General features: G+C 40.2%; 1 protein-coding gene across 1 annotated transcript; it reads left to right on the top strand.

Annotated features, from left to right (window-relative positions):
- Positions 1-34,427: 34,427 nt before the first annotated feature.
- LOC138891330 (uncharacterized) lies at positions 34,428-40,075 on the top strand. Its single transcript, XM_070174731.1, has 4 exons — positions 34,428-34,708; positions 34,823-34,955; positions 39,867-39,929; positions 39,998-40,075. The coding sequence occupies exons 1-4, from the start codon at positions 34,428-34,430 to the stop codon at positions 40,073-40,075; spliced, it is 555 nt and encodes a 184-aa protein (XP_070030832.1).
- Positions 40,076-72,089: the final 32,014 nt, after the last annotated feature.

Here is a 72,089-nt window from a genome sequence, read left to right as displayed (position 1 = left end):
ACTGGGAATGAATTGATGGTCAAAGGAATCTCCAGAAGAGAGGGTCGTATCTACAACGCCCCGATTCCTCGAAAGAAATAAAATGAGAGAGTCTTATCGGTGAAAACCTTCACAGGCACCGAGAGGCGATGTAAGATGAGGGATATGAAATGAGAGAGTCTTATTGGTGAAAACCTTCACAGGCACCATAAGGCGCCGGGAGATGAGAGAAAAGAGAGAGTCTCATTAGTGAAAACCCCTCGAAGGGCACTATGAGGCGACAAGATAGAGCAGCAAAAGCTACCACATTCGCAACAAGATGAACATCCATTTATCATCCCCAGCAAGTCAGACCATCGGGCAAATCGATTGATACAAATAGACTGGGTCGGGAATCTATGGTGCACGTCATGATCACGGGGACCAGTCATGTCCTCCAGATAAGTTCTTCTGAGTTTCTTCTCCCCACCAAATATGGGTTCAGAAAGATTTTCTCCTTCTAGCTTTTATTTTCTCTTCCTAAAATTTGTCTTGAAAAGAATTTTTCAAAGCTTACTACCAGAAACCGGAGGGGAATTCATCCAATGCAGGATAATACAAACAGTCTTAGAAGCTGATCCCAGGCAATGCAGTGATCGTGCCCGGCAATTATGGAGGAAGTGAGCTCCTAAAGGGAGTGGTTTCGGGAGTTTAAAAGCAGACTCCCACAACATGTGCTTAAAGAGAAAGCAGAAGAGGGGATTAATTGAAAGCCAATCCCCAGTAGGCTAGAGACCCCCAGCAGGCAACTCTGCCCACTAATCAATTATGGGGCATAGAGCAAGAAAAGAGAAGAAAGGAAAAATCATCCGCCAGAAAGGCACCCTCTACCACCACGATGAAAACTAATTAAATCCTTTTGTCTGCTACAGGAAAACAAAGGATTGATGATGGCAGCAAGATGCAACGCCAGGGAAGTCACCAAAAACCGGGGCAGAAAATTTTCTGCCAATTGTCAAAAATTTTCTCGGAAGAACGGGGGAACAATTTCAAATACTTTTAAGTTCTAGGTCGCCCACCAGTATAATGCGGGAATACTTTTAAGTTCTAGGTCGCCCACCAGTATAATGTGGGAATACATTTAAGTTCTAGGTCGCCCACCAGTATAACGCGGGAATACATTTAAGTTCTAGGTCGCCCACCAGTATAACGCGGGAATACATTTAAGTTCTAGGTCGCCCACCAGTATAACACGGGAATACATTTAAGTTCTAGGTCGCCCACCAGTATAACGCGGGAATACATTTAAGTTCTAGGTCGCCCACCAGTATAATGCGGGAATACATTTAAGTTCTAGGTCGCCCACCAGTATAATGCGGGAATACTTTTGAGTTCTAGGTCGCCCACCAGTATAATGCAGGAATACTTTTGAGTTCTAGGTCGCCCACCAGTATAACGCGGGAATACATTTAAGTTCTAGGTCGCCCACCAATATAACGCGGGAATACATTTAAGTTCTAGGTCGCCCACCAGTATAACGCGGGAATACATTTAAGTTCTAGGTCGCCCACCAGTATAACGTGAGAATACATTTAAGTTCTAGGTCGCCCACCAGTATAATGAGGGAATACATTTAAGTTCTAGGTCGCCCACCAGTATAATGCGGGAATACATTTAAGTTCTAGGTCGCCCACTAGTATAACACGGGAATACATTAAGTTCTAGGTCGCCCACCAGTATAATGCGGGAATACATTTAAGTTCTAGGTCGCCCACCAGTATAATGCGGGAATACTTTTAAGTTCTAGGTCGCCCACCAGTATAATGCGGGAATTCATTTAAGTTCTAGGTCGCCCACCAGTATAACGCGGGAATACATTTAAGTTCTAGGTCGCCCACCAGTATAATGCGGGAATACATTTAGATCTAGATTTTGGAATCAGTAGCCCCGCCTGAAGACGGAAGGTTACAACAGAGATCCCCAAGCAGGAAACAATAAAATCCCCAGCGCCAAGAAGCAGAAGGCTGCCAAAGCAAGTGCACATTCAAAAGGAAGAAGGAACGCGTCTCAGAAGAACTAGTTTGGAAACGTTGTAGCATGCCCAGTATAACAATGTTGATGAAGAAACATACCACTGAAGAAACCATTGAAAGATTTAAAGAAGAAAGCCATGTTCCCAGCAAATCAAGCAAAGTGATGAAAACTGGCATTCAGAAAATGCGAAGGACCAGCATAATCTACCAAGTTCACAAAATAAAGGTGTCAGAGGAAAGCGTTAGCCGACAAGAAAGCAAGACAACAAGAACAAGTCGGAGATAGATGAGATCTCCTACTCTAGCTTAGCTTCTTTCTTCTTTCCTTTCAAGATCAATGTAACAAGGAGATCAGTGAGCGGTAACATCCTACAGCAGCATGCAACAGCGCACAACAGCAGCAAGCACTACAGTCACACGGTAGTCCCAGCTACCAAAATTTCCCGAACTACATTGACCTGATTCCTGTTCAGCCCAGGATATGTAGGAAACCTTTGAAGCAAAGGTTCGGTCAAATCTTTTTCAAAAAATGCTTCACACGGAGTACTCGGACGAGCAAAAATCGCCCGCTTTATCTTTGCGCGAAAACCCTTCGTGTCTTCGTGCAAAGAGGGGCAGCTGTAAGCACGTGATTTTTGCTTTACGAGCAATCGCTCCAAAAGAAAATAAAAATAGTGACAAATGATTTCGCTGTACAATTGTTCGAGTTTTTCGTGACATGTGTTGTTAGTCATTTGTGGATCTGTCCATTTTGCATTTAATCATTAACAAACAAAATACAAAATATGCATGTCAGGGTGATTAAACCATAATTCGGTCAGTAAAAGAAAATTCAAAAAAAATATATGTGCATCGTTCGTTCTAGGCTTTTAGTTAACTTACCGAAATATTTTTTGTGATAATTGTGTTAAAATGTTGCATTGTTGTTGGTTTTAATTTCATTATTTTATTATTTGTTATTTCATTTTTGTTTTAAAAGAAAAATAATAAAATAGAAAGCAAAAAGAGGGATTGAAAATCGGGTTAGGCCCAGGAAATAAAACAAAAAGATGGGCCCAAACCAGCACAAGTCCGGTCCAGACCAGGCCTGCCCAGGCAACTCCCGAAACGACGTCGTTTCAGGGACGGTTAATCTGAGCCGTTCATTTCCATTGATCCGATGGCCTTTATTGGCCCTCATGACCTGACCCAGTCCCATTTTTGACCGACTCCTTGCTTAACCAAACGACACCGTATGGTCAAGCCTCCCCAATTCTGGCCATCAATTTTAATCAATCCAACGGCCAGGATTGAATCAGCCTCCCCGTATATAAACTCAACCCTTCACCCCACGCCCCTATCCGAACCCCCCTTCAGGCATCTCCTTCCCCAAGCTCGGAAACCCCCAAACCCTAACGCCGCCCTAGTCTCCCTCGCCATTAAAATCGGCGGCACGAACGCCGGTGATCACCTCCTGAACACCCTCAGACCCCCTCACTCTCCTGAACATGGATCTGCTATCCATTTGCCTCGAATCACTTTCCTTCGTCTCGAATCTTCATTTGAAGATTTGAGTCGAACCCGGACCTATACCAAATTACCCCATCTTCATACCAGACACTCCCTGACCCTCCTCGTGACCAAACCAAGCTTGGTTTGGTCCGAATCTACCCACAACTCCCAAAAATTCAGATCTGAAGATCCAAAACCTAGAACACATGCACCTGGGGAATCCGGCCGGTCTTGAAAGGGGTTTGAGGTTTAATGGATCTTAACCAAGGTGTTCTCATGTGAGAACACCCTGGTTAAAATTTGTTCGGCCTCAAATGATCAAAGCTAAGTCGGATTTGGGGACAGTTTGGTTTAAACTTTTTCCGTAAGTTTTCCTGCTCTTTGTTTTAGTTTTGATTGAGTTGTTAACATGCTTTGTTGTGAGTATTTGTTATTGTCTGTTACTTTTTCGGTTTTCTTCCATCTCTAGCAAAGACCTTTTATTTGGTCGATTGATTTTCTATGTGTGTGTTCTGAATGTACTCTGTGATATACATGTTCGTCGATTAGATTAATCGTCAAATAAGTTAACTTATATAGGTTCCCAGTGATTGACCAAAGTTGTCCGAAGCCCTTTAGGTCCCTGAACGTATTGTTTATATGAGCGACTGATTATTACTTGTTATAATTAGTATAGTCGACCTAATAAATGTCGTCGATTAACTTCCTACGACTGAATGTTCAAATGTTCTGATATGTACAACCTCACTTGACTGAATGGACCTGTATTGTGAAATGAATATTGGACATTATCTGTGAATGCTAGTGTGTAACTACATTGTAAAAAAAATAATTAAAAGGATCAGGCTAGGGCAATTCTGAAATTGAACTTTCAGAAGTTCAAAAATGCCCTGATACTGCAATGGGCAGGGCAGTAATAATCAAGGGCTAACAAGGGTATTCTGGGGTTTGAAAAGGACAGAAAAGATTAGTTTGAATGAACTGACAAGTAGGGTACTAATTAAGATTAAACTAATGCCAATGGGGAACAAGACATAAGAGCATGAGAGTTTAAAATGAATACTAAAATGAGCCCATAACTCTTGATTAAAGAAAACCAGGCGTGGGGAGCAAATGGCTGGCATCAAAAGATGCTTAAGGATGGGTTTAATAGGTATGGGCAGACTGCAAGTTGCAAGATGCAGGCAGCTTGACTGCACTGGGTTATTAGCTTATAAATAAGATGTTTCAGGACATACAAAAGGGCTGGAATTTTTAGTCTTGAGGCTGGAACTTTTAGTCTGAAGAGAGGTCTAGTGAGTTTAAAGAAAACTGAAAAGCATAAGGTAGTTTCCAATAAACATTGTAACCAAACACTGCCTGAAAGTTGTATAAGAGTGCATATTGGTCAAGCTGTCTTGGCCAAGTTCTATTGTTTGCATTGACTGAGCTGTTTGTGGTTGTTGAACTGGTGGTTTTGCTGCATTGAACACTCAGTTATTGCTGTTGTTTCATTATTCTTTCCTGGGATTGCTCATTTGGTGCTCGACTATTTGCTGGTTCTCTTTGTTCTGGGAAATATTGTTGGTTGTCTGTGGGCTGCGGAAAACACTTGGTTTGTTGATTTGTTGCTGTGTTGTTGCTGTGTATCTGCTGTTGCTGTGTTTACTGCATACTGCCCGGCTGATCATTCCTTTCTTCTTTGTCTTCTATACCAGGTACACAACCAATGCACTGTCAAAATGTAATTGGGAAATTTGAGCATGAATATAAATGAAAGTCCTGAAGAATGTCTTTATACATAGATTGTTACATTAAATATTCATGTAATATGTAATAGTTTGCATTCTTGTTTAGATACTGAAGGTAGCCTGTGTGCCCAGTAGATGTCAATATGTGGTGATTGAATGCTAGTTTGTATATGTAGGTTGATAGATAAAAGGGTCTCCAATGCAGTAGGTTGTATCTTAGGTTTTTTTATGGTTAGCATGTCCTTAAATACATAGAACTATCCATGTTAGTTAATTTCATGTCCTTTTGATAAACTGTCTCCTTACAATTGGCAAACCATTGCCTTAAAATAAACGGCGCAAGTCTGCACTTCTCAACCTCACGAAGGTCGAGCCCGAATCAAACGAACCCAGCAGCCTTTCATCAGAAAGGCATTGGCCCAGGTCCAGCCGATACCGTGTGGGCTGGGTTTGGGCCCACGATGCTTGATTAGCTGCCCATGGGCATGGCTATGTTTTCTTATTCTGCAAAGGCACTCGGAATTCCGTTATAATAACCTGCAAGCATGTAATTGAATAGGGTCATTTTTATCCTCAACTAGTAGATACAAATGCGACAAGAAACGTAGTTGCTATAGGATATCCTGTTAAAATAAAGACGAGATGAGCTTCGACAAACAAAAACGCACAAGATGCGGGGCCCTCGTTAAACGTATATTATCGAAGCATTTAGTTTCCAGGACGGGTCGTTTAGCAAATCTCACAACCCTCTTAAAATAACAATACGTTAGACTCTTTAGGACGCGCCTTAATAAATCTTACCTTCTTAAACCCGGGTGCACATTTATGTGACCCAAATCCAATTCTCAACAGAGTCGAAACGTGTTTCTAATCACGGGTACATTGATTGTGATGTGGTTCGAGATGCGTGTCCATGACATTGCAAATTCATTTTAAAATAAGAATGAGATGAGCCTCACCAAATAAAAATACAAATTGCGGGGCCCTCAGTAAATATTTGCTTTAAAAATTATTTAGATTTCAGGATGGACCGTTTAGTAAAATTCCACGGTCCTACCCAAAATAAATACGCTAGTCGCTTTAGGCGCGCCTTTAATAATTTAATTTCCTTAAACTCGGGTACACATTGATGTGACCCAAATCCAAATCTCAACGGAGTCAAAGTGTGTCGACGACCACGGGTACATTGATTGTAACGCGGTTCGAGATACATTTTTATAACGTTGCAATTCTTGATAAAAATAACAGTAAATGATAAAAGCGGTTGAAGGATAAACTTTGCACATAAGTTCATATTGTATTTAAAATCAGATAAATAAGCCGAATATAACAGTTGAGCGACCGTGCTAGAACCACGGAACTCGGGAATGCCTAACACCTTCTCCCGGGTTAACAGAATTCCTTATCCGGATTTCTGGTACGCAGACTGTAATATAGAGTCATTATTTTCCTCGATTCGGGATTAAAATTGGTGACTTGGGACACCCTAAATCTCCCAAGTGGCGACTCTGAAATAAATAAACCAGTCCCGTTTCGATTGTCCTTTATTTGGAAAAAACTCCCTCGTACCCTCACGGGTGCGGAAAAAGGAGGTGTGACAATACTTGTAGAAGTAATTTGGAAGACCATTACAAGAAGAACAAGTCAACACTTCATATACCATTGGATTTTGGAGTTTATCAAGTCAATTCAAAAAATTGGTTTTACCTTCTATCGTTTGACGGTAAACTATGGGATGACAATGTAAGTTTTAACCCTTCCAACTCTACTATAATTCATTTCTTTAGGATTGGTTTGTCTAATTGTATAATTCACAATGAGCTCTCACACAAATTTTTACTTAGATGTATCTTTTACATCCTATGTATTTAACTGTATTTAGATGTATTTTTAACACTACTCAGTAGTTGTAAATAACAAATGTATTTAACTGAATCTGTATGATGTGTTTAATGGCCTCATTTGTCTTGAATAACAAATGTATTTAACTGTATTCAGATGTATTTTAACAGTACTTAGTAGCTTTAATAACAGATGTATTTAACTGTATTCAGTAGCTTTAGTAACATATATATTTAACTGTATTCAGATGTATTTTAACAGTACTCAGTAGTTGTAAATAACAGATGTATTTAACTGAATACATATGATGTATTTAATGGCCTGATTTGTCTTGAATAACAACTGTATTTAACTGTATTCAGGTGTATTTTAATAGTACTCAGTAACTTTAATAACAGATGTATTTAACAAAATCAGTATGATGTATTTAACTAAGTATTCACTTATTACATTCAGTTTCTTTTCCTTAATTTCATTAATTGTACTAACACTATGTTATTAAATTTGTATATAGTATATTGACATCATATTCTACTATCTCAGAAAGAACGAAAAGTACAACCAAACAACCAACTTCAAGTATACAACTGTTGATTGTATATTCAAGACAAGAATCGCAGAAATCTTCGACTGGTATGCTAATATAGATAGTAATGCAAATGTAGCCAAAGAAGAGGATGTAGTATGTGAGTACATAAGGGGCTACAAATTGCTAGCTAATGTACCTTGGCATACTGTTGATAATGTCTTGATACCAGTCAACTTAAAGGACAAACTACACTAAATTTTGGCTGTGGTCTCATTCAAGGAGAGATGTATCAAAGTGTATGACTCATACAGTTCTGCAGGTCATGATGCCTATGTAGCTTCTGAGATAGATAAGCTTGCTAAGCTTGTACCTTTGTATCTATCAAATAGTGGCTTTTACAATCAAGGCATAGATTGGTCTACTTACTCAGCATACACAGACAAGTCACATACTGATCCCTTTGAAGTTGTTTTCATATCAAATCCGCCTCAACAAAAAGCTGTGAGCATGTATGTATTCAACCATCATGCTTGTATCATTTTAAAACTCTAATTGTATGAATTATTTTTAATTATTTCAATCAACATTTTTCAGGGATTGTGGGGTGCATGTTGCGGCATACACAGAGTTTTTGAGCACTCTTGGTGAGGTTCTACAAACAATATTTGATTCCAATCTACTCCATCAAAGATATGGTGCTCTCCTCTAGGACTATGCTATGCGAAAGATAGACGCTGATGCCATAAGAGAGAATGAAGAACCCACAAAGATTGCTAGGCAAATCACAGAGTCAGATTCAAAGTTGCAGATAATATTAGAGTAGCTTTAGGTGAATGTAGTTTTGGAAGGTTGTTTTAGGTGAATACTATTTTTTGAATAGTTTTTTGGTGAAGATGGTATTCAGTTAGAAAAAACCATATTTTAATCACTTTATCAACAATGTTCATATATGACCATTGCAATTTTTCAATCTATGTTTCATTATTTTGTTCATAAATATTCATGCTTAGTCTACAGTTTCTTTTCATATGTATCCTATAGGATATATTCATATGTATTCAACAGGGCATATAAGTATGTATTAAGATTCAGTCACATTGCTTGTATATCAAAGTCAGAAACTGTATGTTACAAGTTTATACGTATGTACTTGATGTATTTATTTTACTTAAGCAGGTTATATTTATACTTATACAAATCTATAAGTAATTGTATTCATTTGGTTTTATTTGTATAGTCAAGGCAGACACAATGTATAAGACAATTTGTATGTTTGTATGTATTCAGCATTGTATATTAGTATGTAATCAGCTCCTCACGTGTGTATTGTATATCCAATTCAGAGACTGAATAATACAATTGCTATAATTATATATACATCATATTGTATATGTATTTATTGAAATTGTTATACTATAGTTGAGTATATAGTTGTATTCAGATGTATTGTGGTTGGTTATGTATATACAACCCAACCATTGTCTATAATAGATTGTCTAATTATCTGTTGGAAGGTTATATTCGAATGTATTCAACACAATACTACAACTAACTATGTCCAGAATCTATTCACAAAAAGGTTCAAAACGTATTATTTCACAATGTCATCGGAAGTAATGGCAAATCTTTGGAGCACTAATACATGTCATAGTGTTAACTAAATCTTACGTGGAGCATTTTTACACGTTTGCTTATTATGTCCTCCCTGCCTACATATGCTACATGAATGTTGATTTTTCGGCTACAGCAATTCACTGAAAGGTTTATCGCGCTTCTTGTTTGGCCTTCCAGGAGGTCTTTTCCATTTGAGTGGTAATACAACTTCCTCTGCAATATGTGCTGGTATATTCCATTCATTTCTGTCCGATAGCGGGTACACATGCACATCGTATGTAATTACAACATAATTTGGTTTGTAATTTTTAGAGCAATAATCTTCTGGCATTAGAAACTTGCTCTTCAATACAGCCCAAGCATGTGGCATGGTAACTCATCAACTTGAAACATCCCGCAAACGCATTTTCTCTCTCACAGGCAGACGGTGTAGTTCCTCCCTTCATCAGTAACCGTATGTAAGTATTCAGTCAATGGTACCACCTACATTTAAACATAGACCTATAAATTTTGAGCACATATAAACAAAAAAAATTCATTTATATACCATAGAATAGACGTATTAAATATACAAAAGTATGAATTAAATCAAATATGTATTGAATACAAACATATTTTTGTATGTATAATGCAGAATTATTAAGTTAACTAATGCATCATATATGCGTAATGCATAATTATTTCAGTTAAACAAATGAATCCTATATGTATAATGCAGAATTATTTAGTTAAATACAACTGAAATGTTTGAATACAGAAGAATACATCATTTATGTAGACCGACAGATAATAAACTATAATTACGTCTTAACTTATAAATACACTGTTATACATCTAAAATCTGGTTAAATTTAGGCAGCTAAAAAGAAAGAAAGACATTATAACACTTTGCATGATAATACAACTGAATACATCTATTTAAAAAAAGGTATAAATTATTTCAGAAAAAATTAAACTACCTAAAGAAAGAGCTAAATATATGATACAATGACATTAAAATAAAACTTACAGTCATGCGTGTAGACATTGCCTCATTCAAAGTCAGCATCTCCTGGTATTTTTTTTTCCAAGCGTTGTGTAAGTCTGTGTAGCTTCTTTGCGGTTACTGTAATTCCAACGTCCAAACATCTTCCTAACTTCTTCGAGGAAGTCGTATATTGGCAATTCCCTTGCTGACACTAGTGCGACATTGATTGACTCATCAATATTTGACGTCATGGTCCATCCCCTATTAACAAGTGCATACAACCTAGCCCCTTTTCGTATCCAGTTAACTCCAAGTATTCTTTCACCCTGATATCTACCTTCTCTACCTTCTCCATCAGACTGCCAAATTCAGCTTGTGTGTATGCTTTTGCCATCAAGAAATATATCTCGCTCAACTTTGCATGGATCTTTTTGAATTTCTTATATACGTTGTTCCATAGATGCCATATACAGGTAAAATGCGGTACATTTGGATATACTCTCGATACAGATTTAATGATACTCTCATTTATATATGAAACGATGCACATGTTTTCCCTGTCACCGTATGCTATCTTGAATTGCTCAAAGAACCACGTCCAAGCAGCATCGTTCTCTGAATTAATAACACCATATGCTAGTGGCAATATATGACCTGTAAAGACAATTGCATATATATTTTTAAAATATGTATTTCAATCTTTACAATATTAACAAAATTATTATAATTCAGGTACTCACCTGCACCATCCAACATGCTGGCCGAGATGAATGTTCCGGTGTAGTAAGATTTTCGGTGACTTCCATCCACAACCATGTTATGACCCTAACCCCGAACCCGGTCGTGATGGAGCCTCTCGTGAAGACAAGGCTAGCCAGACCAAAATAGAACCCCTCTTTTAAACAGTTAAATACCAAAAATAGTTTTAAAATATGATATAATAACCATAATTTGCAGAAATAACGGTAACAACAATAGAAAAACCATCCCGATACAGCCCAAACCGGGGTATCACAAGTCACAAGCATCTATTAGAGTATAAATACGACTACAAGGTCTAAATGTACAAAACAGGACTGATGAAAGAGAAGGGAGAAAAGCGGTGCTGCTAACGCTGGCAGCCACCTTGCTAAACTCCGATGACTCAGCCTCTGATCAACTCAACACCCGCTATCGGGTGAATAAATACCTGCATCTGCACACGAGGTGCAGGGAGTAAAGTGAGTACTCCAACTCAGTGAGTAATAAAGGTAAATAACAACTGAGCAGTAAGAAATCACGTAAAGCAAACCAACATGCTATATAGAAGCAGAGTAAAAACCCTTGAGAAAAACAGTGTAGCTGTGAAATCTTTAGAAATATCTTAGCTCAGTTTAAACCTCTTTTGAAAATGGCTTTTTCAACAGTTATGCAAATGAATGCAAAACAATTAGTGTAGATAGGCACAGAAATCCGCCCCTCGGGCTCAACACTCAATTTAACAGGTAATGCCAGACAATCAGGAAGATAACACATAAAGTAACACAATCAACAGGTAATGGCAGACAAATGGAAATAAAGTAAACACTTAGAACAGTACCAGCCTCTTGGGCTCATTCTCAGAACACTCTCAGCCCCTCGGGCTCACTCTGTGATCATAATGGGTACCCGCACTCACTAGGGGTATGCAGACTCCGGGAGGGCCCCCTTGCGGCCTAAGCACAATATCAAGCCATCTTGTGGCATCAAATCTAGGCCCTCGGCCTCATATCAATATCAGTCACCTCGTGGCGTATGTATGTATCTCAGGCCCTCGACCTCATATCAGTATCATTGTATCCTCACGTCTGGCCCTCGGCCATACTCAGTCCAAAAATCATATAAGCCCCTCGGGCATTAGTAAAACAGTAGTCCTCAACCCAAAACATCATTTAAAATATCATTGTAGTTCCAAAACCGAGTAAAAAGTGGCTGAGTTGTAAAACAGTGGAAAATAGTACGACTGAGTTCAAATAGTATGTCAACACAGTGAGGAAATAGTGATAAAATCCCCAGAGGGTTCAAATAGTTGGCACGAAGCCCAGATATGACAATCAGTCCAAATAATGATGATAACAAATAAGTTTCAATCAAATACGCAGTAAAATCATCAATCAGGACGGACCAAGTCACAATCCCCAATAGTAAACGACCCCACGCTCATCATCAAGCGCGTGTCTCACCTCAATATAGCACTACGATGTGCAAATCCAGGGTTTCAAACCCGCAGAGTATTATTTACAATCATTACTCACCTCGAACTGGCAAAATCCCTAGCTGCGACTCCTTTGACCCTCAAATCGGCCTCCACGCACGTCAAATCTATCCAAAATCAGAACGAATATGTCATAATATGCTAAGGGAACAAAGCCCAAGCGAAAACAATCGAAAAATACCAAAAATTCCGAAATTAGCAAAACCCGAGCCCCGGGCCCACTTCTCGAAACTCAGAAATTTTCACATCATTAGATTCCTCGTCTCCCCATGAGTTTGTACATATCAAAAACACAAGAATCAGAGTTCCAATGACCCCTCAAATCCTCAATTTAAGCCCTCTTGAACTCAAGCCCTAAACTTCCATTTTTAGTCCTTTAATTCCTTAAATTTCAGTCCCAATCCATGAAATATTACCATAGAAGTGTGTTTTAAGTCCAAAATCCTTACCTCAATGAAGTTCTCTTGAAATGTCCCTCCAAAATCGCCCAAAAGCTCTCAATCCGAAGTTAAAATGGTTAAACCATTCAAAAATCGCGAAGAAAATATATATATATATATTTAGCCCAGGGGTTTTCGCATCTGCGACCCCTCCACTGCTTCTGCGGTACCACATTTGTGGTCACAAGTCCGCTTCTGCGGAACTCACTTAACCTGCCCAAATCCGCTCCTGCGATCGCCCTTCCGCATCTGCGATTCCGCAGATACGGCCCAAAACTCTGCTTCTGCGGTTCTTGACCCTCAGCCCAAATCTCGCATCTGCGGCCTTCTCCCTCGCACGTGCGGCACCGCACCTGCGGTCCCCAAACCACAGGTGTGAAAACACCAGAAACAGCAATTTTCTGAAATTTCTTAAGTCCCAATTCTTCCCGTGAACCATCCGAAATCACCCTGAAGCCCCCGGGACCTCAACCAAAAGCACAAACATGACCCGCTACCTTATTCAAACTTGTTTCAATCATCAAAACACCTCAAAAAACATCAAATTACCCAAAACTCATCGAATTCAAGCCTAAGTTTCTAAAATCTTTCGAAATACGCTTTTGATCAAAAACCCAACCAAACCATGTCTGACTGACCTAAAATTTTGCACACACATCCCAAATGACCTAACGAAGCTACTGCAACTCTTGGAGTTCCATTCCGACTCCCAGATCAAATTTTACCTACCAACCGGAAATCGCCAAAATCTCAACTTCGCCAATTCAAGCCTAGTTCTACTCCGGACCTCCAAAACCAAATTCCGATCACGTTCCTAAGTCATAAATCACCCAACGAAGCTAACCAAATCATAAAAATTCCGTTCCGAGCTCATATACAAATAAGTCAACTTTTGGTCAATCCTTTCAAATTCAAAGCTTTCATCTGAGACTGTTCTCTCAAATTCCTTCCGATTTTCCTGAAAACCAAAACCAACGATCTACATAAGTCATAATACATTACACAGGGCAAGTCATGCCCGAGAACTGGCGACCAAAGTGCAAAAGCTCAAAACGACCGGTCGGGTCGTTACAAACCTTAATGGGTCTACAATGATCAAACCCTTTTATATAGGCATACAAAGATATATACACATACATGAACTCATTTTTGGGCGATTTTACCATTCTAATGTGCGAACCTGGATATGTCTTATCCATTGTATATAAGTATCCTGGTAATTTTTTGTATGAATTAGTCAGTTCACCTCTAAAAAAATTCATTGCCTTTTCTTTAGCCCGTCACGCCATCATGTAGCTAACATCTACACCTAAATCTGATTTCACATCATCAATTATATCCTTTGGGGTGTATTTCCTCGTATGATTAGTAAGCTTGGGCCTAATCATACCACCTATAAGGCTGGTACTTCCTTGTCGCTGCTCATACACCTTGTCCTTCAATGGACATGTATGCTTATGAATGAACTTTCTCACTTTGAATAGTTCTGATTTGTTAATGCTGGAAGCCTTAAACCTCCATTCACAATCTTCTGACATACATAATAATGCATAGCTGCAAAGAATTTATCATTATACATATGATTAGCATAAATGCTTACAAAAAAATCACTCATATACACATGAATACAAATACGACTATTGTTATTTGTGCAAATAATACAACTAAATACACTTATAGTTATATGAATTCATTTGTATACAACTAGTAAACCAAAGAGGAAAACAATGAGAGCCATTGTAATAAGTTTATACAATCAAAATACACAAGAATACATGTATTTTAAGACCATAAAAAAAAATAGTTAACCAAGTCAGTGAAGATCAATTGTCTTACAAATATGCATAAACACATCAACATATAACTTAAAGCTCCAACCATAAATACAAAATACGACAAAAATAAAGAATAATAAAATACACTCAAACCTGACATAATTAGACCTATCAACCTGGAATTGAAACCTTTGAGATATAGCATAATGCTCCAGCACCTCTTTCAATGTAGCCTTATCCTTATATACTTGTCCAGCCATAACCTCCCTTTGATTAGTTTTTGAATTTATCAAATCCTTGTCCAGTTCGAACCCCAATTGCTTGTCCTGAATTGACAAAATCTAGAGCAAGTGTATCATCTGTATTGGAATCATACATTTGAACTGCTTCGTCTATTTGCACAATGTCGCTTTGAATTAAACTACCTCCAGATACAAGTTCTTTTTCAATCGTTGTTATGCACAAAGGATACATCCCAAATTCTCCGTTCTCTTTTTTTCAATTCTACATACACCCTGTAACCCATATCATTGTGTATTTCCATTGGCGTGTAATTTCCTTTTACTTTTGTGACGACCCGACCAGTCGTCTCATGAGTTACTGCTCCGTTTCCCTCATTTTCTACTTCTTTATGCTTCACTTTCTGTATTTGGTATGATCGAGTTGATTTGGATTGGTTTGGGTAGGAAATGAAACACTTAGTCTCTTTAAGGAAAGCCTAGTTTGGAAAAGTCAACCGGATGTTGGCTTATGAGTTAGAGGGCTCGGATGTGATTTCCGGTGGTTCGGTTAACTTCGGGGGATGATTTATGACTTAGGAGTATGATCAGAAGTGGTTTTGGAGGTCCGGTGTAGAAATAGGCTTGAATTGGCGAAGTTAGTATGTTGGCGAATTCTGGTAGATAGGTGAGATTTTGATCCGAGGGTTGAAATGGAATTTCGAGAGTTGTTGTAGCTTTGTTATGTGATTTGGGATGTGTGTGTAAAATTTCAAGTCATTCGGAGGTGATTTGATTGGATTTTTGATAGAATGCGTGTTTCGGAAGTTTTAGAAGAACTTAGACTTGAATTCGATGTAATTTGATGGTTTTGATGTTGTTTGAGGCATTTTGATGATTGGAACAAGTTTGGATGGTGTTTTAGCATGTGTTGGTGTTTTTGGTTGAGATCCCGGGGGCCTTGGGGTGATTTCGAATGGTTAACGGGAAGTTTTGGACTTGTGCAACTCAGAATTTGCTGCTGCTTCTGGTATTTCCACTTCTGCGGAATTGGGACCGCAGAAGCAGTGTCGCCCATGCGAAGAGGAGGCCGCAGAAGCGAGGGTTGGCCTGGTCAGCTGTTTCCGCAGAAGCGTAATAGGAGCCGCATCTGCGAAGCCGTAAATGTGGGATTTCGACCGCAGAAGCGATTCCAGGGAGGCTAAGTGATTTTCGCAGATGTGGAGTTTTGACCGCAGAAGCGGTACTGCAGAAGCGACAATTTAACCGCAGGAGCGGTTATTTCTGGGCAGAAGGTATTTAAGTTCTTCTTCGCGAATTTTTGAAGGGTTAGTCATTTTCACTTCGGACTTGGAGAATTCTGGGCGATTTTAAAGAGGGATTTCAAGGAGCTTCGATAAGGTAAGGATTCTTGGACCTCAAACACAATCCTATGGTGTTATTACATGAAGTAAGACTGGAAATTAAGAAAAACAAGGACTAAAAATGGAGGTTAGGGCTTGAACTTAAGAGAGCTAAGATTAGGGATTTGAGGGGTCAATTGAACTCCGATTCTTGTGATTTTGATATGTATGAACTCATGGCGAGATAAGGAATCCGTTGATGTGAAAATTTCCGAGTTTCGAGAAGTGGGCCCGAGGCTCGGGTTTTGCTAATTTCGGGATTTTTGATGCTTTTCGATTATTTTTGCTTGGGTTTTATTCCCTTAGCCTATTGTAACGTAATCGTTTTGGTTTTTGTCAGATTCGATGCGCGAGGAGGTCGATTTGAGAGGAAAGGGCATAGCGAGCTAGAGCTTTAGCCAGTTCGAGGTGAGTAATGAATGTAAATGATGTCCTGAGGGTTTGAAACCCCGGATTTGCACATCGTAGTGCTATATTGAGGTGAGACAGGCGTTTGATGGTGAGCGTGGGGTCGTTTACTACTGGGATTGTGACTTGGTCCGTCCTGATCGATGCTTTTACCATGTATTTGATTGAAGCATAATTGTTATCATCATTATTTGGACTGATTGCCATATTTAGGCTTTGTGACAACTATTTGGACCCTTCGGGGATTGTTATCACTGTTTCTTCACTAATTGACATATTACTTGATCTCAGTCCTATTGTTTAATACTGTTTTACAAACTCAGCCACTTTTACTCAGATTTGAAACTTAAATAATATTTCTAATGACGTTTTGGGCTGAGGACTACTGTTTTATTATTGCCCGAGGGGCTTATGTGATTTCTGGACTAAGTATGGGATCGGGCTGTGCGCCGCATCAGTATTATATCGATATTGAGGCCGAGGGCCTAGTTGATGCCACGAGATGGCTTGTTATTGTGCTTGGGCTGTAAGGGGCCCCTCCTGGAGTCTGCACACCCCAAGTGAGCGCCGTCGACGATAAATAAATGGATCGGGCTGCACGCCGCAGCGAGTACTAGAGAGTACCGTTTTATGTGTTGCATTTCCTTATTTATCTGCTTATCCGTGGTAGTAATTCTATACTTCGATTTCATTGGTTTATCGCTTTCATTCTACTTGTCTTAAATTGCCTAATTATAGATTACCTTGTGCTTTTCTATGATTTCTTATTCTCAGCCATTATTTATGTTTATTAGTCACTAGGTCAGAGTACTCACATTACTCCCTGCACCTTGCATGAAGATCCAGGTGCATCTGAGGCTGAGTGAGGATTATTTCAGTTGAGCAGCGCATATCCGGGAGCATCGAGGTAACTACATGGCGTCCTCAGCCCTGATCTCTCCCTTCTATCCTTGTTTTTAATTAGTATTACCTAGATGGACATGTATTAGGTTGATAAACCTATATTGGAGGCTCAGACTTGTGACACCGGATCCTTTTGGGCTATGTTGTAGGATTATTATTGAGATTTCGCATGTTTTTAGCTCTTATTTCAGACTTCAAGTATTATGACTTGGTAAATTATCTGTGGTAATTAATCACGAACTGTGTGAGAAATGGTTTAAGGTCATTATATGGTCGGGATTGCCTAGCAGTGTATTGGGCACCATCACGATCAAGGTTGGGGTCGTGACAAGTTGGTATCAGATCCTAGGTTACATAGGTCTCGCAAGTCATGAGCTGGTTTAGTAGAGTCTCGCGGATCGGTACAGAGACGTCTGTATTTATCCTTGAGAGGCTACAGAACCTTTAGGAAAAACTTCACATTCTTGAAATTCTTGTCGTGCGACTTTATTGATCCAAGAACTAAAACTTCTATCATTCTATTTTCTCACAGATGGTGAGGACGCGAGCTACCGGACGAGGTGGATGACCACCAGTGCCACCAGCTGAGACCACTAGAGGCCATGGGCGCGGTCGTGGCAGAGGCAGAGTAGTGAGGGCAGCACCTGCAGATCCACCAACTGCCCTATCTCCGAATCAGGCTCCAATTATGGATGCTCCAGCAGCACCAGTTTAGGCACCAGCTGTGCCCATCGTGATTCCGGGTCTTCAGGAGGACTTGGCACAGATCTTATCAGTTTGCACTGGCCTGGCTTAGGCAGTTTCAGCCACTACCGCAACAGCTACTTCACAGGCCAGGGGAGGCAATCAGACCCCCGATGCTCGCACACCTGAGCAAGTAGTGCAGGGACTACAGACGCTGGGGGCACCTCTAGCCCAGCCGGTTGCACCAGTTCAGGAGTTCATAGTACCAGTTATGCCGGATAATGAGCATCATCATCTTGAGAGGTTTGGTAGGCTGCAGCCTCCGATGTTCAGTGGTGCTGAGGGCGAGGATGCCCAAGGTTTTCTTGACAAGTGTCAGCGTATGCTTCGTACAGCAGGGATCCTTGAGTCGAGTGGTGTGGCTTTGACTACCTTTCAGTTCTCTGGGGCTGCTTTTACTTGGTAGGAGGATTTTGAGAGGCGTAGGCCTGTTGGTGCAACGCCCCTTTCTTGGTAGCAGTTCTCCGCTCTCTTCTTGGAGAAGTATGTACCGCAGTCCCGCAGAGAGGAGCTGCGTAGATAGTTTGAGTGGTTGACTCAGGGGGATATGACAATGACCAAGTATGAGGTGAGGTTTTCATTGTTGGCCCGTCATGCTATTTGGATGATTCTGACAGATCGAGAGGATCAGGAGGTTTGTGGATGGCCTTAACTATCATCTCCGTATTCTGATGAATAGATAGAGAGTATTGGGTGCCACGTTCGAGGTAGTGGTTGATATTGCTCGTGAGATTGAGACGGTCCGCCGTAGAGAGCGAGAGGAGAGGGAGGCCAAGAGGCCTCGAGGTTCTAGAAGTTTTGGTGGTGCTCCGTCTAGGGGCCAGTTCCAGCGTGGTAGAGGTCGTTCTTTCAGGCCTGCTCAGTCGGCCCGTCAAGAGTATAGTAAGGCATCTTTAGGCCATGGCCATCAGGGGTTTCAACAGGGCCAGTCTTCACTTAGCGCCCTCCCAGCTCAGAGTTCATCTCGTGCCCCGTCAGCTCAGGGTTCTTCCATGCCAGGTCCTTCTACTGGTCATTCCGGTGCCAGGGGTAACCTTCAGTCCCCATCTCCAGCACCTATTAGTTGCTTTGAGTGCGGAGAGTTTGGACATATGAGGAGGCAGTGCCCTCGACTTCATGATGGTCAGCTTCAGCAGAGGGGTCAGCCCTCGACTTCTACTCTAGTTACTTCACCACCCGCCCAGCCAGCTAAGGGTAGAGGTCAGGCAACCAGGGGTCGCCCTAGAGGGGGAGGTCGATCAGGCAATGGCCAGGCTCGTTTCTATGCCATTCTAGGAAGGACAGATGTTATCGCTTCAGATGTTGTCATTACAGGTATTATTTCAGTCTGCCACAGAGATGCCTTTGTATTATTTGATCCCGGTTCCACCTATTATTATGTGTCCTCATATTTTAATCATTATTTGGGTATGCCCCGAGAGTTTCTTGCTTTACCCGTTCATGTGTCTACCCCGGTGGGCGATACTGTTATTGTGGACCGTGTGTACCGGTCATGTTTTGTGACTATTGGGAGTCTGGAGACCCGAGTTGATCTATTGCTATTGAGCATGGTGGACTTTGATATTATTTTGGGCATGGATTGGTTATCTCCGTGTCATGCTATTCTAGACTGTCATGCTAAGACAGTAACTTTGGCGATGCCGGGTGTACCGCGGATCGAGTGGCATGGCGTGACTGATTATGTTCCTAGTAGAGTGATCTCCTTCTTGAAGGCCCAGCGTATGGTTGGGAAGGGTTGTCTGTCATATTTAGCGTTTGTGAGGGATGTTGGAGCTGAGACTCCAAAGGGATGATTCTGTCCCAATTGTGAGGGATTTTTCCGATGTGTTTCCTGTAGACCTGCTGGGCATGCCACCGGATAGGGACATTGATTTTGGTATTGTTCTGGCGTCGGGAACTCAACCCATTTCTATTCCGCCATATCATATGGCACCAGTAGAGTTGAAATAATTGAAGGAACAGCTTCAGGAACTCCTAGATAAGGGGTTCATTCGGCCTAGTGTGTCACCGTGGGGTGCGCCAGTTCTGTTTGTGAACAAGTAGGATGGCACAATGAGAATGTGCATTGATTACATGCAATTGAACAAGGTAAAAATTAAGAACAAGTATCCTTTGCCTCGCATTAACAATTTATTTGACCAGCTTCAGGGAGCGAGGGTTTTCTCTAAGATTGATCTCCGTTCGGGCTATCACCAGTTGAAGATCAGGGATTCAGATATTCTTAAGACTGCTTCAAGGACTAGATATGGTCACTATGAGTTTCTTGTCATGTCTTTCGGGCTGACCAATGCCCCAGCAGCGTTCATGCATTTGATGAACAGTGTATTTCGACCTTATCTAGATTCATTCATTATTGTATTCATTGATGATATTCTAGTGTACTCGCATAGTTAGGAGGAGCATGCAGAGCATTTACGAGTTGTATTGCAGAGATTAAGGGAGGAGAAACTTTATGCAAAATTCTCCAAGTGTGAGTTTTGGCTCAGTTCAGTGGCTTTCTTGGGACACGTGATGTCCAGCGAGGGTATTCAGGTTGATCCGAAGAAGATAGAGGTAGTTCAGAGTTGGCCTAGGCCGTCCTCAGCCACAGAGATTCGTAGCTTTCTTGGGTTGGCAGGCTATTATCGCTGGTTTGTTTAGGGATTCTCATCCATTGCATCGCCCTTGACCAAGTTGACTCAGAAGGGTGCTCTATTTGTATGGTCGGACGAGTGTGAGGAGAGCTTTTAGAAGCTCAAGACAGCTTTGACCACAGCTCCAGTGTTGGTTTTACTATCAACTTCAGGTTCATATACCGTATATTGTGATGCTTCGAGAGTTAGGATTGGTTGTGTATTGATGCAAGAAGGTAGAGTTATTTCTTATGCTTCTCGTCAGTTGAAGCCCCATGAGAAGAACTACCCTATTTATGATTTGGAGTTGGCTGCCATAGTTCATGCATTGAAGATTTGGAGGCACTACTTGTATGGCGTATCTTGTGAGGTATTCACCGATCATCGCAGTCTTCAGCATTTGTTCAAGCAAAAGGATCTTAATTTGAGGCAGCGAAGGTGGTTGGAGTTTCTTAAAGATTATGATATCACTATATTGTATCATCTGGGAAAGGCTAATGTGGTGGTCGATTCTTTGAGCCAAAAGGCAGTGAGTATGGGCAGTTTGGCATATATTCCAGTTGAGAAGAGACCCCTTGCAGTTGGCGAAGTTAGTATGTTGGCGAATTCGGGTTGATAGGTGAGATTTTGATCCGAGGGTCGGAATGGAATTTCGAGAGTTGCTGTAGCTTCGTTATGTAATTTGGGATGCGTGTGTAAAATTTTAGATCATTCAGAGGTGATTTGATTGGATTTTTGATCGAATGCGTGTTTCGGAAGTTTTAGGAGAACTTAGACTTGAATTCGATGTAATTTGATGGTTTTGATGTTGTTTGAGGCGTTTTGATGATTGGAACAAGTTTGGATGGTGTTTTATCATGTGTTGGTGTTTTTGTTTGAGGTCCCCGGGGCCTCGGGGTGATTTCGGATGGTTAACGAGAAGTTTTGGACTTGTGCAACTCAGAATTTGCTGCTGCTTTTGGTATTTCCGCTTCTGCGGAATTGGGACCGCAGAAGCAGTGTCGCCCATGCGAAGAGGAGGCCGCAGAAGCGAGGGTTGGCCTGGTCAACTGTTTCCATAGAAGCGGACTAGGAGCCGCATCTGCGAAGCTGCAGATGCGGGATTTCAACTGCAGAAGCGATTCCAGGGAGGCTAAGTGATTTTCGCGGATGCGGAGTTTTAACCACAGAAGCGGTACCGCGGAAGCGGTAATTTAACCGCATAAGCGGTTATGTCTGGGCAGAAGGTATTTAAGTTCTTCTTCGCGAATTTTTGAAGGGTTAGTCATTTTCACTTGGGACTTGGAGAATTGTGGGCGATTTTAAAGAGAGATTTCAAGGAGCTTTGATAAGGTAAGGATTCTTGGACCTCAAACACAATCCTTTGGTGTTATTACGTGAAGTAAGACTGAAAAATTAAGAAAAACAAGGACTAAAAATGGAGGTTAGGGCTTGAACTTAAGAGAGCTAAGATTAGGGATTTGAGGGGTCAATTGAACTCCAATTCTTGTGATTTTGATATGTATGAACTCATGGCGAGATAAGGAATCCGTTGATGTGAAAATTTCTGAGTTTCGAGAAGTGGGTCCGGGGCTCGGGTTTTTCTAATTTCGGGATTTTTGATGCTTTTCGATTATTTTCGCTTGGGTTTTGTTCCCTTAGCCTATTGTAACATATCCGTTGTGGTTTTGGTTAGATTCGACGCGCGAGGAGGTTGATTTGAGAGGCAAGGGCATAGAGAGCTAGAGCTTTAGCCGGTTCGAAGTGAGTAATGAATGTAAATGATGTCCTGAGGGTTTGAAACCCCGGATTTGCACATTGTAGTGCTATATTGATGTGAGACACGCGCTTGATGGTGAGCGTGGGGTCGTTTACTATTGGGATTATGACTTGGTCCGTCCCGAGTGATGCTTTTACCGCGTATTTGATTGAAGCATAATTGTTATCATCATTATTTGGACTGATTACCATATTTGGGCTTTGTGCCAGCTATTTGGACCCTTCGGGGATTGTTATCACTGTTTTTTCACTATTTGACATATTACTTGATCTCAGTCCTATTGTTTAATACTGTTTTACAAACTCAGCCACTTTTACTCAGATTTGAAACTTAAATAGTATTTTTAATGACGTTTTGGGCTGAGGACTACTATTTTATTATTGCCCGAGGGGTTTATGTGATTTCTGGACTGAGTATGGGATCGGGCTGCGCGCCGCAATGGTATTATATCAATATTGAGGCCGAGGGCCTAGTTGATTCCACGAGATGGCTTGTTATTGTGCTTGGGCTGTAAGGGGCCCCTCCTGGAGTTTGCACACCCCAAGTGAGCGCCGTCGACGATAAATAAATGGATCGTGCTGCACACCACAATGGGTACTAGAGAGTATTGTTTTATATGTTGCATTTCCTTATTTATCTATCATTTATCTGCTTATCCGTGGTATTAATTCTATACTTCGATTTCATTGGTTTATCGCTTTCATTCTACTTGTCTTAAATTGCCTAATTATAGATTACCCTGTGCTTTTCTATGATTTCTTATTCTCAGCCATTATTTATGTTTATTACTCACTGGGTCCGAGTACTCACATTACCTTGCGTGCAGATCCTGGTGCATCTGAGGCTGAGTGAGGATTATTTCAGTTGAGCAGCGCATATCCGGGAGCATTGAGGTAGCTGCATGGCGTCCGCAACCCTGATCTGTCCCTTCTATCCTTGTTTTTAATTAATATTCCCTAGATGGACAGGTATTAGATTGATAAACCTGTATTAGAGGCTCAGACTTGTGACACCGGATCCTTTTGGGCTATGTTGTAGGATTATTATTGGGATTCCGCATGTTTTTAGCCCTTATTTCAGACTTCAAGTATTATGACTTGGTAAATTATCTGTGGTAATTAATCACAAACTGTGTGAGAAATGGGTTAAGGTCACTATATGGTCGGACTTGCCTAGCAGTATGTTGGGCGCCATCACGACCGGGATTGGGGTCGTGACAACTTTGTATTGAATTTTAATGGACTTTGAGCTCAAATCTATGCCCAGTTGATTAGAGATTGATGCAACCAAATCATTATACGACGCATACTCCTTTATCAGTATTCCCTCAATTGAATAATCGACGTAATTGCTCTCACTGTTCCACTTGCCAGAATGCCGCAACAACACTGTTAAACTTGCCATATGTATACAATTGTATCAATCGTAATTTTTCATTGTTGAAAAGAGAACTGGGTACGCACTGGAACTACAAAAAAAAAAGACAACTTAAAATCCAGATGTTGCTCTGCTTTAGGTTATTTTTTCCGATTGAAAAACTTTCGTGAATGGAGGAATACAGATTTATGGTGCAATAGTTTGTGTTAGTTGAGTTATATTAGGAGAATATCAGGTAAATTAATTTCCTTTCCATTTTAAACCAGTTGAAAAGTTCATATTTTACGCAAAATACGTTACTGTATTTATGAATACAACTCGTAAATATAATTGAATACCTCTGAAGATTAGCTGGATTTCCCTGATTCACGCCTATTTTTGCTACTGTATTCATGAATACATTAGGTTAAATATATCAAATACATCTTATAACGACGTAAAAGATATCTATAAAACGTAATATAGCAAATGATATCTATAGATGACTAATTACTACTAAAAGATAGTGTTTTATGGAAATTTCTCATTTAAATTTAGGAGCCATGAATCCTCATCAAGCCCATATGTTGGAAATGGTAAAAGGTAGGCCCATTAGTTGGGTAACATTCATCATGGACCTCAGTCCTCAATGTTTATGGTCCTGTGGTTTCATAAACTAGTTCATATATAACGAATACTAATTTTAATATACGTGCGTTGCACATAATTATCCCGCAATAATCACTAAAAGGTATGTAAAATTAAAAATTATTGTGCATACAACATAGATAAATGTAACTCAAATGATAAGAAAAATAAGATATAATTCCTTCAATTGAAATATGTTTAAAATCAAAAGATGCTCATGAAGATTTGGAATGAACAGTCAGGAAGTAACCAACTAAATAGGCTTAAAAGGGTGATTTAGAACAAATTAATGAACTTCCCTGAAAATACTAACGATAGTGTGGAAGCATATACAAATTAAACAACACCAAGTACCTAATATCATCATTAAAAAGTAGTTTAGTGAGAGAATAAAATGACAAAAACCAACATCTCATAGTAAGCATAGTCAAATACTCCTTTGAGACCTCGGTCTATTAGCAATATAAATACAAATTATCAAAAAATTTAAAATAACTTGGTTATTTTTCCTACTCTCTCCCTCAAAAAATAAATAGGACGCATTTCAAAAAAAAAAATAGAAAGTCATGATCCATGATAACCCAAGGAGTCCACTCTTGGTATCCTGCTTCATCCTACTCTTTTCTAGCATTATCGCCATTTCTTATAACAACCCAAGTTTAACTCCATTTTTAACTATTTTAAGCATTATGTCCTGCCAGTTCTAGAAGTTCCATATCCATGTTAATTCTATTTGCATAAGACCACTTTAAAGTGCCTCTGACCCTAATTTAATTATAAATTTATATACTTGATAATTATATTATAAAACTCCTACTAATGCACTATTAAAAATCTGTAATTGAATATCTTGACACAAAACACTGCAAGAACTCATCAAGCTAATCCTTTTACCAATTCTACATGGACAAGAATAGTACTTCAATATATATCGTGGGCATCTGTGTTTGGAGACCTCGAATAGCTCCGTTTAGCCTTTCAAAATTTGCATGCGCAATCTGTGTGTTTTTTCGAAAACTTTTTATGTGAAAAATTGATGAATATGTGAAATTTAGCCTTAAAAATAAATTGAATGGACTACGGTCAATTTTTTGTGTAACAGCTCCGGATCAGTATTTTGACGGTCCCAGTGGCCGTATTGTGATTTGAAACTTGGGCGTATGCCCATAATCGAATTTGAAAATCCCTAACTTGATTTAACGTAATTGTTAAAAACTAGTAAATTGAAGGCTAAAAGAATTCCGAAGTTTGACCGTAGGTTGATTTTGTTTCTACCGGATTCGAATTTCGATTCCAGAACTTGGTATATGGTTCATTTCACTATTTATGACTTGTCTGCAAAATGTGGTGCAAAACGAAGTTGATTTGACATGATACTGACATCGGGTTGTAAATTTGCATGTTCTTGAGTTTTTTTTTTTTGAAAATATCATTCATTTTGATGTACAATTTATAGTTTTAGGTGTTATTTTAGTGCTTTGATCGTGCGAGCGAGTTCGTATTGTGTTATTACACTTGTATGTATGATTGATTTGGATCCCGAGGAGCTCGGGTGAGTTTCGAATAAGCTATAGAGTGATCTTGAGCTTAGAAGAATGCTGTTTTTGCTGATATCTGATGCCTGGATTTTTTGCTTCGCAGTCGCGAAGCTACTCTTGTGATCACGCAGGGGAATTGGCACTGAGGCGGAGTTACTCTTCACGAATTCGAGGTACTGGTCGCGAACACGAGGTACTAGTCGCGAACGCGAAATGGAGGAGGGCTTGCCCTGGGCGAGTGCGACTGTTCCTCTGCGAATGCGAAGCATTGTGTGGTTCTGGGGGATCTGGGCAGGTGACTCTACGCGAACACGGGCATTGGCTCACGAACATGAAGGCGAGGGGGCTAAGCCTTCGCGAACATGAAGGCGAGAGGGCTAAGCCTTGACGAACGCAAAGAGTTGACCGCAATCGCCATGGCCTTTTGGCCAATGCTATTCGCGAATGCGAAGAACACCTGACGCCTAAACTTTAAAACTTCTAAAAATCGGGATTTCACCAATTTTTCACCATCTTCACATTAGAGCTCGGCTTAGAGGCGATTTTGAAGAAGAATTTCATCCACATTTCGTAGGTTAGTATAGTTTAACTCGTTTTCTTTCATTTCATCAACACGCATTGATTTCTAACCTTAATTTATGCTCTTTCATGGTAGAAAATTAGGGATTTGGGTAGAATTGGGGAGGGGGTTTGTAAAAATGAGATTTAGACCTCAAATTGAGGTCGTATTTCTAAACTAATCATATAATCGGGCTCGGGAGTGAATGAGTAATTGAGTTTTGGTCCGAATCTCGGGGTTTGACCAAGTAGGCCCGTGATTGACTTTTGTTGACTCTTTGGGTAAGTGTAAAGATCTTAGCTTTCTGTATTATAATTGATTTCTCTAGATATGAAATCGATTTTGGTTAGATTCAATTGGTTTGGAGGCAAATTTCAGAGGAAATGACCCGTTTGAGCTTTGATTTGCTTGCGGAACGAGGTAAGTGTTGGGTCTAATCTTGATTTGAGGGAATTAGGAACCCTTGAGCTATATGTTTTGAGAATTATGTGTGTAACGGAGTGTATACGAGGTGACGAGTGTATATACGCTGTCAAAATAATTGTTTGCATGCTTTCTGTATTTCCTTAATTATCTTATTTCATGTCTTAACTGTTACATGATTTAATTGCTTTCTATGCCGTAACTTGTTACTTGTCATTAATTACTCATGTATTGTTCACTTCTTCTATGATTCCATGATTAATTGTTACTTGTCTTAATTGTCTTACTTGTACACTTTAAGTGTCATATATTTGGCTTATCTTGTTGCTTTGTATTAATTGTCGCATTCCTTGATTGTGTACGTGTAACGACCCAACTGGTCGTTTTGCTTCTAGGACCCCGTTCCCCTAAATAAGACTTCCAGTACTTGCTTTAACTGACTTATGACTTGCGAGGATGGTTGGTTCGAGATTTGGAAGAGTTTGGGTTGAAATCGGAACACTTGGTTCCTTAAGGTTGGCTTAAAAGGCCAAGTTTGACTTCAGTCAATATTTTTAGTAAACAGACCCGGACTTGTGTTTTGACGGTCCAGATGGTCCGTAGTAAAATATGGGACTTGGGCGTATGCCCGGAATTGAATTCCGAGGTCCCTAGCCCGAGTAATGAATTTTTGTTAAAAATTGTTAAACCGAAAATCTAAGGACTTAAAGAAATTGAATAATGTTTGATCATGTTGGTATCGGGCCTGTATGTTCGTTCCGGAGCCCATTACAGGTCCAATATAATATTTAAGTCATGTCTTTGAAATTTGGCAAGAAACGGGACTGGCTTGACATGATTCGGACGTCCGGTTGTAAAAATAGGAATTTCAAATGTTCTTAAGGATTTCATGCATTTTAGTGCTAAATCTGTAGTTTTAGATGTTATTTTGACGATTTGATCGCAGCAAGTTGGTACGATGTTCTTAGACTTGTGGGAGTATTTGGTGTGGAGCCCCGAGGGCTCAGGTGAGTTTCGGACGCGGGGAAGGAGTTGAAAACACACCAGATTTCTGGTGTTCCTGGCTGCTGCCGCAGATCTCGCAAATGCGAACCTCGAATTTGCGAGGAGCGCTTTGCAATTGCGAAGGAGCCCGACCCAGGCAGAGTTCACATTTGCAATAATTCTGCTGCATTCGCGATCCCAGCAGAAGTTGCATTTGCGACTCATGGGTCGCATTTGCGACCACAACAGTAGAGGCCAAGGCTTCGCATTTGCGAGGCTTTTGTCGCATTTGCGACCCGGGTGTGGCAAATGCGACATCAGAGGGCTGTGTCCAGCTTTTAAAAACGGGAGCTAGGCCATTTATTTCATTTTACTTCTACACTTTGGCGATTTGGGAGATTTCAAAGAGGGGATTTCAACCTAGCATTGTGAGGTAAGTTATTTCTCTTTAATGTGAGTTTAATACTTGGATTTTGGGTAGATTAACACACAAAAATTAGTGAAAATCATGGGATTAGAACAAAAACCTAGGGTTTTGATAAAAACATGATTTTACCACGAAATTTATTATGGAATGAAGTAAAAATCATATATTCTTGATCCTTAGATTATGGGTAGCAACTTCCCTAAAAGATGTCCGGAATCCAGGCACATGGGCCCGGGGATGGATTTTAGGAAACTTGTATTTAGGGTTAGAAAATTACTTTAATAGTTAGAATATGAACTCTTGAGCTTGTATTGACTAGTTCTTACCCCGTTTAATTAGTTTTGAGATCGATCGGCTCCAAATTAAGGATTTGAGCACGTTCTTGATATTGGAAGTAAGCTTTAGAGCGAGGTGAGTCTCCTGTCTAACCTCATAAGAGGGAAATAAACCCCTAGGTGAATCTAATAAATGTATGTGATTGTCTGTGGCGGCTGGTACGTACGTGGTGACGAGAGTCCGTGCGTAGCTTCTAAAATGCCAATTATCCGGGTAGTTTAGGACTCGTATCATGCCATACTTGCAAATACTTATGTTCTTACTTGCTAATGAGATCACTTAGGACATGTTAGATATTGAAATTAAATATAAATGAATGTATGCACTTACTTGAGAACTTGTATGAGATTATTTGACTATAAATGCGCCTTTATGTGCCTTCTTGATAATAATTGCTATTTGTGGATCGGACCGATTGCCTCGGTAGAAATCGATGCATCTATGGTTCGCGCCATTCGACCCTCTGGCAGTGCACAATTATTATTATGTTGGATCGGACCGTACGACCTCGACATAATGTGCACATGATATTTATGTGGAAATAAATCTATGATTTACTCTATTTAAATGCTTTGAAGTGCAAATTATTATACGACATGACTGAAATTGATATATTGTTTTTCTCCTAAATTCTGAGATTGTTGTTATACTCATGCTAAACATGCTTAATGTAAGCCTTATATATTATTATTGATATTGACCTTAGTAAGTGTGAAGTCGCTCGTCACTACTTCTTCGAGGTTATACTGGATACTTGCTAGGTACATATTGTTTATGTACTCATACTATGCTTCTGTACTTAATTGTACAGGATCTGAAGTAGGTGCATCTAGTTACCCCTCCGGCGCGCTTTCCTGATTCTTGATCAAGATCTCACGGTGAGCTGTCCCCTTCTGAGCCGTTCTGCAGCATACCGGAGTTCTCTTCTTTTGTTGTTATTATGTATTGTCTATTCTATTTCAGGCAGTAGGATAATGATATCTTTGTACATTCTACTAGATGCCCTAGTACTTGTGACACTAGTTCCTGGCACACACTGTAGACTATTGTTTTGGGATGTATTTATGTCATTACAAACTTATTGATTATCGACTGTTAAAAGCTTAACTATTAAGAAAAATATTTGGGTGTGTTGGTAAAATAATTAGGACTCACTAGTTGATTAGGATTGGCTTGCCTGACAAAGATGTTAGGCGCCATCATGACCTATAATGGAATTTAGGTCGTGACAACATGGTATCAGAGCACTAGGTTCACGTAGGTCTCACAAGTCATAGGCGAACCTAATAGAGTCTTGCGGATCGGTACGGAGACATCTGTATTTATCTTCGAGAGGCTATAGGGTGTTAGGAAACTACTCTTTATTCATCTCCTATCCTGCAGTGGATGATGTACTAAATTTCCTTATTCTATTCTCTCACAGATGGGAGGAAGCGCACGGCAGATGTTCCAGACCCGGGAGGAGCTGCTCCCCCTATTGCTAGAGGCTGAGGTAGAGGCTGGGGGAGGGCACCGGCCTGAGGTAGGGGATTAGGGCATCCCAGAGTTGTCATAGTAGCACCACTGGCGGATCCTACGGGGGATCCTATCATTATAAAGCATGGCTATGTGCCCGCAGTTGAGCCTACCCCGGCAGACTTCATGACAACACCGGGTTTCCAAGAGGCCTGAGCCGCATGTTGCGGTTCATAGACACTATGACTCAGGCTGGTTTATTTCCAGTGGATCCATTTACATCCCGGGTGGGAGGGGAGCATAGACCCCTACTGCTCAGGCTCCTAGTTATGCAATATTATACTCCGAGTGCACTACCCGTGGATGGGGCTTAGCCAGTTACTGCAGTGGTACCCAAGCCCAGACCAGCTGCAGATGGTGATCCGCAGAAGTTATTGGACAAATGGACTAGGCTACACCCTCCTATCTTCGGGGGTGAGCATCATGAGGATGCCCAGGATTTCATTGATACATGCAAGGACAGACTGCACAACATGAGGATATTGGAGTCTCATGGGGTTGACTTCACTACTTTCTAGCTAGAGGGCAGGGCCCGTAGATGGTGGCAGTCTTATGTTCTTGGAAGGCCAACAGGTTCTCCTCCCGTCACTTGGGGTCAGTTCACACAGCTATTCCTGGACAGGTATATTCCACCCTCTGAAAGGGAAGAGTTGCAGTATCAGTTTGAGCAACTTGAGCAGGGTTAGATGTTAGTGACCAACTATGAGGCAAGGTTTTTTGAGTTATCCTACCATGCATTGATGATACTTTCTACTAACGCAGAGAGGGTGTGAAGGTTTGTTGCAGGGTTCTATTATGGCATTAGGGCCAACATGGCCTAAGAGGTGGAGATAGGAACTCCCTATTAGCTAGTGGTGGAGATTGCTCGGATGATTGAGGGCTACCGTCTGAGAGGCAGTGGGGTGTACAGGCCATCAGGGTCAGACCTCAAGGTAGTAGGTCACCGCACCATGGGGTTGTTTTGAGTGCGGAGACCTTGGTCATATGAGGAGATACTTCCCCAAGCTTCGGGGCAAGGTAGTACAATAGAGTCAGCAGCCCATGATTATAACACCAGTTGCCCAGCCTCCTAGAGGCAGGGGACAGATTGGTAGGGGCCATCCTAGAGGTGGAGGCCAAACAGTGAGAGGTCAGCCAACTACTGCTCAGTCAGGTGGAGGCCAGCCAGATTCTATGCTTTTTCGGCCAGACCAGATGAATTGGCCTTAGATGCCATTATCACAGGTATTATTTTCGTTTGCGGTATGGATGCTTCAGTGCTATTTGATCCAGGGTCTACCTATTCTTATGTGCCATCTCTGTTTTCCCATTTCCTGGATATTCCTCGTGAGTCCTTGGGTACTCCTGTGTATGTGTCCACTCCTATTGGCGATTCTGTGGTTGCGGATTGGATCTACCGGTCCTGTGTGGTCACATTCTATGGTTTTGAGACTAGAACAGATCTCTCGTTGCTTGATATGACCGACTTTGAGGTCATCTTACGCATGGATTGGTTATCCCCATACCGCGGTGTCCTGGATTGCCATGCCAAGATTGTTATTTTAGTTATGCTAGAGTTGCCAAGGTTAGAGTAGAAGTGTTCCTCACTTAGTACATCTAGTCGGGTGATCTCTTTTCTGAAGGCTCGACATATGATCAAGAAGGGTTGTTTGGATTATCTGGCCAATGTTCGGGACACCACCGCAAAATCTCCGACGATTGATTCAGTACTAGTAGTCTGGGAGTTCGTCGATGTATTTCCCTCTGACCTTCCTAGCATGCCACCGGATCGTGATGTTGATTTCTGCATTGACTTGGCTCCAGGTACCCAGCCTATATCTATTCCACCATATCGTATGGCTCTGAAAGAGTTGAAGGATCAGCTTGAGGAGCTGTTAGCAAAGGGCTTTGTTATACCAAGTGTGTTACCTTGGGGTGCACCAGTGTTATTTGTAAAGAATAAGGATGGGACCATGCGGTGTGCATTGATTGCTGCCAGTTGAACAAGGCTACCATCAAGAACAAGTACCCATTACCGCGCATTGATGATTTGTTCAACCAGTTGCATGATGCTAGGGTGTTCTCTAAGATCGACTTGAGATCAGGGTACCATCGGTTGAAGATTCAGGACTCAGATGTTCTGAAGACTACTTTCCATACTAGATATGGTTATTATAATTTTCTGGTAATGTACTTTGGCTTGACTAATGGCCCAACGACGTTTATGGGCTTGATGAACTGGGTGTTCAGGCCTTATATTAATTCCTTTGTTATCATCTTCATTAACGACATCTTGATATACTTACGTAGCATGGGGAGCACGAGCAGCATTTGAGAGTAGTGCTTCAGACCTTGCGAGAGCAGAAACTATATGCTAAGTTCTCCAAGTGTGCGTTTTGGCTAGAGTAAATGGCATTCTTGGGGCATATTGTGTCAGGAGAGGGTATTAAGGTGGATCCCAAGAAGATTGAGGTAGTTTAGAGTTGGCCACGTCCTACTTTAGTGACCGAGATCAGGAGTTTCCTGGGGTTAGCAGGTTATTACCGTCGATTCGTGTAGGGCTTTTCATCTATTGCATCACCTCTGACTAGATTGACCCAGAAGGGTACTCCTTTTCGTTGGTCCGATGATTGTGAGACGAGCATTCAAAAGCTCAAGACAGCGTTGACTACATCACCGGTTCTAGTATTGCCTTCCAGTTCGGGGATGTATATTGTATATTTTGATGCTTCACGCATTGGCTTGGGATATGTATTGATGTAGGAGGGACGAATTATTGCATATGCTTCTCGTCAGCTGAAGATTCATAAGAAGAATTACCCTGTGCACGACTTGGAGTTAGCAACGATTTTTCATGCTCTTAAGATATGGAGGCATTATCTTTATGGGGTATCATGTGAGGTTACACTGATCATCACAGTTTGCAGCACTTGTTCAAATAGAGGGATCTTAATTTGAGGCAGCGTAGGTGGCTTGAGTTACTAAAAGATTATTATATCACCATTATTTATCATTAGGGTAAGGCAAATGTGGTTGCAGATGCCTTGAGTAGGAAAACAAAGAGTATGGGTGGCTTGGCATTCATTTCAGCAGAGGAGAGGCCACTAGCTTTGGACATTCAGTCCTTGGCTAACAGACTGGTGAGGTTGGACATTTCAGAGCCCAACTGAGTCCTTGCGTGTGTTGTTTCTCAGTCTTCATTGTTGGGGCAGATCAAGGCCTGACAGTTCGATGATCCGCATTTGGCAGTTTTCAGAGAGACGGTTCTATAGGGTAGTGCCAAGGAGGTTTCTATGGGCAAGGATGGTGTTCTGCGACTCCAGGGTCGCCTATGTGTTCCTAATGTCGATGACTTGAGAGAGAGGATTCTGGAGGAGGCACACAGTTCACAATATTCTATTCATTCAGGTGCTACAAAGATGTATACTTAAGGCAACATTATTGGTGGCGGTGGATAAAGAAGGACATAGTTGAGTATGCAGCTAGGTGTTTGAATTGCCAGCAGGTTAAGTATAAGCACCAGAGGCCAGGCGACCTACTACAACAGATTCATATACCATAGTGGAAGTGGGAGCGCATTACTATGGACTTTATAGTTGGGTTGCAGCGGACATTGCGGAAGTTTGATGCAGTTTGGGTCATTGTCGTCAGGTTGACCAAGTCGACACACTTTATTCCAGTGATGACTACTTATACGTCAGAGAGGTTGGTGCAGATCTACATTCGGGAGATAGTCCGGTTGCATGGTGTTCCTATTTCCATCATATCGAATAGAGGCCCTCAGTTCACTTCACATTTTTGGAGAGTTGTTCATAGTGAGTTGGGGACCCGTGTGGAGCTCAATACAGCATTCCATCCTCAGACTGACGGACAATTGGAGCGGATAGTTCAGATTTTGGAGGACATGCTTAGAGCATGTGTGATTGACGTTGGAGGACAGTGGGATTAGTTCTTGCCTTTGGCCGAGTTTGCTTACAACAACAATTATCAGTCCAGTATCGAGATGGCTCCATTTGTGGCTTTATATGGTTGGCGATGTCATTCTCCTATCGGGTGGTTTGACCCCGGTAAGGCTAAGTTGTATGGCACAGATTTGGTGAAAGATGCCTTAGAAAGAGTGAATTTGATTCAAGAAAGGTTCTGCACAGCTCAGTCCAGACAGAAGAGTAACGCGGATCAGAAGGCGCACAATGTATCATTCATGGTTGGTGAGAAGGTTCTCTTGAAAGTTTTGCCGATGAAAGATATCATGAGATTCGGGAAGAAGGGAAAGTTGAGCCCAAGGTTTATTGGCCCATTTGAGGTGTTGAGGCGAGTTGGGGAGGTTGCTTATGAGCTTGCTTTACCTCCCAGCTTATTGGGAGTTCATCCAGTTTTTCACATATCTATGCTTCGGAGGTATCACACCGACTTGTCCCATGTGTTAGACTTCAGTACTATTCAGCTGTATGGGAGTTTGGGTTGTGAGGAAGAGCTAGTTGCCATTATTGATAGACAGGATTGCCAGTTGAGATCCAAGAGGAATTCTGCGGTAAAGGTCCAGTGGAGGGGCCAACTAGTCGAGGAGGCGACCTGGGAGTCTGATGAGGACATGCAGAGCAGATATCCATGCCTATTCGACACTTCATGTATGAATCTAAATCCGTTCGAGGACGAACATTTGCTTAAGAGGTGGAGAGTATAACGGCCCGACTGGTCATTTTACTTTCTAGGACCCTGTTCCCCTAAATAAGACTTCCTGTACTTGCTTTATTTGACTTATGACTTGCGAGGATGGTTGGTTCGGGATTTGGAAGAGTTTGGGTTGAAATCCGAACACTTGGTTCCTTAAGGTTGGCTTAAAAACCCAAGTTTGACTTCGGTCAACATTTTTAGTAAACGGACCCGGACTTGTGTTTTGACGGTCTTGGACGGTCCGTAGTAAAATATGGGACTTGGGCGTATACCAGAAATCGAATTCCGAGGTCCCTAGCTCGAGTAATGAATTTTTGTGCCCATTACAGGTCCAATATAATATTTAAGTCATGTTTGTGAAATTTGTCAAGAAATGGGACTGACTTGACGTGATTTGGACGTCCGATTGTAAAAATAGGAATTTTAAATATTCTTAAGGATTTCATGCATTTTAGTGCTAAATCCGTAGTTTTAGATGTTATTTTGGCGATTTGATCGCACGAACAAGTTGGTATGATGTTGTTAGACTTGTGGGCGTATTTGGAATGGAGCCCCGAGGGCTCAGCTGAGTTTCCGCGTAGGGAAGGAGTTGAAAACACACCAGATTTTTGGTGTTCCTGGCTGCTACAGCAGATCTTGCAAATGCAAGAGATTTGTTCGTAAATGTGAACCTCGCATTTGCGAGGAGGTATTCGCAATTTCAAAGGAGCCCGACCCATGCAGAGTTTGCATTTGCGATAATTCCGTTGCATTTGAGATCCCAGCAGAAGTCGCATTTGTGACTCTTGGGTCGCATTTGCGACCACAATAGTAGAGGCCTAGGCTTCGCATTTGCGAGGCTTTTGTCGCATTTGCGACACTGTGTCGCAAATGCGACATTAGAGGGTTGTGTCCAGCTTTTAAGAACGGGACTTAGGCCATTTATTTCATTTCACTTCTACACTTGGGCGATTTGGGAGCTTTTAAAGAGGGGATTTCAACCTAGCATTGTGAGGTAAGTTATTTCTACTTAATGTGAGTTTAATACTTGAGTTTTGGGTAGATTAACACACAAAAGTTAGTGAAAATCATGGTATTAGAGTAAAAACCTATGGTTTTGATAAAAAAGAGATTTTACCACGAAATTTGTTATAGAATAAAGTGAAAATCATATATTCTTGATCCTTAGGTTATGGGTAGCAACTTTGAGTCCGGAACCTAAATATTGTTTTTTTGACTCAAATTATCTTAATAGGTGTTAAAAAAAGCATATCTATATATAGCGTGCAATTACAACACGCTATACCTTAACGGTAACTTTTGCCTTTAAGGTATAGCGTGTTGTAATTGCACGCTATATGTCCTGACGATTTGACTACCATATATAGTGTCTTGTTATTGTATGCTATATATAGCGTTTTCTTTTCATACGAAATACCCCCATTTAAATACTGCCCTTCATCTTGTTCCCTGACTAGAACCCTTTCCCCCATTTTTTTTTAAAATCCCACTGCTTCTGGTCCCCCCCACTGCCCGTTCTTAAAAAAAAAATGTGGGCCCCTCCCGTCACACAAAAGGTTAAGAACGTAGGTCCCACATCGTAGTAGAGCATTGTATTATTATGGTTTAACTCCTTCGTCTTCAAATTTTCAGACAAAACACTCACTACATCGAGGTATCTCGATTTATTTTATGTCCAAACTTGTATAATAATGTATATCACTGCCTATTGAATGTGTTTCCATGTCATTTTGTGTTTTATTTGTGAAACTAGTATATTATATTTATCCGAACTTATTATAGTTTGGTGCTACTGGGCCTCAAATATCGAGTCTGGAACCCAATTGTTATATATAATTTGTACAATTAAATAATTAAAAATTTAGAATTTAAATTATAAAACAAACACACACAAAATTATCAAAAAATTGAATTTGACACACATAAATATTCATGATAGTTTGGTGCTACTGGGCCTCAAATATCGAGCATGAAACCCAATTGTTATATATACTTTGTACAATTAAATAATTAAAATTTAGAATTTAAATTATAAAACAAACACACAAAATTATCAAACAATTGAATTTGACACACATAAATATTCATGATAGTTTGGTGCTACTGGGCCTCAAATATCAAGTCTGGAACCCAATTGTTATATATACTTTGTACAATTAAATATTTTAAAATTTAGACTTTAAATTATAAAACAAACACACACAAAATAATCAAAAAATTGAATTTAACACACATAAATATTCATGATAGTTTGGTGCTACTGGGCCTCAAATATCAAGCCTGGAACCCAATTGTTATATATATCTTGTACAATTAAATAATTAAAGATTTAGACTTTAAATTATAAAACAAACACACACAAAATTATCAAAAAATTGAATTTGACACACATAAATATTCATGATAGTTTGGTGCTATTGGGCCTCAAATATCGAGCCTGAAACCCAATTGTTATATATACTTTGTACAATTAAATAATAAACATACACTTAATGTTGTTTAATTTACAGTTGACGATATGGACGCGCCTATACATCCCGACCCTTACTCTCATGAGCTATTAGTGCTTCAGGGCGATCATAGGTCCGCCCATATATGGGAGGGGAAGTTACTTTCCCAGACTCTCCGTACTAGGAGAGTGGACGACCTGTGGGATTTTCTGAGGCGCAGAGTTCTCCACGAGCGTGTAGTTCATCGCCTCCAGGCACGAGATTCTATAGGATTCTTGAAATCGGCCGGATATAGGTTGACTGGGCTTTGATCATGGTGTTGATTGAGCGGTAGCGACTGGAGACACACACTTTTCACCTGCCCATTGGCGAGGCTACCATCACACTGCAGGACATTGAGGTTTTATATGGCCTGCCCGTTGATGGCATTCCCGTTTCACTGCCTATTGCTATGAAATCTATGTCGCGTGATGCTTATTTAGACATGTTTCAGTAGCTCACAGGTTTCAAGCCACAGGACGAGACTGCATCGTCGGGTGCTAGTCGGTTGACTTTGACCCCTATTAGACAGCACCTGAAGCTACTCCACCCCGATATCACCGACGATATAGAGGAGGTACATACCACCCAGTATACGAGGTTGATGTTGCTTCTTCTATTTGGAGGGGTCTAGTTCCCGAACACTTCGGGGAACCTAGTCAGCCTTAGATTTTTGCATCATCTTCAGCTGCTAAATGAGTGCCGGGCGAGCATGGGAACTCAGAGAGATGTTTGTGGTTTTATGTCGCTTCTACAGGTGACAACATATTCAAATAAAGTGTTCATCAGTTCAAACTCTACCTAGTTAGACTTTATCTTAAATATTACGTCAACTTTGTATGTTAGGTTTGGGCCTGGGAGCGGTTCTTGCAATTTCAGCCACCGCGACCACAATTACCTCCTACTGTAGCACCTCTGTTTCTCCCTCTATCTAGGAGGTGGGTTCTCCGCCGTACACTTTTACGAGAGTATGATGCTTATCATAATCTCCCCCTCTGCAGGGATGTGATGGATCTGTTGGAGGGCGCATAGGTAAATATGTACCTAAACTTACCTGGTGTAGATTAACTTAGTGTTGCGCATACTCACGTTTCATGTTCTTATTTGATAGTTCATCTGGACGCCATACAACAATGATTTGATAGCTTCCCTGCCACCTTGTTGCTTGGCTGACCGATTAATTTGGAGCGTTTCTGCCCCACTCATATGCCTCGATATTGTGGAGCATCATGCCTCAGAGCGGGTACTTCAGCAGTTTGGCTGCCTACAGTATATAACGAGGGGGCCTATATGGGAGCCTAAACATTATCAGAGGGATGATCATTGCAGGGCGGACGATGCATTTATGGCATGGTTAGCGGCGCAGATCCATATTTGGGACCATCGAGATTAGATGATTCCGCCCCCACCTACACATATCTAGGAGGTGGATCTTCAGAGGTATATCTCCTAGTACCGGCATGTCATCCGAATGTTTATCGGGAACCCTATTCATTAGGCTGGCGGTCGGTACGTTCCATACGCCGGGCGACACGAGACCCTGGTATGTTTTCTATTATTATTCATTATATAACTGTGTTTTAGTGCAATATATGTAGTTTATATTTTATACGTTGTGCAGGCTATTGAACTACACACAGTCTATCAGATGGGACTACAAATGCAGGATTATGTCGGCGATCCTGCGGATGCCTTGTAGGATTATAGCCGTCTATTTGTAGAGTTGGCTGCCCGGACACTGCAGCGAACCCAGGAGGATCAGCGTTTGGCACACATGCCTAATTATGTGGAGCCAGAGCAGTATGAGTGAGGCCCTGGTGTCGCACGAGGTGGTGGTGCCCGACGAGGTGGAGGTTCCCGACGAGGTGGTGGTGCCCGACGAGGCGGGGGTGCCGGACAATGTGGCAGTGGGCGGAGAGGAGGTGGTCCCCAGTAAGGGGGCGTTGAGGCCCATGCTGATTATGTTGTTACCGATCTGCTGGGTGGCTTACATGAGACAGACATACCGTCATACAGCCTTGGAATAGATCTCACTCTAGGGACTTCGCAGGTGACCCCGTCAGGTTAATTATTGATCACGGGCACGCACCTTACTGGAGTGGATTGGGATACATACTTTCCAGGCCCATCTACTATTGCTGAGGAGTGGCCGACCCGAGATTTACATAGTGGGCGCCTGCTGAGTTATGGTTCATCATCACGTTCGCAGGTATGGTTTTCATAGTATTGAATTAGAATTTGTCTTTATTTTCCATAACTATGTTAATTTCCTTTTTAAGGCTGAACGTGATGTTGACATGGCTGCGACAGATGATTACATTCAGGAGCCTAACGAGATAGTGGTACGACAATTCAAATTGTTGTGACTTATTATATACTTTGCTATTCTGAGCTTTTTATTTTTATGTAGGTTTCTACTGGACTGACACCCCTTCTACTGATCCTGTCAGCACCATTGATGATCATGCAGCGGCGCATCCGGCTATAAGGAGGCGACTTGATGATGATTGTCGCACCCCCTTTTTCTCACGAAATCAGGTTTATGACATTTGGGAGGACAACTCATTCCTTTTGGGAATTGGGTTTGATTTGAAGAGTCGCCACCTAATGATTTAAGTGCATTAGGACACTAAGAGGGTTTGTTTTGAGTAACCAGAGATTGGGTAAGGGCTTGAAATTATCCCAAGGGGAAGGTATTAGGCACCCCTCAAGATCCACTAGTGTGGTTCCTGGCCAAAATATTGTTGTGACTTAAGTGCAAATAACACATAGGCAAATAAAGACTTTATATAAGAGGGAACTTTCATGTAATGGTTACAAATAAACAAAAGTAAGAAGAAGGAACTAAAAGAGTTGATTTCCAAAAAAGAAATGGTTTTAAAAAATTTAAAAGAAACAAAGAAAACAAAGGAAAAGGAGGGGGGATCCTAGGTTTATTGATAATATGGATCACCCCACACAACATCCAATAATCACTCCTCAGTGAGGGGCTACACGTGATGTTATCGCGTGGTCATAATATCCATATCTACCCTTTCCCACCCCGTAAGGTATTAAAGCGAGGAATGGTCTCGTTTACTTATTGCATGCTATTACCCGCCCTAATCCTATCATCCTCGGAGGCACTTGGGGCTACTAATCCTAAATGGAGGAGGTATTAGGCATACTTGTGGTTTCAAAAGGTAAAATACTAAGGCGACAAACAAAACACATATAGCAAGTTTAGGGAAACATATAAACAAATAAAAAGCGCCAAACAAACCTCCTTTAAACCAAAGAAAGCACATAATGTAGCATGATTTGCATGTACTGTTTAGGGTCTGATTAAAGCTGAAAAGGTTGAGGCAAACTGATTTATTATATAGTTCAGATAAGAAGCCTGAATCAGGCCTGCCTACTAGTTGTAGCACATAAAATCTGATTCAGCTTATAAGTTTTCACCTTATGGCTTGCCTAAGTGTTAGACGAAGATCCTATAGGCATGATATCTACTGATCTCAGAAACACAGATATGAGCTGGTTACATACTGATTTAAGAAAAGTTGTCAATTATTAAAGGAGGGTGAGTTTTAGCGAAAGATCATAAGCTCTGCAACTGGTAATGCATTATTATTGCTGGTTTTAGACTCATAAGCGAGTGAGGCGATTCAGTTTTGATTAAAGCTCCTATATGCATACTTTCTATGCGTTTGTCAACTTTAGAATACTTTTATAGACATAGAGAAATGCAAAAATCCTATAAACATGATATCTAGGTGTTGTATTTTTTATGAACATGATATCTAATTGCTGTTGGTTATTTAAGACCTATAAACATGTTTGCCCAATGAAAAGTGGATATGCAAGATTCAGAAAGACCTATAGGCATATTTTCTATATATGCATATGTAGAATTCAGATTTCGAGTAATTATGGACATGATATCTACATGAGAGGATGCAGGATTCCTATAGACATGATATTTATATGAGAGTGCAGAAATTCAGGAAAATCTATATATGAGAACGTAGGATTCCTATAGACATGGTATCTATATGGAAGTGAAGAAATAAAAGATTTCTATAGACATGGTTATCTACATGGAAACGGAGAAATTCAGAAACTCCTATAGGCAGGTTATCTACATGGAAATGCAGAAATTCAGAAACTCCTATAGGCAGGTTATCTACCCCTTTTTGCAGATATGGTTACCCCTCCCTTTTTCACTAGCCATCCCCGCGAGTTTCCATTACAAAGTTATTACAGCCCAAAAAATAAAGTAAAGTAAAGAAAATACATTAGAAATTAAAAAGTACAACCAAGGAGAGCCTGATTCAGATTTCCTGTCTGAAATATGAAGTAAACCATTTCCAAGAGATCATGTTCCAAAGCCTTTCTCCCATTTGGATGTGTCAAAGTTCCCTAAGAGTCTGATATGAACTCCGGGCAGTGCTTACATCTAAATGTATTACCGGATTAAGACATAGTGCAGTGTGGAAGGGCCAGCCCTCAGGTGTCCAAGTTCATAGGGAACTTAAGGTCCCAAGGCAAAGCTCACAAGAGGGGGGCAGAACTTAGAGACTAAGAGAGAGTGCAAGTGCAGAAATACAGTGCTGAAAGGGGAGAGGGAAAAGGGAAACAACTTAAATCAGTACACATAGGGGTGTAGGGGAATGGGCGAATTTGCAAGAGGCAAAAGAAAAGCAGGCTGATAGGCACACCCAGCAATGGGAGATGCTGGAACACCCTCCAGCCTGTTTGCTTAGAGGTTAAGACCCCCATTGGTTCAAACTTAATTCATGGGCAACAACTCACATTGCCATGCTTTAAGTTACAACTCTCAAACACATAGGGGTAATGGGGATAAGGAGCAAGGATTCACAACAGAAACAGACAGAAAGATATGGGCGTACTAACTTAAATATTGAATTTTACAGAAACAGTAAAGTAGACATGTATATAAAAGTTGTAAATGAACACATTGTGATGATGCTGAAGCTTAAATTAGGACATACCAGTTTCAAAGAAACAAATAGAGAAAATGTAGTAGTCTTGCAAAACAGGCCACAGTGCAAACAAGAAGAGAATATTATTATGAGAGAGTATGAGTTTAGAAGGATTCTCAGTTGATGATGAGTTTGTGAAAGAGTTGTGCATTTATAGTGTGAAAATCAGGCAGAATTAATGTAAGAAAGCAGTTAAGGAACTGATCATCAATTAGGAATCAATCACACAAGATTTCCTTTAATTAAGGAATTCAGATTCAAACGGGAAAACTATTTAAGTGGAGAAGTCAAATAAATATCTTGTGCAAAGCATGCAATTAGGGGAAAATACATAAAAAGTTATTTAAGAATAGAACTTGAAATCCACGGTTGTACAAGTAAGGTAAGAAAATCAATTAGTAGCCAGTAAATCAAAGGGTCTGGGATTTTGCAATTATTGGTCCATGAATAAACCGCGTCAGAAAAGATGAGAAAAGGTTTTTAACTTAAGTCGAATCACAGGGAAATCATCAAACAATGGAAAGAAATCTGTCAGACCTATTCAGAAGGAAGTCTGAACTAATCACAAATTTGAAAACCCTTTAGAGGGAGGTTCATCACATATAAAGAGCATACAAACATGTTGAGTTGAAAGAAGATTTCTTGCCTTCGCAAAAATCAGTAGGTAATGGTTGTCACATAAGTCAGTAATGTAGAAGAGAGATAGCATCTAGTAGCATACAAAAGATCCAATGCAAAAGATCTTAGAAGTGTTTAGCAAAAGTTCAGAATCATATGAAAACAAGGACATTCAAACTCAGTTCAGAGACTCGAAATTGGTCTGAAAGAGTTTAGGGTTTTTGAAATAAAACCCTAGTTCAAGCAAGTCACATAGCCAGACTTGGAGAAACCCCCAAATTCTAGGGTTTCCACCATCAGAAAACAACAGAAACTCATGAGAAACATGATAGAAGAGTAACATGCGAAACACAGCAGAAGTGCTCAAAGAAAATATGGTAGAATAAACTAATACGAAACATACTAGAGATATTGATAAGAATAGCAGGAGAAGCATGTTAAGAAGTATTAGAAGAAACTTAACTAGAACGTAGTATAAGGAGCTTAGTAAGAAACACTCAAGAACACGGTAGGGGAAAATATAGTAGAAGAAACACACAAGAACACAATAGAGGAAAATACACACAAAAGAAAGAGAAAATCCGAGAAAACATCTAAATATTTCAGAAAAATCCTAGATCGGAAAAAGAGATGGTTTTGAAAGTATAATTTTTGAAAGAAAATCTAGAAACTCATTTAAAAACTTAGGGAAAGCATAAATCTAGAACATATCTAAAGAGATCAGGAAAACCTCAAAATTAAGGTTTTCAGAGGAACCCAAACGATAAGAAAGGCTTGGATCTAAGTAAGAGGAGTCGAGACCAGGCTTCGAAATAGACGTAGCTTGCCGGAACAAGGCCGGAGATGGCCGTGAACTTGAGTCGACAAAGGTCGGAACCCAACTCTTTGTGGTCGAGTCATGCAGCTTCTGTAACCCAACGCGATGAGCCATAAGTGGCTTTGTGGTGGTGAAACCACCATGAATGCATGTCAGAAAGTGGCCGGAAAAGGTGAATAGAACTCATCGGAGAGGAGGGGAGGGGGAAGGTTCTAGAGAGAACCACAGGTAGAGAGATAGAGACGAGTGAGGAATGAGCGGGGTATTGTGGGGTCGTTAGGTTAAAAAAAAGTAAGGACAAATGAGGGCCGTTGATCTTTTTGATTAACGGCCAGGATTTAACAAGGTTCTGGGTCGGGTAGGGGTAATTGGAGCCTGGGTTGGGAAATCTGAAATTGGGCTGAAATTTGGGTCCAATTTGGGATTCAGATTTTTAGGCTAAAATTGAAACGAATTGGGCTATTACTTAAATAGCCAATTTTCCCCTTTAAAATTATGAAATAGTAAATTAATTTCTAAAAATAAATTGAAAGCATCAAAATGATTTATAATACATAATTATCAATTAAAAAATATAAAATCTCATTTTATGCATATAAAACAAATTTAAACCTAAAAAAGGTTGATAGTGCAATTATGCAATTCTATCCTTAAAAAATACCAAATAATTTTGTAAAAATGTGTAAAAAAATATCTCAGCTATATTTTAATATAAACATTAGACTACAATACATGAATCACCAAAAATGATAATTTTGGGGATAATTATTGGGTTTTCTTGGTAAAATAGGGCAATAAATTGATTTAAAAATCTTTGAAAAATTAAGAAAAAATAAAAATACTCATATATGCTTATACATGCTATTTTGAAAGGTGTTTTACAAAAACAAATATAGGGAAAAAATTGGCTGTCAACAGTTGCCCCTCTTTACCCGGGAAGGATGAAAGAGTTGTCGGGTATAGATATGATGGCCAATTTTGACCGAACGAAGTGGTTTGAAGAGGTCGGCCGCGCCCTGGCTTCTGAGCTACATATATATCCCTAGTCTTATAGGAATCATGCCATATGTAGTTCAACATCCGTCGATGGAGTATACTGATGGAGACTTTCAAGAACGGACGCGATGGGATGAACGGTTAAGGTCTAATAGGAGTGCGAGAACTGGAGCGAAATTGCTCTTGCTGAGACGGCCGTTGCTCACCGGTTTACCTGCAAATAAGCAATACAAGCATATATTGTGCGTAAATTTAAACACAATGCAGGTTCCTGTCGGACCATGAATGTTGTCTTTGGACGATTAGGATGACGTCCTCAGACCATGACCTCCTAGGCCATGAAGCGTATGATAAGGGATTTTCAAGCCATGAAATGATGCTCTCGGGCTATGAGAATGATGCCTATGAACTATGACTCCTTTAAATAATGATATACAAAAGATAAAAGGGGTCCTCAGGCCATGGTATGGCGTTCTCGGGCTATGAAAATGGTGCCTCCGAACAATGACGCATTTGGATAGATTGGTGATATTTCAGCCCATGAGATGCAGAAGATGGCGATCTTTCTGCCGATGCAAGATGTAAATGAAGTGGCGATCTTTTAGCCGATGCAAGACGTAAATAAAGTGGCGATATTTCAGCCATGCAAGATATAAAAGTGGCGATCTTTCAGCCGATGCAAAACGTAAATAAAGTGGCGATATTTCAGCCATGCAAGATGTAAAGGTGGTGATCTTTCAGCCATGCAAATGTAAATAAGGTGGCGATCTTTTAGCCAATGCAAATGTAAAGTTGGCGATCTTTCAGCCATGCAGATGTAGATGTGGCGATCTTTCAACCATGCAGATGGAAGTAGAGCTTAACCTCGGAAGACAGAATGGTAGCCTTATGCAATGCAGAGAATGCAGATGGAGATAAAGCTTAGTATCGGAAGGCAGAAAGGTAGCCTTATGCAATGTAGAGAATGCAAATGGAGACAGAGCTTAGTCTCGGAAGGCAGAATCATAGCCTTATGCAATGCAAGAAAAATGCAAATGGAGGTAGAGCTTAACCTTGGAAGGCAGAAAGGTATCCTTATTCAATGCAGAGAATGCAGATGGAGATAGAGCTTAGTCTCAAAAGGCAGAAAGGTAGCTTTATGCAGGAAGTAAAAAGGGCAAATGACAATAGAGTTTTCTTAGCTGATAGCGGATTACGGTATCGTGATTGCTGGGGATATTGTGCCTGCTGGGGACACTGTTGTGTGCGGATAACAGTTGCGAGCAAGTGCAATGGTTCAGAGAGTTGTATTCCTAAACTTTGTGAGTGAGCGTATAGTATATTTGATGATTTTGCAACTCAAGTTCATGCATCCAAAGAAAATCGTGAGTTTTGTAAAGGGGGAGGTTAGTTCGTATCCCCGCTGGCTTTGCTTGACCTGCTCGGCTCTGTTTTGGTGATACTTTGCGTATCATTGGGGTAGCGTTGCTAAAGAGAGCGATTTCAGAAATAAACATACATAATTTTAGTAATGAAAATGTAACATAAATACATAATTAAGAATAATTTTCTTTAGATAAACCGACGACTACGGCGTGCTTCAAGACATTGCAACTTCTCTTGCTCCAAAATTTTGAGGGTCCTCCTTAAAATTATGCCCCAGTTTACCGGGCTGCTGCTTCTGACGGCTGCTTGCGGCGAATGGCTGAAATCACTTCGAAATTTTGAGGGTCCTCCTCAAAATTCTGCCCCAGTTTCTAATTGCGGGGGGAAATGAAAATTTTATTGACTTGTGACCGAACCCATAGGGCTGCCTATGTATCCCATCTTAAACGAGAATCATGTCAGGCGTAGTTCAAATTACATCATATAAGGAAAGCATAAAGGTTACACATAGTATCGCTTGACTGCATCTGAATTGATCGGCTTTGGCCAAACTTCCCCATCCATTTCTGCAAGTATGAGGGCTCCTCCTATCAGAACCCGGTGAACTATGTACGAACCCTGCCAGTTGGGAGAGAATTTCCCTTTGGCTTCATCTTGATGCAAAAAAATTTTCTTTAACACCAACTGCCCCGGTGTAAATTGTCTCGGCTTGACTCTTTTGTTGAAGGCTCTGGACATTCTGTTCTGATAGAGCTGACCGTGGCAAACTGCATTCATTCGCTTTCTGTCTATAAGAGCTAGCTGCTCGTAATGACGTTTCACCCATTCTGTATCATCGAGCTCTGCTTCCTATATGATCCTTAAGGAAGGAATTTCCACCTCAGCGGGAATGACTGCCTTTATACCGTAAACTAGCATATAAGGGGTTGCCCCAGTTGATATGCGAACTATGGTGTGGTACCCCATAAAGCAAATGATAACTTCTTGTGCCACTGTTTATGCTTCTCTATCATTTTCCTCAATATCTTCTTGATATTTTTATTGGCGGCTTCTACGGCTCCGTTCATTTGAGGTTTGTAGGCTGTAGAATTCTTGTGTTTGATCTTGAAGGTTTCACACATGGCTTTTATCAGGTCACTGTTGAGATTGAAACCATTATCAATGATGATTGATTCCAGAATCCCGAACTAGTAAACGATATGGTCGCGGATGAAATTTGCCATGACTTTCTTAGTCACTGCTCTGTAAGATGCTGCTTCAACCCATTTGGTGAAATAATCAATTGCTACTAGGATAAACCTGTGCCCATTTGATGCGGCAGGTTCGATTGGTCCGATAACATCCATTCCCTTGGCGGCGAACGGCCACGATGAGCTTGTTGCATTAAGCTCATTTGGAGGCACCTTTATCATGTCTGTGTGTTTCTGGCAGTTGTGGCACTTTCGGACATACTGGATGCAGTCTATTTCCATAGCCATCCAAAAGTAACCAGCTCAGAGTATTTTCTTTTCTAAGACAAAACCATTCATGTGTAGACCGCATGTCCCTGCATGAATTTCCTCTAATAGCCTGGATGCTTCCTTTGCATCGACATACCTTAGTAATCCCAAATCAGGAGTCCTCCTGTATAGGATTCCTCCGCTGTGAAAGAAATTGATGGATAACCTTCGAGCGTGTGCTTCTGAGTAGCATTTGCGAGTTCTGGGTATTATCCTTTTGCCAAGTATTCCTTGATATCATGAAACCAAGGCTTTCCGTCTGCTTCTTCTTCGACATGAGCACAGTAAGCTAGCTGATCATGGATCTTTACCGGAATAGGATCAATGAAATTCTTGTCTGGATGCTGTATCATGGATGATAGGGTAGCTAGTGCATCGACGAATTCATTCTGAGCCCTGGGAACATGTTGGAATTCTGTCTTTATGAACCTCTTTCTCAACTCCTGTACATGATGCAGATAAGGGAGTATCTTGGAGTTCTTGATCGCCCATTCTTCTCGGACCTGATGTATAAGCAAATCCGAATCTCCAATTACTAGCAACTCTTGAATGTTCATGTCAATGGCCATCTTGTGCCCTAGGATGCATGCTTCATACTTGGCCATATTGTTTGTGTAGGAGAACCTGAGTTTGGTAGACACTGGATAATGCTAACCGGTTTCTGATACTAGGACCGCTCCTATGCCAACTCCTTCGAAATTTGCTGCTCCATCGAAAAACATTCTCCAACCGTCATAGGACTCTGCAATATCTTCTCCTATGAATGGTACCTCTTCATCAGGAAAATATGTTTTCAGGGGTTCGTATTCTCCGTCCACGGGATTTTCAGCAAGGTGATATGCTAGTGCCTATCCTTCAATTGCTTTCTGAGTCACGTAGACAATGTCAAATTCACTCAACAGGATTTTCCACTTGGCCAGCTTGCCAGTGGGCATGAGCTTTTGAAAGATGTACTTCAAAGGATCCATCCTTTATATGAGATATATAGTATAAGCACAGAAGTAGTGCCTCAACTTCTGAGCTACCCAAGTCAAAGCATAACAGGTGCACTCTAACAGAGAATACCGAGCCTCGTACGGGGTGAACTTCTTACTGAGGTAATAGATGGCCTGCTCCTTCCTCCCTGTTTCATCATGCTGCCCCAGAACACAACCAAACGCTCCATCCAATATTGCGAGGTAGAGTAATAGAGGTCTACCTAGCTCAGGTGGGACCAAAACCGGTGGTGTTGATAGGTACTCCTTGATTCTGTTAAAGGCCTTTTGGCAGTCATCGGTCCATTTGGCAGCGACATCCTTTTTCAACATCTTAAAGATTGGCTCACAGATAACTGTCGATTGTGCTATGAACCGGCTGATATAGTTAAGTCTCCCCAAGAAACTCATTACGTCCTTCTTGTTCTTTGGCGGTGGAAGTTCTTGAATAACTTTGACTTTTGATGGATCCAGTTCTATTCCTTGGCGACTTACAATGAACCCAAGTAGTTTTCCGGTAGGAACCCCAAATGTGCACTTCGTAGGATTCAGGTTTAGGTTGTACCTTCTCAGTCTATTGAAGAACTTCCTCAAATATTCCATGTGATCAGTGGCTTTCTTGGACTTGATGATAACATCGTCTACATATACTTCGATCTCCTTGTGTACCATATCGTGGAAAATGGTGGTCATGACCCTCATGTAGGTGGCCCCTGCATTTTTTAACCCAAATGGCATCATTTTGTAGCAGTACATTCCCACGGCGTAATGAAAGCTGTTTTCTCAGCATCTTCTTCATCCATCCAGATATGATGATAACCAGCGAAATAATCTATAAATGATTGCAACTCGTGTTTGGCACAATTTTCAATCAGGATGTGTATGTTCGGCAAGGGGAAGTTGTCCTTTGGACTGGCCCGATTGAGATTCCGGTAGTCGACACAGACTCTGAACTTCCCATCCTTCTTTGGCACCAGCACAATATTGGCTAACCATGTCGGATATTCTACTACCTTGAGAACCTTAGCTTTGACCTGCTTAGTGACTTCTTCTTTTATCTTCAGACTCATATCAGGCTTGAACTTCTGAGCTTCTACTTTACCGGTGGACATGTCGGATCAGTTAGCAGTTTGTGGGCCACAATAGATGTGCTTAGATCAGTCATGTCATCATATGACCAGGCGAATATGTCCTCATATTCTCTTAGAAATTCTGTGTACCCTTCCTTTTTTCTAACGGTGATAAGCGAATGTTGATTCGTGTTTCTTTGACATTTTCTGCATCTCCAGTTTAACAATCTCGGTCTCGTCCAGGTTGGACTTTGTTCTGTTCTCAAAGTTCTCGACTTCTTTATCAATATCTTATGGTATATCATCTTCCTCTGAATCTATATCCGTTTGTTGTGTTGTCTCGTTGCATGTCACAACCATTGGTTCATCAAGATATGTAATAGTAATGTTGTATAAATAAAGTAATGAGAGAAAATAATAAGAGTAAGATTTGTAAGGAAACCGAAATGCTTTGATAAATTTCATAACTGTTTTGAACATTGGAAGATCTTATTGAAAATTCAAAATGCGAAAGGAAAATCAACTAGTAAAAATGAAAGATAGTGCATGATGCTTTGTTCAGCCTTGCTACCCCGAGGCTTTCTAGGCTCTGGTGGTTCTGATGGTCCAATTGTTGAGGCATTCTCCTCAGCTTACGGCCTGTATGGAAGGGCCTTCCTCCCCCTCCTCCTTAAAGATGACACAACAATCCATGTCATCTTCTTCTAGGAATAAATTCCTCACTACTGCCAGTGCTTCCTCTTCTTCCGACCCATAGATAACATCGGCCGGCTAGAAAGTCTGCTCCAAATGTGGTATTGGTTGCTCCAGTGGGTAGTATGGCCCGCGCCATGGTGGCGACTAGTTGTTGAATTCTTTCCAAGTGTACTCATATCCCAGACCAAAGGTGGTGCCATGTTTCTTCAGTTTGATAGACTCGACTATTCCTTGGAGGTTCTTGCCAAGTCCCTTGCCAGGTTCATATCCGCTCCAGTTCAATATGTTTTCAATTTTATTGTCCTACCATTTGTCTTTGTTAACAGCATTAACTCGCTCGATGTAGTGATAGGTTTCCCTGCCTATATTTCTTCTTCCTCCGATCGCTGGGATGGTTTGGTGACTGTATATGGGATTGCTACCGTCGCCGTGAATGATCATCTCTTGGTGATTCCACTCAAACTTTACTGCTTGATGCAGTGTTGATGCTATAGCCCCAGCGGCATGAATCCACGGCCATCCTAACAACAAGTTGTAAGATGTCGGCACATCTATTACTTGGAAATCGACATCAAACCAAGTAGGCCCCATTTGCAAGCACAAACTAATTTCCCTAATAGTGGACCTTTGGGAACCGTCGAAAGCTTTAACGTTAATGGCCCCGTCCTTAATCTTATGCAGCCCCTTCCCTAATGTTCTGAGTTTTACCAATGGACAAATATTGAGGCTGGACCCTCCATCAATCAGAATCCTAGTGATAAAATAATCTTCGCATTGCACTGTGATGTGCAACGCTTTGTTGTGGCTCAATCCTTCTGGTGGCAGCTCATCTTCATGAAAAGTGATCTTGTGACTTTCCAATACCTTCCCTACCATGTTTGCCATTTCTCCTCTGGTGATGTTGCTTGGTACATATGCCTCACTCAGCACCTTCAACAAGGCATTCATATGTGCATCGGAACTTTGCAACAAAGCTAGGATAGAAATCTGTGCCGGTGTTTTGTTTAGCTGATCAATGACTGAGTATTCCTTAGCTTGTATCTTTCTCCAGAGATCATCAGGCCCGGTTTCAGTGATGGTCGGCTGACCAGAGGCCTACTTACTCGACTCAGCTAAATGCTCCGGAGTATAAACCCTGCCGGTTCTTGTCATACCCTATGCCGCAACTGTTTCCCCGAACTTGGCTTTCCCCTTCCTTCTCGCCTCGGCTGTGTAATCCCAAGGTATGGCATTTGTATGGAACGGTGTTACGGCCGACATTGCTACTAGAATGGGCACCTTTACTACGAACGGAGCATGTATTTTGGAGGGTAAAACTGCAACTTCAAACGGTACATGTGCATTTGCTAGAGACCCAAACGCGACCTCAATTGGTGTGGGCGTCTTTGTAGTGGGTGGTGATTCAAACTCAAGTGGTATAGACATGTTTACCTCAGCATCCCCAGAAGGCTGAGTCTGGACTACAATCAGATTAAGGGTGACTATTGGCTTTTTGGTTCATCACCTTTTATGATTAAACCGATCGATCCTTTGGGATCCCAATCATCCTCTATTTCAATCATGTGAATACCTCCACCCTTATGGTCCGACAGAGGGTTGTTGCGGACATTCGGAGTAGGCTCCTTTGCCATAATGATCTTGTTATCAATCAAAGTCTGGATCTTGTCTTTCAGAGAGCGGCATTCATCAATGGTATGCCCTTTCATGCCGGAATGGTATGCACAGGATTTATTTGGATTGGCCCATTGAGAAGGGTTTTCAGGGGTTATAGAAGGGATAGGGGTGACATAACTAGCAGCTTTGAGCCTTTCGTACAACTAGTCAATTGGCTCAGCAATGGTGGTATACTGTTTGGGGGGTCTGCGGTTAAAATTTGGTCGAGGTCTAGAAATGTTTTGATGTGTGGGAGGTGATTGATAGTGGGATAGCTGAGCATTGTAGGCTTGGTAAACATGTGCAGGTTGGGGATATCTGGGTGAAGTAGGTTGATATGTAGGAGGTGGGGGTGATTGGTAAATAGGTGGTGGAGTTTGGTAAGAGGGTGAGGGTGCTTGGTAATTCGGGGTAGGCTGATACGTGAGTGGAGGTATCAGATAAGCTTGGTATTTGATAGGGGATTTGGCTCTTTGTGCAACCATTACGGCACCTACTTACCTTTTCTTGGATGTACCACCAGACTATAAAGCCTTATTGGTAGCTTGCAAAGCTTCAAAATTTGTAACCATGCCACTTTTGATGCCTTCCTCGATCCTTTCCCCTAGCTTGATGATGTCGGAAATTTTTTAGCTCTCAATCAACATCGCCTTTCATAGTACTTCGGGCCTTGAGCCCGAACGAAAAACTTGTTCATTTGTTCTTCTTCTAAAGCTGGTCTGACCTTAGCGGCTTCTTATCTCCAACGAGTAGCGTACTCGCGGAATGTTTCCCTGGGCTTCTTCTTTAAATTCTGGTGTAGAACACATCTGGCACATTTTCTGTGTTGAACCTGAACCTGTCCATAAAGTCAGATGCCATACTTACCCAATTCGACATTTCTTCGGGTCTGGGCTAATGTACCAAGACAGAGCATCTCCTCTCAGACTCCTCATGAAAAGCTTCATGTGAATCCTTTCGTCCTTCCCTACTCCGACCAGCTTGTCACAATATGTTCTCAAGTGGACTCTCGGATCTCTTGTACCATCAAACATCTCGAACTTTGGAGGTTTGTACCCCTCAGACAGTTTGAAATCCGGTTGTATGCAAAGATCTTCGTAGTTCAAACCTTCAATCCCTTACTTCCTTCAACACCCTGAATTCGACTAGTCAATTTCTTGAGTTCCGCAGCCAGGTTCCTGATGAGTGAGTCTTTATCATTAGACTATGGTGCACTTGAGATGGGTTGGGTGGAGTGTGGCATGGTCTCCACATAGATGTGGGTGTTATAGTGGGCGTGGAAATGGTCATTTGTGTAGTTCAAAGGTTCAGGGATGAGCAGTGGAGTATTGTTGGATGTGTGGAAAGTATTGCAGTGGTGGTGAGGAGCGGGGTGGTTATGTGGTTTTGGGATGTTTTGTGGAGGCGTGGGGTTCTAAGCATTTGGAAAATTGATATCTGGAGTGGTGAGGGAAAATGACAAGTTTGCTAGATTCCGAACCTGATCAAGTTCCTCCTGAAATTTCAATAGTTTCTGCTCGAGTTGGGACGCACTTTCTTTGGAGACCTGAGCACCATGAGTGACCTCTACCCATTCAGTTGAGTTTTCCTTTCTGGCGTTGTTCAAATCTTCCATCTTTCCTTTTGTTCCTGCTTCTGATAGGACTAGGAGGACGAGTGGGTGGAGTGCCCTTTGATATTGTGGAATATGATGATGATGCCAGAGTGTACGAACTAACCTTTGGGGAGGGGAATAAATAAACAAAAGTAAAAACAAAAAAGGTAACAAGTAAGTGTGAATTATAAGAAAACAATGTTGCAATATTTAAACACATAGTGCAAGAATGTAAATCGTGTCCTAATTTGGGGAACCTCTTATGCTCGAGGTAGGCCTAGCGACAAATTGATTTGGAGAACTTAGAATGCTAAATGTCTCATTTTATTGATAAAAGTAGACGAATCCCAAAATGACACTAAATAATAGGAAATAAAATGTCACTAGTGGACATTGTCCTTATTACATTCATAAAGCGGAAAAACAAATTCCTATCTATTTGGTCCCAGCAGGACCTTCCTCAGGTTGAATGCTCTCGTTAATCAAATCCTCCAGCTCGCGTAGGTTCTCCAGTAGAAATGCATTTGCCATGTGTTCTCCTTCGTTTCCTTCAGCGTTCTGGCAGTCGGTGACTCTCTTCCTCACTTTCCCTTCCAATTCCAGCAGACTGTACTCCAGATATTCCAACTTTTACCTAGATTTGGCGGCCCTCGTTGATTTGGTCATTTGATGGAAGACTCATCCACCAGTCTAGAAAGAGTGAGGGTATTCTAACCATACCGAAGTTGGGGACCTCGTTCTTCATTTTTTGCAAAACAGAAGGGTTAAGACCCTACCCCACCAGACATGACTATTTAAATATCAATAATTGGCATAAAAGCATTTAATTCTCCAAATAAATGCACAGAATGTGATAGTGTCCATTTGGGTTTTAGAGAAACCCAGTGGACTTTGGACAAGGCCATATTAAAGAGTCATTATGCGAACAACATAACTGACTCGGCTAGATTTGACCATGATGCATGCACAATTTAAACAGAGTAAGGTTTCTATGGGGTTTTAGACTGGTACCCTTGAGCGGACAACTCAAGGGAGAAAGGCATGGAACCGTCGACTACACCGTTGATCGACTGGTTTTACCGCAAATATGCCTTTTTTGGATTTAAGGGGGTGATAATATCGGAAGAGCGCAACCACTCATTATAAGCGTTGCTACGGCATTTTGTTTGGCACGAGTGGAATATGATGTTGAAAACATGCTTATGCAATAACTAAAACAAGTTGTCATGTATTTGCACCTTCATAAAGTAATAATTACAATAATTTAAAACTATAATAAAGGAGTGCAGTAAAGGAAAGAAGTAAAAGAAATAAGGAAAAGAAACAAGAGACAAGTCGGTTTTTGCAGTAGAAGAGGGAATTAAATGCTTAAAGGTATTAAACAAATAAAGGCACATAAGAAATGTAAAGTCACAGTAATAGCTTGAATTGGTAAAAGCCTAAAAGAATATCCCCAACAGAGTTGCCATGCTGTCGCGCCCCCTTTTTCTCGCGAAATCGGGTTTATGACATTTGGGAGGATAACTCATTCCTTTTGGGAATTGGGTTTGATTTGAAGAGTCGCCACCTAATGATTAAAGTGCATTAGGACACTAAGAGGGGTTTGTTTTGAGTAACCAGAGATTGGGTAAGGGCTTGAAATTATCCCAAGGGGAAGGTGTTAGGCACCCTCAGGATCCACTAGCGTGGTTCCCGGCCAAACTATTGTTGTAACTTAAATGCAAATAACACATAGGCAAATAAAGGCTTCAAATAAGAGGGAATTTTCACGTAATGGTTACAAATAAACAAAAGTAAGAAGAAGGAACTAAAAGAGTTGATTTCCTTAAAAGAAATGGTTTTAAAAAATTTAAAGAAACAAAGAAAACAAAGGAAAAGGGGAGGGGGGATCCTAGGTTTATTGATAATATGGATCACCCCACACAACATCCGGTAATCACTCCTCAATGAGGGGCTACACGTTATGTTATCGCGTGGTCATCATATCCATATCTACTCTTTCCCACCCCGTTAAGGTATTAAAGCGCAGAATGGTCTCATTTACTTATCGCATGCTATTACTCACCCCAATCCTATCAGCCCCGGAGGCACTTGGGGCTACTAATCCTAAAGGGAGGAGGTATTGGGCTTATTTGTGGTTTCAAAAGGTAAAATACTAAGACGACAAACAAAACACATATAGCAAGTTTGGGGAAACATATAAACAAATAAAAAGGGCTCAAACAGACCTCCTTTACCAAAGAAAGCACATAATGTAGCATGACTTGCATGTACTGTTTAGGGTCTGATCAAAGCTTAAAAGGTTGAGGCAGACTGGTTTATTACATAGTTCAGATAAGAAGCCCGAATCAGGCTTGCCTACTGGATGTAGCACATAAAACTGATTCAGCTTATAAGTTTTCACCTTATGGCTTGCCTAAGTGTTAGACGAAGACCCTATAGGCATGATATCTACTGATTTCAGAAACAAGGATATGAGCTGATTACATACTGATTTAAGAAAAGTTATCAATTAATAAAGGAAGGCGAGTTTTAGCAAAAGATCATAAGCTCTGCAACTGGTAATGCATTATTATTGCTGGTTTTAGACTCATAAGCGAGTGAGGCGATTCATATTTGATTAAAGCTCCTATAGGCATGCTTTCTATGTGTTTGTCAACTTTAGAATACTTTTATAGACATTGAGAAATGCAGAAATCCTACAAACATGATATCTAGGTGTTGTATTTTTTATGGACATGATATCTAATTGCAGTTGGTTATTTAAGACCTATAAACATGTTTGCCTAATGAAAAGTGGATATGCAAGATTCAGAAACACCTATATGCGTACTTTCTATATATGCATATGCAGAATTCAGATTTCGAGTTTTTATGGACATGATATCTACATGAGAGGATGCAGGTGTTGATACCCAATTTTTCCTTGTATATTTTATATATGCAAAATACTTTCAAAATATCTATATATGCATATATAAGTATGCCCACATGTTTTAGTATTTTTCCTAATTTTTAAAGATTTTTAAATCAATTTATTGCCCTATTTTAACAGTACAAAAACCAATAATTGTTCCTCAAATTATCATTTTGGTGATTAATGTATTATATTCTCATATTTATACCAAAATATAGCTAAGGTAATTTTTTTACACATTTTTACAAATTTGTTTAGTATTTTTAAGGCTAAATTGCATATAATTGCAATTTTAGCCTATTTTAAGATTTAATTGCATTTTATACTTATCAAATTGGTTCTAGTATTTTTAGTTTAATATTTATATATTATTAATAAAGTTAGTACCATTAATTTATTCTCAGAAATTATTTTACTATTTTTATAAAATAAAAGGGAGAAAATGGTATTTAAATGCTAGCCCTATTTCATTTCAATTATAGCCTGAATCAACCCCCCAATTAACCCAATTTCAAATCCCAAATTTACCGGCCCAATTTTAATTTAACCCGCCCCTGACCCAACTAATCTAACCCACCCGGCCTCCCCTTTTGATCCAGGCTGTTGATCATTTTGATCAACGGCCACAATCATTCCTTTCCTTTTTTAATTCACATACACCCAACTCTAAAATCATTTTCCCCTAACCCTCCGCCTCTGAAATTCTCTCCTCTCTCAGATTCTCTCGAACATTCCCTAACCCTAGGCCCTCTCACCGTCTTCAAACCTTGAAACCACCGGAATCCATGGCCTTTCAGGCCATGGGAGTCTTAAACTCACCTCCCTTTGCTCTTATACTTGAAGATTCAAGGTCTGACCTCGAAGGTTTTTGCTCAGATCTCCGCCGATTCAAGATTCTACGGCCATCTCCGGCCTTGCTCCGGCATACAATGGTGTTTCGAGCTTGGTTCTGACTTCTCTGACTTAGATCAGACCTTTTCCCAAGCCTTTCTCATTTCTAGGGCTCTTCCGAAACCCTAACTCTTCGAGGTTTTCTCCGATCTTTTATGATCTGTTATGTATCTATGCTCTACTTGAGTTTTCAAATGATTTCCCCAACTTTTCTTTCAAAAATTACTTTCAAAATCACTTCTTTCCGATTTAGAGTTTTCTGAAAATGCTTAAAGTGTTTCTCTGACTTTTTCTTTTCCTTTTCCTTTGTGTATGAGCGTCTCTACTGTGTTCTTATGTTCTTCTTTTACCACGCATATATTCTACTGTGTTTCTACACTATGTGCCTGTATGCTTTTCACTATGCTCTGCTATTTTCTTCCACCACGATCTGATATGCTTCGCCTATTGCTTCCTTCTACCATGTTTTTAAGTGTTCTTACTATGTTACCTTGTTTAAGTTTTTCTAAAAAACCTTCTCAAGCATGTTTTGCTTCTACTGTTTCTTCTACTATCAGTTGTTCTTTCATTATGCCTCAAATTAGTCTCTTCACTCTGTTTGCTTGGACCTTTTTACTTGTTTGCATGTTTTCTCATGAGTTTCTGAAAGAAACCTCTGAGTATGCTTCGACTACTTGCCTCCTCATCTTTGTATCTGATTCAAGGTGGAAACCCTAGAATTTGGGGATTCTGCCGAGGTTTGATTATGTGAACTAGGGTTTTATTTTTTAGAACCCTTAACTCTTTCAGACTGATTTTTGAATCTCTAAATTGAGTTTGAACGCCTTTGTTTTCATACAATGTTGAACCTTTTTGCTAAATTCTTCTACACTGGATTCTTTCTACTGATTTTGCAAGGGCGTGACAAATTTCTTTCATGTTTAAATGTGGATGTATGCTTTTTATATATGTTGATTCTTTCTTCAAAGAGGTTTTCAAACTAGTGATTGATTCAGAATCCCTTTTTAATAGGTCTAATCGATTGTTACTGATTTTCCTTAAGCTAAAACCTTTTCCACCTTTCTGACTTGGTTCATTCATACCAAATCCGTGATCTCTGATTTCCTGGCTGTTAACTGATTCCCTTGCCTTAGTTTCACAAACTGTGTACTGTCAAGACCCTCTCCTTAAATAACATTTATGTATTTGCCTCTAATTTACTACTTTGCACAAAGTATTTGGCTACTTTCTTTCCTTAATTAATTTTACCCATTTGAATCGGAATCCCTTAATTAAGGAAAACCTTGTGTAATTGATTGACAATCAGTCTTCAAACTATTTTCTTACCTTATTTCTGCTTGCTTTCTACACTATAAAATGCATGACCCCTTTTCACCAGTACAGACTTTAGACTTCACAAGATCACAACCTCTTCTGAATTCATACTTAGAGTGTTCTTGCTTCTTGTCTGGACTTTGGCTTTTACAAGACTACTACTTTCTTCTTTACTTGTCCCTTTGAAACCGGTATGTCCTAACTTAATTTTCAGCATCACCCCAATGTGTTTACTTACAGTCTTTGTATCCATGTCTACTTTATTGTTTTCTGTAAAGTTTAGCATCTAACTTAATATGCCTATGTGCTACTGCTTGCCTCTTTCTGTGAACACTTGCTCCCTATCCCATTACCCCTATGTGTTTGTAAGTTGATACTTAGGGCATGGCAAAAAGGATTGTTTTCTATGAACTGAGTTTTGAACCCCTGAGGTCTTAACCTTTAAGTAGGTTGGAGGGTGTGCCAGTATGTCTCATTGCTAGGTATGCCCTTTTGCCTGCTCTTCCTGCAAATTCCCCACTCCCCTATACCCCTATGTGCACTGGTTTTAAGTTACTTCATTCTCCTTTCCCCCTCTCAGAACTCTGCACTTGCACTCACTCTTAGCTTCTAAGTTCTGCCCCCCTCCTGTGAGCATTGCCTTGGGACCTTGAGTTCTCTCTGAACTTGGACACTTGAGGGTTGGCCCTTCCACACTGCACTATGACTTAATCCTGCAATGTATTTGGATGCGAGCACTGCCCGGAGTCCATATGAGGCTCTTAGGCAACTCTAACACATCCAAATGAGAGAAAGACTTTGGGTCTTGATCTTGGGAGTTGGTTTACTTCATACTTCAGACAGGAAGTCTGAATCAGGCTCTCCTTGGTTGTAATTTTCAATTTTCTGATGTATTTTCTCTATTTTATTTTTGGATTGTAATAACTTTGTAATAAACTTTCGGGGTAATTAGTGAAAAGGGAGGGGTAACCATGCATGCAAGGGGTAGATGTCCTGCTCATAGGGTTTTCTGCACTTCTGCATTCATACAGATACCCTGCCTATAGTTTCTGCACTTCTGCATTCATGTAGATGTCCTGCTCATAGGGTTTTTGCACTTCTGCATTTATAGATACCCTGCCTATAGTTTTTGCACTTCTGCATTCATGTAGATATCCTGCTCATAGAAATTTCTGATTTCTGCATTCACATAGATAACTTGCCTCCAAGCTTATTAATTTCTGCATTCACATAGATAACTTGTCTCTAGGAATTTCTGCATTTCTGCATTCATGAAGATAACCTGTCTTTATGAATTTCTGCATTCATGTAGATAACTTGACTATAAGAACTTCTGCATTCCCATTTAGATACCATGACTATAAGAATCTTTGCATTCGTATATAGATACCATGGCTATAGGATGAACATGCATGTAGATAATATGCCTATAAGTCCTTTCTGATTCTTGCATACTTGCCTCTCATTAGGCAAACATGTTATAGGTTTTAATAACCAGTGAAATCAGATATCGCGTTCGTAATAAAATGCAGCACCTAGATAACATGTTTTAAGTTAAAAAACACATAGAAAACATGCTTATAGGTGTTCTAATCAAATCTGAATCGCTTCACTCGCTTGTAAGTTTAAATTGTCAGTAGTAACACATTATCGATTGCAGAACTTGTATTATTCTGTTAAAACTGGTAACCTATCTGTAATCCATTTACCTCTTCATTTCTGAAATCACTAGATAGGATGCCTATAAGTCTTCGTTTAACACTTAGGCAAGCCATAAGGTAAACTTGTTAGATTTTTTACAACCAGCAGGCAGGCCTGATTCGGATTTCTTATCTGAAATATGTAATAAATCAGTCTGCCTCAACCTTTTAAGTTTTAATCAGACCCTAAGCAGTATGTGCAAGGCATGCTAAACTATGTGCTTTTCTTTGGTTTTAAGGAGGTCTGTTGAGCCTTATTTGTTTATGTGCTTTCTCCCCAAACTTGCTACATGTGTTTTTTTTGTTTGTCGCCTTAGAATTTTGCCTTTGAAACCACAAATAAGCTAACTTTTCCGCCCTTTTAGGATTAGTAGTCCCAAGTACCTTCGGGGCTGATAGGATTAGGGCGCGTAATAGCATGCAATAAGTAAACAAGACTATTCAGCGCTTTAATACCTTAACGGGGTGGGAAATGGTAGATATGGATATGATGACCACGCGATAACATCTCGTGTAGCCCCTCATTGAGGAGTGATTACCGGATGTTGTGTGGGATGATCCATATTATTTGTAAACCTAGGACCCTCTTTCCTTTACTTGTTTATTTCATTGTTTACTTTCAAATTTCAAACTATTTTCTCAAAATTCAGCTTTTCTTTTGTTTTCTTTTAATTTCACCTATTTGTAACCCTTATGTGCAAATCCCCTCTTATTTGAAGTCTTACTCGCCTTCATGTTATTTGTACTTACAGTCACAACCATAACCTGGCCGGGAACCACACTAGTGGATCCTGAGGGGTGCCTAACACCTTCTCCTCGGGATAATTTCAAGCCCTTACGCAATCTCTAGTTTCCTAAATCAAATTCTTCTTAGTGTGCTAATGCACTCAAATCATTAGGTGGCGACTTTTCAATCCAAACCCAATTCCCGAAAGGGAACGAGTTATCCTCCCAAAATGTCATGAACCCACTTCCGTGAGGAAAAGGGGCACGACAGCAGGATTCCTATAGGCATGATATCTATTTGAGAGTGCAGAAATTCAGGAAATTCTATATATGAGAATGCAAGATTCCTATAGACGTGGTATCTATATGGAAGTGTAGAAATTAGAGATTCCTAAAGACATGGTTATCTGCATGGAAATGCAGAAATTCAGAAACTCCTATAGGCAGGTTATCTACATGGAAATGCAGAAATTCAGAAGCTCATATAGGCAGGTTATCTACCCCTTTTTGCATACATGGTTACCCCTCCCTTTTTCATTAGCCATCCTCGAGAGTTTCCATTACAAAGTTATTACAACCCAGAAAAATAAAATAAAGTGAAGAAAATACATCAGAAATTAAAAAGTACAACCAAGGAGAGCCTGATTCAGATTTCCTATCTGAAATATGAAGTAAACCAACTCCAAGAGATCATGTTCCAAAGCTTTTCTCCCATTTGGATGTGTCAAAGTTCCCTAAGAGTATCATATGTACTCCGGGCAGTGCTTACATCCAAATGTATTACCATATTAAGATATAGTGCAGTGTGGAAGGACCAACCCTCAGGTGTCCAAGTTTAGAGGGAACTCAAGGTCCCAAGGCAAGGCTCACAAGAGGAGGGCAGAACTTAGAGACTAAGAGAGTGCAAGTGCAGAAATAGAGTGCTGAAAGGGGAGAGGGAAAAGGGAAACAACTTAAATCAGTACACATAGGGGTGTAGGGAATGGGGGAATTTGCAAGAGGCAAAAGAAAAGCAGGCTGATAGGCACACCCAGCAATGGGAGATGCTGGCACACCTTCCGGCCTGTTTGCTTAGAGGTTAAGACCCCAATTGGTTCAAACTTAATTCATAGGCAACAACTCACATTGCCATGCCTTAAGTCATAACTCCCAAACACATAGGGGTAATAGGGATAGAGAGCAAGGATTCACAGCAGAAACAGACAGAAAGATATGAGCGTACTAACTTAAATATTGAACTTTATAGAAATAGTAAAGTAGACATGGATATAAAAGTTGTAAATGAACACATTGTGATGATGCTGAAGCTTAAATTAGGACATACCAGTTTCAAAGAAATAAATAGAGAAAATGTAGTAATCTTGCAAAACAGGCCACAGTGCAGACAAAAAGAAAATATTATTATGAGAGAGTATGGGTTTAGAAGGATTCTCAGTTGATGATGAGTTTGTGAAAGAGATGTGCATTTATAGTGTGAAAATCAGGCAGAAATAAGGTAAGAAAGCAGTTAAGGAACTGATCATCAATTAGGAATCAATCACAGAAGATTTTCTTTAATTAAGGAATTTAGATTCAAATGGGAAAACTATTTAAGGGGAGAAGTCAAATAAATATCTTATGCAAATCATGCAATTAGGGGCAAATACATAAAAAGTTATTTAAGGACAGAACTTGAAATACACGGTTGTACAAGTAAGGTAAGAAAATCAATTAGTAGCCAGTAAATCAAAGGGTCTGAGATTTTACAATTATTGGTCCATGAATGAACCGAGTCAGAAAAGATGAGAAAAGGTTTTTAAATTAAGTCGCATCACATGGAAATCAGCAAATAATGGAAAGAAATCAGTCAGACCTATTCGGAAGGAAGTCTGAACTAATCACAAATTTGAAAACCCCTTTAGAGGGAGGTTCATCACATATAAATAGCATACAAACATGTTGAGTTGAAACAAGATTTCGTGCCTTCACAAAAATCAGTAGGTAATGGTTGTCACATAAGCCAGTGATGTAGAAGAGAGATAGCATCGAGTAGCATACAAAAGATCCAATGCAAAAGATCTTAGAATAGTTTAGCAAAAGGTCAGAATCATATGAAAACAAGGACGTCCACACTCAGTTCAAAGACTCGAAAATGGTCTGAAAGAGTTGAGGGTTTTTGAAATAAAACCCTAGTTCAAGCAAGTCACATAGCCAGATTTGGAGGGACCCCCAAATTCTAGGGTTTCCACCATCAGAAAACAACAAATACTCATGAGAAACATGATATAAGAGTAACATACGAAACACAACAGAAGAGCTCAAAGAAAACATGGTAGAAGAAACTAATACGAAACATACTGGAGATATTGATAAGAATAGCAGGAGAAGCATGTTAAGAAGTATTAGAAGAAACTTAACTAGAATGTAGTATAAGGAGCTTAGTAAGAAACACTCAAGAACACAGTAGGGAAAAAACACAGCAGAGGAAAATACACGCAAAAGAAAGAGAAAATTCGAGAAAACATCTAAATATTTCAGAAAAACCCTAGATCGGAAAAATAGATGGTTTCGAAAGTATAATTTTTGAAAGAAAATCCAAAAACTCATTTAAAAACTTAGGGAAAGCATAAATCTGGAACAGATATAAAAAGATCAGAAAAACCTAAAAACTAGGGTTTTCAGAGGAACCCAAACAATGAGAAAGGCTTGGATCTAAGTAAGAGGAGTCGAGACCAGGCTTCGAAATAGACACAGCTTGCCGGAACAGGGCTGGAGATGGCCGTGAACTTGAGTCGACAATGGCCTGAACCCAACTCTTCATGGTCGAGTCATGCAGCTTCAGTAACCCAATGCGAGGAGCCATATGTGGCTTTGTGGTGGTGAAACCACCATGAATTCAGGTTAGAAAGTGGTTGGAGAAGGTGAAAAGAATTCATCGAAGAGGAGGGGAGGGGGAAGGTTCTAGAGAGAACCAGAGTTAGAGAGATAGAGATGAGTGAGGAATGAGAGGGGTATTGGGGGGTCGTTAGGTTAAAAAAGGTAAGGACGGATGAGGGCCGTTGATCTTTTTGATCAACGACCAAGATTTAACAAGGTTTCAGGTCAGGTAGGGGTAATTGGGGCCTAGGTCGGGTAATCTGAAATTGGGGTCCAATTTGGTATTCAGATTTTTAGGCTAAAATTGAAACGAATTGGGCTATTACTTAAATAGCTAATTTTCCCCCTTAAAATTATGAAAAAAGTAAATTAATTTCTGGAAATAAATTGAAAGCATCAAAATGATTTATAATATATAATTATCAATTAAAAAATATAAAATCTCATTTTATGCATATGAAACGAATTTAAACCTAAAAAAGGCTGATATTGCAATTATGCAATTCTATCCTTAAAAAATACCAAATAATTTTGTAAAAATATGTAAAAAAATACACTAGCTATATTTTAGTATAAACATGAGACTCCAATAAATGAATCACAAAAAATGATAATTTTGGGGATAATTATTGAGTTTTCTTGGTAAAATAGGGTAGTAAATTGATTTAAAAATCTTTGAAAAATTAAAAAAAATAATGTAGCATTGGAAAATACTCATATATGCTTATACATGCTATTTTGAAAGGTGTTTTACAAAAAAAAAATAAAGGGAAAAAATTGGCTGTCAACAATGACGATCCCGATAACGTACCCAGGCGGGATGCGATGCGCCTCAGGCCAGCGGCTGCGTTGAAGCACATTGGATGCGGGACACAATGATTTTATTCTTTTTTTTTTATTATATGTAAATAATATTTTTGTATATACATTAACAACAACTTTTATATAATATGTGCATTACTTTTTTATTTCTCCGTTAATTAGCTAGTTTCGTACTACAACACGAACACAAGTCGTAAAGAAGTAAAATTCCATTACAATGACTGAAAATAAAGTTCATTACAACTACTTTAGCTTAATACTACAACACGAACACAAACATAGCAACTTAACATAAAAAAATGCTTCAGTACAACTAATAAAAATACACGACAACACACATAAAGATAAATTGATACACTAAACACATACATTTAATCAATGCCGCTTATTATTCTCTGCTCCAACTACTTAAATTGTTCTAACAGCTTAATTTTTTCTTCTTCTACCTCTTTAAGTTTCGCTTTCAACTCCACAACCTCTTTTGTAAGTTGTTTTTCACGTTCCCACTGTTTAAACACAAATCATTAAGATCGTTCAACAATCCTTTGTAGTATTCCTAATGACAAGGTTCATCAATCCATACATCAAAATGCAAATAGGTTCGCCGGGAACATTATAAAACTTGTTCAAACATTCCTAGAAGCGACGTCCAGCTGCACCATTATCTCAACAACTTTGCATCTGGCATTTTTTTCCGCACTTGCACCTTGAGACATAAATAGGCTGAGACATTTTTCTGTTAAAAAAACTTGCTTTTCAAGGAAGATTTGCTATTAGTTATTTTTGAGCGAAGAAAATATGTAGAATGAGCTCGTCATTTATATGCAAGACAATACACATAACGTAGTATTTAACCGCGCTATATATAGACATAACGTAATATTTAACCACGCTATGCCTTGCGTGTTAAATGTTCTGACGGGTACGAAACAGCTTTATGTCAGATCGACAAGACAACACACACACATAACGTAGTATTTAACCGCGCTATATATAGACATAACATAATATTTACCCGCGCTAGGCTTTGCGTGTTAAATGTTCTAACAAGTACGAAACAACTTTATGTCAGTTGGGTAGCTTTATGTCAGATCGACAATACAACACACACACATAACATAATATTTAACCGCGCTATATATAGACATAACATAGTATTTACCCGCGCTATGTTTTGCGTGTTAAATATTTTAACGGGTACGGAACAACTTTATGTCAGTTGGGCAGCTTTTTCAGATCGACAAGACACCACACAGTCATAAATTAATCAGATTTATGAAAGTTCAACGTTGTTTCTAGTTCTTCCGAATATATAATTTTTTTATTATCATTAAAAAACTGAAATGGAAAAATTCAACTCATAATTAACAAACATAATTTTATTTTATAGATCTTTCAACATAAACAAAACAACTAAATATTACAACAGAAACTCATTGATAGTTAGGCACAATAGAAGAACACCCACCCCGAGCTTGATTACTGTTGCCACCCAAAGGACATTTTCGACGGTCGTGTCCTGTTTGCGAGCATATACCACATCTGCATGCATAAACGATATCACTAACATCCATTTGGTTCCGTATACGCGTTCTCTTCTTCACCTGTATTCGACGCAAATAGGACTTGTTACACACCATTTTAAATGGTTCAGGCGGCCAATAATGCTCAGCACCCACTGGCTGCAACTGCCCACTATGTGTGTTTAGGTCCTTCGCAACACTATATTGTTGATCAACATAGTTGGTTACACCCAAACCAACTTGTTGAAAGCATTTGATGGCATGTGAGCAAGGCAAGTGGTAGATGGACCATTTCCTACAAGAGCATAACCTTGTAGATTCATTTATAGTATGTTCATTATTACCCCGATTTTGATGTATAGTGCGAACTTCAAAACATTTCTTTCGTTATCATACTGCAAAATGAATGCCAATGTGCTCGCCGTCTATATTTCTCAAATCTTTGCATCAGCACTGGCATAAATTCAACACCCCTTTCCATCAATGACGTTGCAGCTACAGACCTTTCAACAAACCTCTCCGCCATCTGCTTGAACTACATCCACACCATGGCTGTGACAAGCAATCCTCTTGCCGACTTCAATAACCCGTTGAAAGACTCTGACACATTTGTAGTCAGAGTTCCCCATCGTCTGCCACCATCTGCATGCAATGTCCACTTTTCAGGGTCATGTCGCATTAACCAACGATAGGCTGCCTCGTCTCCTTGCCTGATATATTCCATGTGCCTCCGGAATTTATGCTGTTAGTGGTCTGTTGCTGCCATCCACATCAAATCATGCAGATTCTTGTTGGGATATGCCTTCTGGAAATTGGCTTTAAGGTGCCTAACACAGTAACGATGGTAGGCATAAGGTTCTTGCCATGCATGAAAGTTCTCCACAGAACTTAAGATACCACCATGCCGATCAGATATTAGACAAATACCGAAATGCTGTTTGACAACGTGCTCTTTCAAGTGGTTCAAAAACAGCGTCCACGTCTCTTGGCTTTCATTGGCACAAATAGCAAAAGCTAGAGGAAATATCTGTCCACTAGCATCTACTGCTACGGCTATCAACAGCTTGATATCGTACTTTCAATAGACATGAGTGCCGTCTATGGATATTACGGGCCGACAATGCAAAAAATCATCAATTGCTGGTTTAAACGCCCAGAACACGTAATTGAATATATATTCTGGTTTACCTGGAATCCGCATAAGCTTCCATTCAACAACCGTCCTGGGGTTAAACTGCTGTAGTGCAGCCATGTACCTAGGCAGATCTGCAAATGACTTGTCCCAGTTACCATAGACTATTTCAAACGCTTGTTTGCGCCCGAGATATGCCTTTCTTTTAGTAATGGTATGGCCATGTTCCTGGTGGACTGCTGTAATACACTCTTTGATTTTATACCTTATGGATGCTTCGATGTGTGGAATAAGAACAAGAGAAATCAAGTCAATATCCAAGTTGAAGTGATTCCCGTTGAATGTGTCTATTTCGCATGTGTGGGTGGGAATGTATTTACCCACTTTCCACAAACCTGTCTTCTTCTTGCTCGCATGCAACACCCAATGACATGGCCAAAACCACCTGTGACAAACAACCTTGTATACAACCGTACTTGACTCCTATACCGTCATCTCACGACACTCTTTTACATTGTGCATTTTACAAGCCCTGCTTAGGCACGCTTTATAGGAAAAAGCATGCCCTTTACCAGCATCGTTGGTCTAGACTCATCCCACATTGCTATCCAAATTTCATCAAAATCCCTTGTGAGAGCTTCCACATCCGGCATGCTTGGCAAGTTATCAAGGTAAGGAATGTCTCTTGAATGAAACGACACTTGGGACTCGTACACTCTTCGTCTAGGGGGTGGAGCATACTCTTTCATCAAATTAGGTCCTTTCTTCTCATCCTCCTCATCACCATCCTCACGAGGAAAGGGTGTCTCGTCTCCAGATTTATCAGCATTGTTGTCATAATCACTCTTCCTCACTCTGTGCATATGCTAGATCCCGATTTAATACGTCATCTTCGGGCAATTGAGTGAGTACATTTGGTTCAACTTGCTCATTTTCACTGCACAATCAACAAAATAATAAGATGCTGAATTTAATAAATACTTTCCATATAGCCGTATCACTTCACTTACAAGTCGTAATGTGATAAAATTCCATGATGGACATTTTCATTTAGGTGATGGCTCCTGGATGGACCACCATGATCCAACACACCAAAACTATGCTTGGGTTCATAATTTGTAAAATTCATATCCGGACGGTACCCCCTGTTAAATATATGAGAGTTAATACAAATTCAATACAACAAAAATGTACATCGTAACACAAAGGAAAATTGAAGCTTACCACTCGTCTTGTGAATTATGTAAAGCAGGCGGGGATAAGTATAAATCAAGGAAAACTCTTTCATCCGGAACCTGTCCAGCAAAAACTCCTCCAGAATAGCCACCCGATGACTGGGGGTTATCCGGAACCTGTTCGACAACCTCATTGTTTGGAACATCTTCGACCTTGACGTACATATCCAACATATTTATTACAAGATATTCCTGGTATTCATCTGGAGTCCTCAGAGAATCCCTCAAAGTTTGATTATCGTAGATGTTTAACTCCGAGTAAAAAGCAGCCCCTTGCGGAGTGACAGAAAATGGATATCTTCCGATTACTTTAAGTATCACTGAATGTTTCCTATCAATTTATCGTACTCTATTGTAAGTGGTAATTTAACATGACCCTGCGGAGATAAACTATACCTCACAGAGTTATTCTCCATCACAACCTCACCCCCCAATATAATGAAACTCTTATTCTATGCTCTTCAGCCATTACGAAAAAAATGCTTCAAAATTTAACAACAACAAAAAATTGAACGGGAGTTAGAATTTTATGTGAACGAATTTTCCTAAAATTCTAACCACTTTATATAGGAAATGGCTAGGCTGGGATATGAAATTTTTTTGCCATATAGCGTTCTTTAACTATGCGCTATACACATTTAAATTATTGTGTTTGTCAGTTCACTTATTGGTGGGTCAATATTCAAGGTATAGCATTTTTTTTGGCGCTATATGTATAGCGTATGAATACAAGACGCTATAACTTAACGGCAGACGTTACCGTTAAGGTATAGCGTCTTGTATTTGCATGCTATATATAGAAATATATTTTTTTAAACATTTATTAAGGTAATTTGAGTCCAAAAAAATAATATTTAGGTTCCGGACTCTAACAACTTTCCTAAAAAAATTTGGAATTCGGGCATGTGGGCCCAGGGTGGATTTTAGGAAACTTGTATTTAGGAGAGGAAAATTACTTTAATAGTTAGAATATGAACTCTTGAGCTTGTATTGACTAGTTCTTACCCTGTTTATTAGTTTTGGGATCGATCGGCTCCAAATTGAGGGTTTGAGCACGTTCTTGATATAGGAAGTAAGCTTTGGAGCGAGGTGAGTCTCCTTTATAACCTCGTAAGAGGGAAATAAACCCCTAGGTGAATGTAATAAATGTATGTGATTGTATGTGGGGGCTACGTCGTACGTGGTAACGAGAGTCCTTGCGTAGCTACTAAAATGCTAATTGTCCGGGTAGTTAAGGACCCGTATCATGCCATACTTGCAAATGCTTATGTTCTTACTTGCTAATGAGATCACTTAGGATATGTTAGAGATTGAAATTAAATATAAATGAATGTATGCACTTACTTCAGAACTTGTATGAGATTATTTGACTATAAATGCGCCTTTATGTGCCTTCTTGATAATAATTGTTGTTTGTGGATCGGGCCGATCGCCTCAGTAGAAATAGATGCATCTATGGTTCGTGCCATTCAACCCTCTGGAAGTATACAATTATTATTATGTTGGACCAGGCCATACGACCTCAGCATAATGTGCGCATGATATTTTTCGTGGTTTATTCTATTTAAATGCTTTGAAGTGCAAATTATTATATGACATGACTGAAATTGATATATCGTTTTTCTCCTAAATTCTAAGATTGTTGTTAGACTCATGCCAAACATGCTTAGTATAAGTCTTATATATTATTATTGATATTGACCTTAGTAAGTGTCAATTCGACCCCTCGTCACTACTTCTTCGAGGTTAGACTGGATACTTGCTGGGTATATGTTGTTTATGTACTCATACTACGTTTCTGTACTTAACTGGATAGGATCTGAGGCAATGCATCTAGTTACCCTTTCGGCGCGCGTTCCTGATTCCTGATCGAGATCTCACGGTGAGCTACCCCCTTCTGAGTCGTTCAGCAGCATACCGGAGTTCTCTTCTTTTGTTATTATTATGTATTGTCTATTCTATTTTAGGCAATAGGATAATGATCTTTTTGTACATTCTACTAGTTGCCCTAGCACTTGTGACACTAGTTCCTGGCACACACTGTAGACTATTGTTTTGGGATGTATTTATGTCATTACAAACTTATTGATTATCGATTGTTAAAAGCTTAACTGTTACGAAAAATATTTGGGTGTGTTGGTAAAATAATGAGGACTCACTAGTTGATTAGGATTGACTTGCCTGACAACGATGTTTGGCGCCATCACAACCTGTAATGGAATTTGGTTCGTGACAATACATGTCTCTTTAATGATTTGCTTCATATTCTTTAATCGTAGAGATTCTTGTGAATTGAGTTGTTGGATTGATTACATTTATTGAATTTGTTTGTAGTTCGGGTTGCATGCCGCGATAGTGGTGATATGGTTAAATAAGGAAAGATTTGATATTGATATGGTGGGATCAGGTTGCGCGCCGCAACAGATGTTATATGTGATTATGATATTGATAGAGCGAAATAAGGATGGATTTTGATATTGATATGTTGGATCGGGTTGCATGCCCCAACGGGTTTTATATGTTATTCTTGATATTGATATGGTGAAATAAGGGAGGATTGTGTTTGTACAGCGGGATCGTGTTGCGCTCCAGAATGGATTGTGTGTTTTCTATTCATTGTTATTATTGTGTTGATTTACAATGTTGCTACATGAAATTAAGAGATCGGTCATTTTTGGTTCTCTGATTAGAAGAGTTGAATTCTTTTTTATAAGTTCACTGCCTTACCTTTCCAGTTTTCCTCTCCTCCTCCTCCCCCTCCTCTCCTACTAGAAGAGTATACTACTACTATTACTACTACTACTACTACTGCTGCTGCTGCTGCTGCTACTACTACTGCTAGCCTCGTCACTTATTAATCGAGGTTAGGCTCGACACTCACGGAGTATATGGGGTAGGTTGTACTCATACTACATTCTGCACTTCTGCGCAGATTTTGGAGTCTGTTCCAGTGGCGGTCAGTAGATTGCTCGGATCCGGTGTCTAACAGAGACTTGAGGTACAACTGGATGGCGTTCGCAGCCATGAAGTCCCCTTCTACATCACTCTAGTTGTTTACTTTATTTTAGACAGTTATGCTTTCATTTCATACTTTTATTTGTAGTACTCTAGTCGTTCTT

Source organism: Nicotiana sylvestris, chromosome 1, assembly GCF_000393655.2.
Source record: "Nicotiana sylvestris chromosome 1, ASM39365v2, whole genome shotgun sequence".
NCBI classification, from domain to species: domain Eukaryota; kingdom Viridiplantae; phylum Streptophyta; class Magnoliopsida; order Solanales; family Solanaceae; genus Nicotiana; species Nicotiana sylvestris.
This window is presented reverse-complemented; position numbering and strand designations above follow the sequence as displayed.

Coding starts and splice junctions, on each gene's coding strand:
- LOC138891330 (XM_070174731.1), top strand. CDS start 34,428: ATGGCTCCATTTGTGGCTTTATATGGTTGGCGATGTCATTCTCCTATC. Junction 34,709..34,822: donor AAGGGAAAGTTGAGCCCAAG/GTTTATTGGCCC, acceptor TATGCTTCGGAG/GTATCACACCGACTTGTCCC. Junction 34,956..39,866: donor GATCCAAGAGGAATTCTGCG/GTAAAGGTCCAG, acceptor TTCCTTTTTAAG/GCTGAACGTGATGTTGACAT.